Raw genomic sequence first — 72,089 nt, forward strand, 5'->3', positions numbered from 1 at the left:
GAAAATGTATAGTTCATAAAAGGTCCATAAAGTCCAATGGGTGATATCAATTCATATATGTACATTCAGAAAGTTGCAAAGGTGATAACAGTCCAAATAAGGAAGAGATAAAACATGTATCCCAAGTTGAAAACCTGAAAAATTTTGAGTTATTCCACCTCATATGCAGGAAAGACATCACAAATCACTTACCGGAAAGCCATGACCATAAAATTATAAATGGTCTAAATGCACATAAAATGAATGAGAATGCTTCACACAGCAGTATCAGCGATCAGCAGACAGCATCACGGGCTTGACGAGCAGCTCTGGATCTCTCCTCAATCAAAGGACGGCATATATAAAAAGGAAAGTTCGCATATAGTTTAAAACTGTCACAGAAGCTGTTTACTCAAACAGTATTGCACTTACATAAGCAGTCTCCATAAAAGCATATATCAGACAAACTCCGGCCGGCAATTGTGTAGAGAGGATTGGATTAGCATGCTGATGTACGTGGTGTAGGCTACATCCCTACGTGTTTCGTCACAAAATGACGTCTTTAGGAGATTTTAACCCCCCCCCCAAAAAAAGAGTATATACTTCGTAAAAGCAGACCCTGCAAAATAGAATTGTGGCCATTGCAATTTTTTTATTATCAGATGATATTTACACTGCCATTTATCAAATGCATATTTTCAGGACAAAATACAATAAAATGTATTTTAGTACAAATAAACACAATATAATAATCATGGTTTTCTGTAAAATATAAAAGACGTTGTGTCCAGTAAATAGATACCAAGCATGTTAAAACTCCAAATTGCATGCGCCTGTGAAATCTAAAATTTTCCATAGATGGTGTTTTAGCGCATTTTTTGGTTATCAATTTAGAATTTACCATGACTTTTGGTCCTAGAATCATTGCTTTTACTCCAAAATTCGGGCAATGCATTGCATGTGTGGCGCAATCGCTGTCACATAATCAATGGGACGTCCATCTGTTAGAATTACAGAGGAGGGGATGGAGAGCTTTATTTAGTGTGTGAGAGATGATTGGAAACTCTGCAAAACTTCTCAGAAGTGACACATGCTGATAACAGAGGAACAAAGCACCAGAGAGAAATTACACTAAGGCTGGCCATACACGGTGCAACATTTCTTTCCTGCAACCTCAGGTTGCAGGAAAGGCATTTGCATGATTCCCCCATCAACACAGACAGTGCTGAAAGGAAAATTAGTGTCATCTCCTGGCAGGGTTGGGCGAGTTATAATCACAAGCAAATCCGTCCGGCTGGTTGTACCCAAGTTGATCGACTGATCAACTTGGTACACTCAGCCTGCCCATTAACTGTTCGAATCCCAGCCAGTTCTTGCTGAACCGGCCAAGATTCAAACATTATATGGCTGGCCTTAGAGCTTTTGAGAGAGAGAAGTAAAAACTACAGATCTGCAGAGGCTTTGTTCAGGTGTCATGACTGAGAATTAAGAAAAGATGTGACCTGGCACAACCATGTATAATAATGGCAGGCCTCCATCCCTGTTATGCATGCAGAACAAATTAAGAAAAGTTGGGACTTTGAATGAAGCCTGTCCTTATAAATGGGAATACTAATTTTTATATTTTTTTGTTGTCAAGATCCTATTTGAGCATGCCAGATCATGAAAAACCATCTATAACAATCCATAATAATTTAATTGTAGTCAACAAGACTTACGCAAAAAATAATCCTTACAGCATGGGATACACATTCATTGGACATGATTGACATATAGGATACAAAACAAATCAAATATTACAAGTCGATACATACATATGATAAAATAAAATAGTACACATGATATATAAAGAACTGTGGGATCGAAGCCCAATATGTCTTGGCACCTATTGTTGGAACTCTACGCGTTTCATGAATCACGTTCACTCATCAGGAGTATGGATGCAAAAATTCAATCACTCTAAGTACAGAAACGTCAGATATATACATATAATAAACCCTTCATAAAAAAAAACAAGTCAGGAGGTCAGCTAGCAGGCAGGTCAGGTCATCAAAATGCAACCCCAGAGAGGATAGATGGTCTGATGATAATCCGCACCAATCTGGAAGATAATGATTCTATGGTGAGTGGTGTGTGAAATTGATGAATAGTAAAAGTGTGAAAAAAAAATCTGAAAAACATTTTAACAATGAGTGTATCTGGAAATGTATCTGGAATCAAATGATTGTATGGTTAGTGGTGTGTGAAATTGTTGAATAGTGAAAGTGCAGACAAAATGTCAAAAACCACTATAAAAAAAAAAATGTAAACGAGTGTATGAAAATATGAAAGAAAAAAAAATATGAAAGTCCTTTGTGACTCCACTCACACTTTTTTTTCTCATTTCCTGCTCAGGGTTTTTTTTTTTTTCCTCTTCTTTTTTTTTTTTATATCTTCATACACTCATTGTTAACATTATTTTCATAAATTTATTTTCACTTTTTTCGTTTTCACTATTCATCAATTTCACACAACTCTAAACATACAATCATTCGATTCCAGATACACTTTTAGATAAACTCACTGTACACAAAAAAATGCACAATTTTTTCCACACTTTCACTATTCATCAATTTCACACAACACTCACCACACAATCATTATCTTCTAGATTGGTGCAGGTTGTTATCAGACCATCTATCCTCTCTGGGATTGCATTGGGATGACCTGACCTGCCTACTAGGTACTTGGTTTGGGTTTCCTGCCTCAGCTCCGGGCCAGGCATGTGATGGGGAGCCTTCCACTCCCTTTGCCCCCGCATGAGCCAGTTCAGTTCTTGAGTTGATCTGTAAGTACTAGAAAATCCAAGTGCCTTCTAAGGAAACTTTTTTGTATCATTCTGAAAACGTTCCCTCCCTTGTTTTTATGAAGGGTTTATTATATTTATATATATGACTTTTCTGTACTTAAAGTGATTACATTTTTGCATCCATTCTCCTTATGATTAGGGATGAGCCGAACACCCCCCGGTTCGGTTCGCACCAGAACTTTCGAACGGACCCCAAATTCGAACGAACGTTAGAACCCCATTGAAGTCTATGGGACTCGAACGTTCGAAATGAAAAGTGCTAATTTTAACGGCTAAGATGCAAGATACTGTCCTAAAAAGGGTTTGGGGACCTGGCTCCTGCCCAAGGGGACATGGGTCAATGCCTAAAATGTTTTTAAAAATGGCCGTTTTGGCGGGAGCACTGATTTTAATGACGATTAAAGTGAGAAAAAAAGTGAAATATTCCTTTAAATATGGTGCCTGGGGGGTGTCTGTAGTATGCCTGTGAAGTGCCACATGTTTCCCGTGTTTAGAACAGTCCCTGCACAAAATGACATTAAACGGAAATAACACCATTTAAAACTGCTTGCGGTTTTAATGTTATATCTGGTTGCTGCAATATGGTTGAAAATCATTGAGAAAAATGGAATGGGTAGCCCTCCCTGCCCATTACCAGCCTATTTGGGTCTTGTACGCATATTAAGGGGAACCCTGTACCCATATTAAAAAAAGGAAATGCGTGTGGCCCCCAGGCCCTATATACTCAGAACAGCAGTATACAGGCGGTGCAAACAAGACAGGGACTGTGTAGGTTTGTTGTGTTAAGTTGAATCTGTTTGTAATTTTCAACTGGTACATTTTTAAAGTGTAGCTCCAGTCAAAAAAACTATTTTTAAGCTTTTTGGAAAACATAGGGAAGGGTTATCACCCCTGTATAATTTATTTTGTCGTCCATCTTTTTTCATCTCACTTGCTGTTGTCTCCTTCCGTTTGCAAGTAGGAGATGTTTGTAAGTTGGATGTTTGAAAGTAGGGGCCTGCCCTATATGCTCTGCAGAAATGGCGGAACAAGGTGTTGGTTTTGCCACAACATTGTAAGCCCTCAAAGTGACTCTTGGTGGGCGCTGGAGCGCCCTGCTGTGAACGATTATATCAAGAATTGTAATTACATGCCATTGTTGAACAGTGGTAGAAAAATTGACCTTTGGTGGTTGTGGCGCTGGTGCCACAACACTATAAGTCCTCACCGTTACTCTGGGTGGGCACAGGAAGGGGCCCTCCTGTGAAATATTATATCAAGAATTGTAATTACATGTCCCTGTTAAACAGGGGCAGAAAAATTGGGCCTTAGGCACTGCTGCTGGTGCCACCACACTGCAACCTCTGCCATATACTCTAGTTTTATTGCAGGAATTAGCCCTGCTGCAAAGCATTGCATCAAAAATTGTACTTAAACGCCCCTGTTAAACAGGGGCAGAAAAATTGGGCTGATGGCATCAACCAGAACCAGAAATGTTCTTCCAACATATCAGCGGAGGAGGAAGAGGATAGACAATCAACATAACAGGACAGTCACTCAGCATCAGCATAGGCAGTCTTGAAGGGATGTGGTATTTCAAAAAAAATTATTCGGTTACATCAGCTTCAGGTGCTTGGTAGCTGTGGGTGATCCAAGACTGATTCATCTTGATGAAGGTCAGTCGATCAACTGATTCGGTGGACAGGCGCACCCTGTGATCGGTAACAAAGCCACCAGCAGCACTGAAGGTGCGTTCCAAAAGAACGCTGGATGCAGGACAGGCCAGTAGCTCAATTGCATACTGTGCAAGCTCTGGCCAGTGATCCATCCTCAAGACCCAGTAAGCCAGAGGATTTTCGGTGGGAAAGGTGTCCAAGTCTGACCTTGCCCCTAGGTATTCCTGCACCATGTAAATCAGACGCTGGCGATGGGTGCTGGAACCGATCATACCTTGGGGCTGCGGACTAAAAAATTGTCTGAAAGCATCAGTCAGATGGCCCCCTTCTCCACCGCTCCTTCTGACCGATGCCTCAGCAACACGTTGTCCAGGATCAGGAGTTTATAACCTCCCAGTCTCTGGGAACGCGATGCACAGACCTTTCTGCAAGGCCTCCCGGAGATGTCTCATCCTCTGCTCCCTCTGCGATGGCAAGATAAGGTCGGCAACCTTACCCTTGTACCGTGGATCAAGGAGAGTGGCCAGCCAGTAATGGTCCCTCTCCTTGATCCGAAGAATACGAGGATCCTTCTGCAGGCTTTGCAGGATCAGGGAGGCCATGCAGCGTAGGTTAGCTGAGGCATTCGGTCCGGAGTCCTCTGGGTCACTAAGGACAACATGATCCGCAGCTACCTCCTCCCAGCCACGTACAAGTCCACGTGTTTCTTGGGACTGTAAATCATCCCTACAAGACTGCTGCTGCTGCTGCTGATGCTGATGCTGAGTGCCAGCCTCCACCTCCATGCTGACACAATCATCCTTCTCCTCCTCTTCCTCCTCCTCATCCTCTTCCTGTGTGATGGGTGGCACAGCAGGAACACTGTCTGGATAAAGGGGGTCTTGAGAGGCAAGGAAGTCCTCCTCTTCCTGCCTCTGTTCTGCCTCAAGTGCCCTGTCCATTATTCCACGCAGCGTATGCTCCAAGAGGTGGACAAGATGTACAGTGTCACTGATGCATGCACTGTCACTGCTCACCATCCTTGTGGCCTCCTCAAATGGTGACAGGACAGTGCATGCATCCCTGATCATGCCCCACTGGCGTGGTGAGAAAAAACCAAGCTCCCCTGACCCTGTCCTGGTGCCGTAGTCGCACAGGTACTCATTGATGGCCCTCTGCTGCGTGTGCAGCCGCTGCAGCATGGCCAATGTTGAGTTCCATCTGGTAGGTATGTCACATATAAGGCGGTTCTTGGGCAGGTTCAACTCCTTTTGGAGCTCAGCCAGCCGAGCACAGGCATTAAATGATCGGCGGAAATGCACACAGACTTTCCTGGCCTGCTTCAGGACATCCTGTAAGCCGGGGTACCTGCCCAAGAACCGCTGCACCACCAGGTTAAGGACGTGAGCTACACAGGGCACATGGGTCAGTTGTCCCTGTGGGAGGGCGGAGAGGAGGTTGGTGCCATTGTCACAAACCACCATTCCTGGCTTAAGCTGGCATGGCGTCAACCACCTCTCGGCCTGCCCCTGCAGAGCTGACAAAACATCCGCCCCAGTGTGGCTCCTGTCCCCCAAACAAACCAGCGCAAGCACGGCATGGCATCGTTTTGCCCCTGGAACGCCTACGGAGCACCGCTGGTTCTGAGGACAGAGCACTGGAAGAGGCCATGGAGGAAGAAGAAGAGGAGGGGGTGGAGGAGAGAGGTGTGTCACAACCAATAGTAGCATTTTGGAGGCGTGATGGCGGAACAACCTCCAACACTACTGCACCTTGTCCTGCATCCTTCCCAGCTGCCAGAAGAGTGACCCAATGGGCCGTGAAAGACAGGTAACGTCCCTGTCCATGCCTGCTGGACCATGAGTCAGCGGTAATATGCACCTTACCGCTGACCGCCCTGTCCAGCGAGGCAAGGACATTGCCTTCCACATGCCGGTAGAGAGCCGGAATCGCCTTCCGTGAGAAAAAGTGGCGTTTGGGGACCTGCCACTGAGGAACCGCACATTGTACAAACTCACGGAAGGGGGCCGAGTCTACCAACTGAAAAGGCAGCAGTTGAAGTGCTAGCAATTTAGCCAAGCTAGCATTCAACCGCTGGGAATGTGGATGGCTGGGAGTGAACTTCTTCCGCCGGTCCAGCAGCTGGGGCAGGGACATTTGCCTGCTATAATCGGACGTGGGTGTACCGCTAGCAGAGTTCCCGGAAGCACTTGGCTGTGACACACCTAATTCTACACCTTCATTCCTCTCAGAGCAGGTTTCAGGGAGGACTGAAGGTCTAGTGGGGTTGGAGATGCCAGCTGATGAGGAGCAAGGAGAGGTCCATTTTGTTCTTTGGTGTGGGTCTTTGAGGTACGCTTGCCAACGAGCTGCATGGCAGGTCAACATATGTCTGGTCAAGCATGTGGTGCCCAAGCGGCTGATGTTTTGGCCACGTGAGATACACTTGAGACATATGTTGCAAATAGCAGCGGTGCGATCTGATGCACTTGTCTCAAAAAAGGCCCACACCAAAGAACTTTTAGAATAACGCGCAGAGGCAGCGCTCTGCACAGGCGGAGCTCTGCGGTGTGATTCAGTCGGTGTGCTGCCCCTAAGCTGGCCCCCGGAGGGCATCCTGCCTCGTTGGACATGTGCCTCCTCCTCCTCCTCCTCCTCCCTCCTTCCAGGCACCCACGTGGAGTCAGTGCCCTCATCATCCCCTCCCTCTTCATCGCTGTAGCAAACCTGGCAGTATGCTGCAGCTTGTGGAACATGACTGCCAGATTGCTGTCCTTCTTGAGCATCCCCTCTCTCTGCGCTCACGCTACTGCTTTCCTCTAGCTGAGTGTCATCATCAGAGCCCACAAAACACTGGGCATCCTCCTGGAGCATGTACCCAACACTGTGCTCAAAGAGTTCAGGAGACTCCTCAGGAGGACGTGGTGGGTCTAGGGAAGGAGTCACTGATGATGACATTGAGAGGAGGGAAGACGATGCGTTGGCAGCTGCTTTGCTACTACCCTGAGACTGGGTGAGAGAGGATGAGGAGGATGAAGAGGGCTTGGTCATCCACTCTACCAAGTCGTTGGCATGTTGCGGTTCAACATGTCCAGCTGCCGAAAAGAAGGACAAGCATGTCCCATGGCCACGTGCTGATGACAATGCACCGCGTCCATGACCAGCACTGTTGTCTCTAGACACAGAGCCTGCTTGCCCTCTTTTATCGGCTCTCGCCTGTCTGCCTCTCCTTGCTGGCCTTCCAGACATGGTAATGGCCTGAAGGGAGTTGGGTAAAACAGCAGTTGGGTAGTGTATATTGTGCTGGAGGCACACAACACCCACTAACTCCTGCAGATGCCTTTATTATAGAACACCAGAGATAAAGGGGTATATACAGATGTATACTGTGCTGTGCTGGAGGCACACACAACTTCCAATAACTCCTGCAGATGGCAAGTGGGCTCAAATAGAGAACAGCTATGTAGGTGGATATAGTGGTATGTACTGGGTACAGAGCACGCAGACAGCACGCACTATCTCCTAACACTACTGACTGCAAGCTCTATTATTAAAGATAGATCACTAGCTATATAGGTGAGGTGAATATAGCGGTGTATACTGCGGTCAGGGCACGCAGACAATAACCAGAGAACACCAGAGATAAAGGGGTATATACAGATGTATACTGTGCTGTGCTGGAGGCACACACAACTTCCAATATCTCCTGCAGATGGCAAGTGGGCTCAAATAGAGAACAGCTATGTAGGTGGATATAGCGGTATGTACTGGGTACAGAGCACGCAGACAGCACGCACTATCTCCTAACACTACTGACTGCAAGCTCTATTATTAAAGATAGATCACTAGCTATATAGGTGAGGTGAATATAGCGGTGTATACTGCGGTCAGGGCACGCAGACAATAACCACTACACAACAGCAAGATAGAAAATCGGCCGAAAATGATCGGTGTGTACTGTGTTGAAGGTACACAGAACACTCACTGCTTCAGACGCCAACACACTACACGAGGCCGCCGCGATGGCGGCCTTATATAGTGTGGGGCGTGCACTACACAGCCTAAGCTATGATTGGCCACAGGCATCCTGCCTGTGGCCAATCATGGCTCTCCTCGCTGCTGGCGCTGCGATTGGCCAAGCATGCGGGGTCACAGTGCATGCTTGGCCAATCATAAGCCAGCAATGCACTGCGCCATTGCAGTGCATTGTGGGCCGTGAGCGCCACACGAATTTGACGCGAACGGACCAAAATGTTCGGATTTCGCCGAACGGACGAACAGCCAAACGTACGTTCGACTCGAACACGAAGCTCATCCCTACTTATGAGTAAACGTGATTCACGTAATGCGTAGATTTCTAACAATAGGTGCCAAAACATATCAGGTTTCGATCCCGCAGTTCTTTATATATCATGTGTACAATTTGATTTTTATATTGTATCATATGTATGTTTGACTTGTAATATTTGATTTATTTTGCATCCTATATATTAATCATGTCCAATGAATGTGTATCCCATGCTGTAAGCATTATTTTTTACGTCAATTAAAATATTATGGATTGCTATAGATGGTTTTTCATTATGTGGCATGCTCAAATAGGATCTTGACAACAAAAAATATAAAAATTTGTATTCCCATTTATATTGACAGGCTCTATTCAAAGTCCCAACTTTTCCTCTTTTTCTCTGCGTATCACGACTGAGGTTTACCACCACTTTAATACATGTGACTTCGGAGTTCATTAGTTATGTAGTATTATGTTCCCCAATCGCCTCCTTTTCTCACTACAGGAGTCCTTTCCCATGGTCCCAGGTTTCCGCAGAGGGTACTGCAAGCTATAAAAGGTCATAAAAAGGAGGGGACTCTGGCACTCCAAATGATGTGATGCCTTTGTAAATGGTGCAATGGTAGCTTTAATAGCACATCTAAATCAGTCAGTATTATTTTAAACAAGGAGGCAGCCATCCTCAAAGGGTGTCCATTACCTCTGTGAGCAAGGAAAGTAAAAAGAAGAGGGGTGGAGGCATCAACTGTCATAGTCCTATCATATGATTGAGTTTTAGTGTAATGCATACACTTACTGGTTCACAGGGTGGAGATGCCCATCAGGGGTAGAGGTGTCCTGAGGTGTGCTGGTGCTGCACTGCAGGCTCTGGTGACGGTCCTTCAGCCCTAGGGTTATTAAATCGGGTCACAGGCTGTTCTACAGTGTCCACTGGATGGGAAGTTCCACGCTAACCATTCTGAAATGAGGAAGTGGAAGTGACGTCACCAATCCACGGCATGCATCCAGGCAAAGAATAAGGATTGTACAGGCTATGCGCTTGGGGCTCACAGCTCCTTCTACTGGCCTGTTTGCTCTCAGGAGGAGAGCAACTTAAATACATGGGCAGACGATCTGTCTTAAATATATGGGTAGGAGGTCTGCGGCTGTGGAACCATAACAGCCAGTGGACCCACATGTTTACAAAAAATAAAAAGAAGGATAAGTAAATCTATTGTTTAATACAAAATATGAGCAATATATGTGAATTAAAACTAAACATAATAATAGTAAGGTAAAAAAAAAATTATTGGATTGATTAATTAAAAATGCACTATTATAATAAAAAAATGATACACAATGGAACACATTGTTTAGGGGTAAGATCAGAACGGAGATAAAGAAGAGGGGGAAGGGGGGGGTGGCTTAAAAAGGGGGGTTTGGAATGGGGGAAAATATTTACAGAAAAAAATGGAGGGGAAATTAGAAAAGTTTTTATATTACTTACTAAGCACGTGAGGGGGCTGTCAGAAACCATGAATCAGACCGAGACAGAAGTACAATTAAATCACACTTGTTTATTAATAAAAATAAAAAGGTAAATCGAGTAAACGTATTCAAAGCATAGCCAGAGTCCAGTAACCGGATTGAGTAGTCAGCCAGGCCAGAAGTCAGGGATCCAAGTGGAGCAACAGCAAGCAGGATAAGGAACCAGAAGGGATGTCAGCAATCCAGTCTTTAAACAGAACCGCAGGAGATGGTTTCTTGTGATGTGACCAAGGCGAAGGCAGATATGAAGTGAGCTGGGCAGCTTTAAGTAGGCAGGTCAGACGAGCTGGATAAGATACAGCTGGTAACTGTGGAGAGAGATGAGAGCTGGCAATTAGCCGACAGCTGAGCAGCCAGCCCTGACAGAGGCATCGTCTCAATGTCCTGGGGTAAGTAAAAAGTGACCACAGAAGGAATATTTTGCTGTAAGACATCAAAAGAAGGTATATGGGAATTAAAAATGGGGGAAACCGAACTACAATAAGGAATGTGTCTCTATTTCTTCATTGAGCCACCCCGGTGAGAGAGTACTATATCTAGTAGGTTTCCTGCTGACATAAGCGTTTAAAACATTTTGCAGCAGGAAGACCTCTGGTGATGGCCTCCATGACCCAGACTCTGAGGCCCATGATGGATTTATGATGTTCCTTCAAAAAATGAAGAGGGACACTATGTCTGTCCCAGTCTCTCTCTATAAAACGGCCAAGCGTTGGCGCAGGGTGCATATAGTCCTGCCCACATAAAAGAGGCCACATGAGCAGGTCATACAGTACGCTTACTGTATGTACTCACTTGAACAATTATGAAATTCTTTTATGGCATATGTTTTACCTTTGATGGTAAAGTTTTTGTTGACCATGATCAATAAGTTTACAGGTAAGACATAATTTTTTCTTACATTGATACATTCCCACTAATCAGATTAGGGGAATATGTGAAACAGGAGTGGATGGAACATTTTGGATTTTGCTAGGTGCTATTTTACTATTTTTACTTTGCGCTAGGAAACATTGGGTTGTTGGGTAAGGGAAGAACCTAGAAAAGGATCTCCAAGCAGGATGCACCAATGTTTAGCTATGATATTCTCCATTTTTTATGGCAGTTATGAATTTGGGTTGCTTATCAATTTTTATTCGACATCGAGTTACTTGGGGTACGATGCCCCCTCACGTGCTTAGTAAGTAATATAAAAATACATTTTTAATTTCCCCTCCCTTTTTTTCCTCAAAATATTGTCCCACCTTCCAAACCCCCCCTTTTTAAGCCACCCCTCCCCCCTCTTCTATATGTCCTTTCTGATCTTACCCCTAAACAATGTGTTCCGTTGTTTATCAGCGCCTAGAGGCGATTCAGTTCGCATTGTGCGCTATACAAGTATTTCATTCATTCATTATCAATTTTTTATTGTAATAGTGCATTTTTAATTAATCCAATATTTTTTTTTTTATAATTTTTTCCTTATTATCATTTTTATTTTTAGTTTTAATTCAAATGTATTGCTCATATTTTGTATTAAACAATATATATTTTTACTTATCCTTATTTTTATTTTTTGTTTTTTGTAAACATGTATGTCCGCTGGCTGTTATGGTTCCACAGCTGTGGACCTCCTGCCCATGAATTTAAGACAGATCGCCTGCCTATGTATTTAAGTTGCTCTCCCCCTGAGAGCAAACAGGCCAGTATAAGGAGCTGTGAGCCCCGAGCACATAGCCTGTACAATCCTTATTCTTTGCCTGGATGCCCGCCCTGCATTGATGACATCACTTCTGCTTCCGTGTTCCAGAGTGGTTAGCGTGGAGCTTCCCATCCAGTGGACACTGTAGAACAGCCTGTGACCGGATTTAACACCCCTATGGCCAAAGGAATGTCACCGGAGCCTGCAGTGCAGCACCAGCACACCCCGGGACACCTCTACCCCTGATGGGCATCTCCACCCTGTGAACTAGTACGTGTATACATTACACTAACACTCAGTTATATGATAGGACTATCACAGTTGGCGCCTCCACCCCCTTCTTTTTATTAAGCTGGAATAAGCTTCAGAGCTCCATAAAAGTGATCTAGATTGCCTTTGGATAACTTTTAGCAGAAAAGTAGTAGTATCCATTTATGCGCCTTGGTAAACAAGAAGTTTAGGAATTTCAAGTTCACTTATATACTGGATATTATTATTTATAAGAAAAGTTGATCTAGGGAAGATCCAATTGCCTCTTGGGGGATCTGAAAGACATTTTTCCCCCTGCTGGAGCAAATTGGATCATGCTTTAGTGGGTTTTTTGCATTCCTCTCGATCAAATGAGGGTATAGGATTTGAAATACTGTATGGAGGTTTTGTGCGTGTTTTCTTTTTTTTCTATGTGGGTTGAACTGGATTTATTTTTATTTTATTTTTATTTATTTGGATTTCATTTTTTATTTTTTGACCAAACTATGAAGTTATGTGACTCATTGAGCTTTTGCCAAGTATTTTCAATGGAAAAATAGTAAAAAAAAACACAATAATTGTCTCTCTTCCTTTGGGTCATGGTAGATACCATTTACAAATCGTAAAATTATTTAAAATGGCCCTGCACATTCTTTTTTTTTTTTTCCCACTTCAGCAAACTTCATTTGAGAGACTTGGATAAGCTTATATTTTGGCCCCTTCTCTTATTCATATCACTGTGGCATTTATCATTGCTTTTACATAATTATATAATTTAATTAACCAATCTCTTTAAAATTCTATTACAGAGTTACCCTCCAAATTCTTATGTAAAATCTAAGGCGAGTAATATCTCCCAACTATGACAATATATTTTCATAGAGTTTGCTAGTTTTATTCCCAAATAGTTAAGTTCTTTTCGCCAGGAAAATTTAAATTCACTTTAATGTTCGTTCGTCTCGCTTATTTATATTTAGGATCTCCGATTTTACAGGATTTATTTTAAAGTTTGCTATTTCTCCATATTGTTTTAAGATCTTTAATAGATTGGGTATTGTGATCCGCGGATTCCCTATATAAAACAGTACATTGTCCGCGAATGCTGCCATTTTATGTTCATCTTCTTACACTTTAATTCCTCTTATATCTGGGTTGTTACGAATTGTAGCTAGTAGTGGCTCCAGGGATAGTACAAACAGTAACGGGGACAAGGGGCAGCCCTGCCGCATCCCATTTTCATCTCAAAGGTGGGGGAAGATGTTCCATTTATTTTTATTAATGCTGATGGACATTTATTTAAAATTTTAATCCACTGTAACATCCTTGGCCCTATTCCCATGATTTCCAAAGTCTGCATCATAAGTCCCCAGTCTACCCTGTCGAAAGCTTTCTCGGCATCCGTCGACAGGAATAGACCTGGGGAACTACTTTCTTTAATTTTCTGGAGTAGGAGCAATGTTCTCACCCCATTGTCCCTCCCCTCCCTTCCTGGGACAAAACCCACCTGATCAGGATGTACCAAGGTGTTCATCAGGCCTTTCAACCGTCTTGCCAGTACTTTTGTATATAACTTAATATCCGCGTTTAGCAGCGATATTGGCCTATAACTGGAACACATTAATATATCCTTTCCCTCCTTTGGGATTACTGCAATCGTCGCAGTCAGGGCATCTCTACTCATTTCATAGTCTGTCCCCAAACCGTTCATATACCCGCATAACTTTGGAATGAATAGTTCTCTAAAAAATTTTTTTAATAAAATGCTGTAAAGCCATCTGGGCCAGGGCTCTTTCCTGAGGCTGTTTCTTTCAAGGACTTTATTTGTTTCTTCTACCGTTAAAGGTGTTTCTAATATCTCTCTGTCTTCTTCTGTAATCCTTGGCAATTTTGCATTTTTTAGAAATTTGTTTATTTTCCCCCTTCTCTCTTCTGGCTGGCCTCCCTTCTGTTCATCTGAATACAACCCCTTATAGTAATTTTTGAATATTTATGCTATCTCTTTTGTATTATACACCATTGCCCCTTCATTATTTTGTACTCTGTCAATATAATTTCTAGATTTCTTCTTTTGTAGTATTCTAGCTAGATGTTTACTCGCTTTATTTCCCAATTGATATCTTTGCCTGGCTATTCTGTTAAATGTTTTTTTTTGGTTTCTTGTTCCATAAGCTCCTTTAATTCATCTCTTTTCATTACTATTTTTTGATAAAGTTCTGGGTGTTGACCCGGTTGTTTTTTGCAATCTTGTTCCGCTCTATGTATATCTTCTATCAATTTCTCAATTTTCTCTGATCTCTCTTTTTTTTTCCTTTAGCCTATTGCTATTAAAATCCCCCTAATGTAGGCTTTATGGGCCTCACATAAGGTAGATCCCGATCAGGGGAGGGCTGGCAGCCTTAGGCCTGGGGGGCAAGTCCAGTCAAGTGGCCCATTGAACCACTGAATCAGCTCACCACTCAGCTACACCACATTCCCTGTACAGAGAGAGAGGGAGACTGCTCCACGTTGCCCCAAAGAGAGAGAGACTGCTTGACACTGCCTGCACAGAGAGAGAGACCGCTTCACACTGCCTCCACAGAGAGAGACCGTTTCACACTGCCTGCACAGAGAGAGACCCCGCTTCACACTGCCTGCACAGAGAGAGACCCCGCTTCACACTGCCTGCACAGAGAGAGATCCCGCTTCACACTGCCTCCACAGAGAGAGACCGCTTCACACTGCCTGCACAGAGAGAGACCCCGCTTCACACTGCCTGCACAGAGAGAGACCCCGCTTCACACTGCCTGCACAGAGAGAGACCCCGCTTCACACTGCCTGCACAGAGAGAGACCCCGTTCACACTGCCTGTACAGACCCCGCTTCACACTGCCTGCACAGACCCCACTTCACACTGCCTGCACAGAGAGAGCAGTCACTTTCTGTGCAGGCACTGTGAAGCAGTCAGTCTCTGTACAGGCAGTGTGAAGTGGAGCAGTCTCTCAGAGAATGGAGCAGTCTCTCAGAAAGAGACTGCATGATTGCCCCCAGAGAGACTGAGAAAAAGAGCTTGCCCCTTCCCCACACCCAGTACACAGACCAATGAGACTGCAGGAAGATGAAGACTAAAGACTGTGCTGTCACTGCCACCACAATAAGCACTACCCGTGGAGTCCGGAGCTTCTCTGGTGAGTGAGCACCACACCACTGGGCAAGCCAAGCAAGCAGAGTAGCTGAGAGTCACAGTGAGCGCAGCAGCCTAAACACACAAGTCCTGCTGTCTCCCCGGCATGAACTCCAGATTCACCAGGGTGCAGGTTCCTCCTGTCTCAATTGCGGATAGTAAGAAATGCACATGCAGGCGCATGCCGGAGCACTGGCCAGATTAAGGGCATTGTGGGCCTGGTGCTGCAGTGGAGCAGGTTTAGGCGTGGCAGGGATATGAGGTAAGTAATGTCATATCCCAGCTCTTGCCCAGACTTGGTCACAGCCTCACAGGGCTTTAATGTTAGGGAAGCCCAGAACTTGAATTACCAAGCTTCCGTAAGAGCCGTGTGTCGGTGTGTGCTCTGAGGTGAAAGTTTACAAGCCATCAGAATACAGTGATCACTGCTGGCAGCTATAGCAGCCAGCACTGATCGCTAAAAAACATAAAGACACGCTGGTTGTACTGTCAGTTGATGGAGTCAAATTCTGTACAACCAGTCTGCACAGAGATAGATTGAAATGTCTGCTGAACCGGCAGAATTTCAATCTGTCTATTGTGGCCTAAGTCCACCAGTCTCTGGGTTTAATAATATCCTCAAATCTTCTGAAAGGGGGGCTCCACTTAGATGTAGAAATTCACTTTGAATGCCACCTTATTTCCAGAACTCTCTTTAGGGTCCTTTAACACTGAAGGCGCTGTACAGGTGTTTTAGTGCTAAAAAATAGCACCTGTAAAGCGCTTCTTATGCCACCCCAGGTTTCCCACTGGGGCGGTGCGCTTGAAGGACATTCTGAAAAGTCCAGCAAGCAGCATTATTGGGGCGGTTTGGGAGAGGTGCCCAGCCCATTGAAATGAATCCAACACGGCCGTTTTTAACACTTTCTTTGGCCACTAGTGGGGGTTAAAAGTGCCCCGCTAGCGCCACTAAAACAATAGTAAAGCGCCACTAGAACGAGCAGCACTGTACCACTACCGCCCACATCGCCCCAGTGTGAAAGTACCCTTTGGTATTAGATGTGCAAACAAAAAGGTGAGACCACATCTAATACCTACAGAGAGTAATGGAAATAAGGTGGAGTTCAAAGTGAGCTGTGTCATTACCTGCAGGGATTGGCATTTAGGGGGGTTAAAGCAGGAAGGGATGAAATGTGATATCAACTATTCGCTGCCTGTCAAATGCCTCTGAAAAGTGACCTGAGCATGGATCACTTTTCAGAGGAGTGGCAGTGGCTGCTGCAAGTGAATACAAGCATTTAGGCTCACACTGGTGTGCTGCGGTTTGGCTGCAGTGCGGGTGTACTGGCGGGTGTCACACCCCCTCAGACTTCTTTTAGGTTACTCATTATTGCTGCATGTTCTGAAAGTGCACCAAACATGCAGCATGCAGGACGTTTTGTGCACTTTCAGAACATGCAGTAAAAACGTGCATCCTCTATGTCTCAGGGGCAACATGCAAGATGACTGCCAGTACACCAGCACTGCAGCCAAACTGAAGCATGTCAGTGAGAGCCCACATCATACCATCTAGCCCTAGGAGGGCAAGGTACTGGCACAGGCTGCTAGAAGAAAAATCCTTGGCTGCAGAGAGGAGGAGCTCACTTACTTGGATGGTCCCAGGCCTCCCAGGAGCCTCACTGGATTCCAGCCAACTGCTCAGATTGAGCAGAGAGCAGGTCCAGCCTCTGACAGCCAATGGTGTGGAGTAGGGAGGGGCTGGGCGGGGCTGTGCTGTGTAACACAGACTGTCAGCTCTGACATGAAGACATCGCTGGCTCACAGTACTGGACTCGGCCAGCTCAAGAACTGTGCATGTTGCGGTTTTGAGCTGACGACACAGCAGCCTTTGCCACCGCATATCAGAGCAGCCCAGGGGGCAATTGCATCCCTGCCCCCTGGCCCACCCCTCCCCTGATCCCGATACCTCGTCTGTATCATTCCTTAAAAAATAGTTTTCCAGTTCTTGTCCTATCATTGCAAAGCTATCTTCATTTAGTCTCCAGGTCTGGGGCTGTCTTTGATACTCAGGTACAATCATTTTCAATTTTACTGGGGCATGGTCTGATAGCATAGTTATTTCTATTTTAGTTTCTCCTACCATCTCCAACATTCTATGTTCTGTCAGGGTATGGTCTATCCTAGAGTACACCCCGTGCACAGAGGAGTAAAACATATAATCTTGTATTTTTGGATTTTGGATCCTCCAAACATCTACCAATTGGCACATATGCATTTTGCGTTTAATCGCATTTAGTTGTACATTATTTGTCCCCTGTACACGGGACGTACTATCTATTTGCAGATCCATACAGAAATTCCTATCTCCCATCAAAATCACATACCTTTTTTGAATTCCATCAACTTTCCCAAAATGTTATTTAGATAGTTAATCGAGTTCGTATTGGGGGCGTATACGTTTGCTAGCATACAGTCCATTCCAAGCAGATTTCCTTGCAGGAAAATAAATCTTCCCTCTGGATCCACCATTCTCTCCTCAAGTTCAAACCGTATACCTTTCGTGAAACCTATTGCTACTCCTCAGGCTCTCTTTGTTATGGTATCTCCGTAGTACCATGTTGGAAAGTTGTTTGAATAAAGTTTCACCTTAGTTTTGTGTGACATATGGGTCTCTTGTAAATGGACAACCTCCACCCTCTACCGTTTAAGCTCTTTTAAGATCTTATGTCTTTAAGATGGTGAATTTAATCCCTTTACATTTTATGTCATAAAATTCACTTCACAAAGTCTCTGCTTTCGCTGACGACATATTACTTTCCCTCTCAGAACCCCATATTTCCCTCCCAAATCTTCTGAAGGACTTTAGAGACTTTCAAGCTATTTCCAATCTTAAAATAAACTTCGATAAATCATATGCCCTAAACGTTTCCTTACCAGCAGAGACAGTAGCACTATGCCAAGCCAACTTTCCCTTCTCTTAGAATGCCAAGGCTATATCATACCTTGGGATCCAACTCCCAACACAACTGACTGACTTGTACTCTTTGAATTTCTTACCAATGCTACACACAATAAAGAGAGACTTAAGTAACTGGGATAACCCTTCATTCTCTTGGTTCGGTAGGGCTGCAGTTCTTAAAATGAATATTCTGCCCAGACTCCTTTATGTCATGCAGGCCGTTCCGATCCATCTACCACCTGCCTTCTTTACTACACTGAAAACCCTATGCTCCAAATTCCTCTGGCGCAATAAACGCCCCCGCATAAAATTTGAACTTCTTGCAGCTCCCGTGTCTAGAGGGGGCATAGGTCTTCCCGACCTGCCAAATTACTACAGGGCCTGCTTTCTCACTAGAGTAGTGGATTGGAACCTCCATGCATCAACTAAAAAATGGGTAGAATTAGAAGAACAATTAGCGGAAACACCCCTAGCAACAGCACCATGGCTACCAGCCAATCGTGTCCCGAACACAGCTTCCACACACATCCTTATAGGCCCCGCTCTGCGTTGCTTCCACAAAGCATGCTCCAAATCACAACTAGCCACAATACCGGGCCCTATGACACCAGTCCGAGCCAACCCAGATTTCCCTCCTGGACTGTCCCCGTACTTTCTTGCCTCTGAGTGGCCACACAATCTTATGAGAGTAAAGCACTTCCTCCAGGGAAACTCCCTCTTATCTCGGGAAAGGCTAGCTACACAAATGAAGGATCAGAAATTCCCTCTATGGCCTTATTTACAAATACAGCATTTCCTTTCAAACCCTAACTACAGATCACATTGGACCAGAGCACTGACTCCATTTGAAGCACTATGCTCGGAGTCTGTACCACAAAGACACTTGATATCATACATTTATCAGATCCTTTTTAGTAATCATCCAAGGAAACACAAAAACTGTCATTATTGGGAGAAGGCCCTTGCGATCTCCATCACAGAAGACCAATGGGAACAAATATTTGAATACACTCTCAAGGGCTCAATAAACGTGTCCACCCAAGAAAACGGATACAAAATTCTCAATCGCTGGTATAGAGTCCCAACCCTCATCAACAAATACTCACCGACCACCTCAAACTTATGTTGGCGATGCAAATTCGAACCGGGCTCCCACGTCCACATATGGTGGTCATGCCCCACACTCCAAAAATTCTGGCAGGAGGTTCACAACTTAACGTCAAAAATAACTTCATACCCTTTGGAATTCACCCCAGCACAACTATTACTTCATCATACCACCTTATCTAGACGCACATATTTTAGGTCTTTAACAATGCACCTGCTGAATGCAGCGAAACTGTGCATCCCTGTCCATTGGGGCACATCTAGGCTTCCATCAATCAAGGAATGGTTTATGAGGATCAATAGAACTGCTGAAATGGAAGAACTCATAGCCATATCCCAGGAGACCATTACTAAACATAATGCACGTTGGGCCTGCTGGTCCCACTTTAAGTCAACTCCAGAATACAAACGTACTATGCAATTTCACACCAACTGAGCAGGCGCTTCCCCTCACCCCCCTAGATTTTACGCCTATAAGAAACATGGGGGGGGTGGGGGAGGCCGGTCGAAGTCCGGGGCTAGATTGGCGGCTTTTGCCCCCTCCGGACCCGTCCGGCCTCGCCCTCCCCTTCCCTTCTCCCATCTGCCTCCTCACCTAACCTTTTGGAAACCCCTTTTACAAACTTAATTCTTTAATGCGATAGACTTCCCCCTTACACCACCTTCCCCCCCACCCAACTCCCATCCCCACTTACTCATCCAGTAGGTACAATTAAAGAAACCAGCTGGCCTGGTTACCTAAATGCCTCCACTAAACATGAGACACATGAGACTCACACGACTCTAGACCGACCCTGATAACCTACAAATACTAACCCATGATTACGGAATACGAAAGTTTCTATTGCACTGTTTATGCAACCAATACCTTTGGTCATTTAGGACAAGTCTCTCATGTAAATTCCATCTTATGTCATATGCATCTTGCAGTTGTTATTGTTAAGATCTTTTGTTTTGTTTTTCTTTTTGGAATTTGTATGACATGTTTGCATTTTTGACACTATGCCCTTTTGTTTGTATGGTTGTACCTCAATGATCTGTAATATCACTTATGTTCAATAAAAAAATCTTTAATGGAAAAAAAAAAAATTTGCTTCATTCATTTTTTTTTCCCCCCCTATGTAGCATCTTTCTTCTATCTATGTTGGGATTTACTTTTTCTTCATATTCACTTCCCAGTGTTGGAAAAGAACCCTTATTCCCATCCCTCCTCAACCTCCCTAAATTTACCAGCATCACCAAATCAGATTGTTCCCTCAATCCTCCTTTGGGCCTCTTTCTGATTCAAGATTGTAACAAGCCCTGCTGAAGCCAACCTATAGAATTAATTAATTTTACCAGTGTTATGGTTCCGCAGGTATAGCTTATCCCACTATTACAGTCCACATGAGGGTTGGATTAAACAACATCATGTAACCGCACAATAGTTGACACTTGGCTGGAATGGTATACTACTTTAAACTTCTGCTGAGTTCAATGTGACAGGTGGATTTAGAAATATCACAGGGGAGATATATAAATGGACCAGTAGACATTGTATACCAGGCTGTTTCCTCATTCAGCTATTATCCATTCCTCCAAGCCTTGATTTTATAATTTTCATTGATCAAAAAATCAGGCAAGTGACCAAACCTTTTATCTCCTATGTCATATGTAACTGGCTGTGTCAGAGGTCTAAGAATTGCAGTATATTTGAGCCTTAACTTTAAATATCACAGACATCAGTAAAGAGGCAGACAGTCTATCCTTATCATGGACAATATGTTCTATTCGGATTCAGCTTTTACTTATTTTAAAGTTTATGTATACTACCTCAAACTTCTGATCCTCTGTGGAGATGCTGGCCACTGCGCTTTATCCCTTGGTACACAGCCAACATGGAGGGTAGGTTAAGCAATATCATGTAACCGCACAATAATTGACATTTGGCTGAAATGATATGCTACTGCTAATATGTTCGGTATAACAGGTGGATTTAGAAATATCAAAGGGAAGATTGCTAAATAGACAAGTCGATCTTGTAATCTTGTAATAGGTTGGTTCCACATTCAGCTATTATCCGTTCATCCAAGCCTTGATTTTATAATTCTCATCCATCAAAAATCAAGTAAGTAACCAAACTTTTTATCTCCTATATCATATGTAACAGGTTGTATCAAAAGTCTAAGTTTTGCAATATACTTGAGCCCCAACTTTAGATATTTAAAAAACAGTACAGTGCAGATAAAAATCAACAAAATAATACTAGCAGAGTGATATATATATATATATATATATATATATATATATATATATATATATATATATATATATATATATATATATATATATATATAGGATAGGTAAGATGAGCTTCAAAAAGTCCACAAGTGCAGAGTGTCTTCATTCAGCATAAAAAGGTGATGATGTGATCCCTTCCACCAAAGCGTAAGATGGACTCTCACCTTAGACAATGGACCCCTGATAGATCAGACAGGTCAAAAATGCATATTCCCACCAGGGGTTAATCACAGACATCAGCATTCAGACAAGAGTGCTCCGGGAGTAGGCGGGACTTCATCAGCGGCGACGGCGTGACGTCGGACAGCCGTTTTTAAGCTCCTAACGCTGATCAATAGCCAATAAGAAAAGCATATATGCGCAAGTCAACTGCACAGGGTAAACATATCCAACGTGACCCCGGAAGCCAGAATGCGCACGTAGTCAGGTACACACAAAGAGAAGGAATAAAAAGTAAATAAAATTAATACATCGGCCGGAGGGACAGAGCAAAACAGAATGCAACAGCACTCCTACAGTCCTTTGTAATTAGTGTACCTCAAAATAAAAGCAGACAACCGCAGAATACACACTACACCTCCAGCTGTCCTTCAATAAGAACTAACTTTGCAAATATCCCATAGAGAGAGTAAAAAACTTTACCTAAAAGGCAATAATTACTAAAATCTAAAAAAAGTAATAATAATATAAAAATAAAATATAACTAGTATTTGCTTAGTGTTAGTACTACTCAGGGGCATAAATATCCCTCATCTGATCAGAACCAAGCGGCGAAGCCCGTAAACATAACAAAAAAACACTGACATCACCCATAGCAACCCTGATCCGTGCATGAAAGAACAACAACAAAAAAATGTATTAATAATTCGAGAAAATATATATAATAAAAAATACATAAAATGTAAAACATAAAATGTAAAATGTAAAATGATAAAAAATGATAATAATAAAAATATCAATCAAAAATAAATTTACCTATCAGAAATAAAACAATTTAAATCGAAGTCAACGTTCAAGCCCCTAGGGGCCAGAACCTTGGTTTCATGAATCCAGTACGATTCTCGCCGACTCAATTGGCGTATGAAGTTACCTCCGCGCCAATGCTTCGTGACTTTTTCTATACCCCAAAAACTTAGACTTTTTGGACTTTGTGCATGCACCAATTTGAAATGTCGAGACACATTGTGTGTTTTGAGGCCTTTCTTGATATTATTAACATGCTCCCCAAGCCTAATATGAAGGGGCCTGGAGGTCCTGCCTATATATTGAAGGCCACAGCCACATTGAAGCATATACACCACCCCCACAGTGGCACATGTGATTGATTGATCAATTTAATATTCCCCATCACCAATAGGTTCTTTCACTCTATCAATAACAAATATAGACCTGTCCATCTGTTTAATTTGAGCAATTTTATTGTCAAGTTCAGGTTTACTGTAACCTTTCTCTTGAAATCTGGAGGACAGAATCTGTGATTGACCCATAAAATCATCCACGTTGGAGCAATAACGTCTCAGTCTAACATACTGTCCTCTAGGGATATTGCACAGCCAAGATTTATGGTGGCAACTCCCCAGAGGAATGTAAGAGTTATGATCAGTTGGTTTAAAATAATTTTTTAGAAGCAATCTGTCACCATCCCTACTGATCTCAAGATCCAAGAACACCATCTTGTCCTGACTGAAATTCCAGGACAACTGGATATTCTTATTATTAGCGTTCAAGGTACCAACAAATCTATCCAGACTAATACGATCCCCCTCCCATATCATTATCAAATCGTCAATAAATCTCTTGTAACAGATTAATTCTGGGAGGGCGATTATGGAAAACAGCGTCCTCCTCCAAGTGGGCCATAAATAAATAGGCCACACTGGGAGCATACCTAGCCCCCATAGCTACCCCTCTTGTCTGTAAATAGAACTGTTGGTTGAACCAAAAATAGTTTCTTGTCAAACAAAACTCTAAAGACTTACGAGGGTACTTTTTATGACCCTCAGGAAGATCAGAGAATTTAGACATGGCCCACTGTACCGAAGCCAGAGCATCATCATGCCCAATGATAGTGTACAGTGAACCCACGTCGGCGGTGACAAGAAAGCATGCTGCCGAACATTTTAACGACTCAAGAATTTGAATAATATGTTTAATATCCTTAAGGAACGCCTCGTTTTAGACACTAATGGCTGTAAAAAACTATCAATATATTGGCCCACCCTAGAAGTAATGGAATCGATTCCATTAACTATGGGCCTACCAGGAGGATTGACACAGTCCTTATGTATCTTTGGTAGGCTATATATGATGGGAGTCTTACAGAACAATGGATCCAGATAAAGTCCTTCTTTTTTATTAAGAATGTTCTTTCCTTCACCTTCTTCTATCAATCAATGTAGTTCATCCTTGAACTGTAACATAGGATCCTTACTCAAAACATGATAGGCACCAGAATGCCCTCTGCCTGGTCCATCTAGTAATAGGGGTGTTGTACCCAATAGGGGGACCCGTAACAACTATGGAAAAAATAGTGGGAGAGGTAATAACAATAATAATAAAAATTGAGTTCCAAGGGAACTATCTGGGAATGATTCTCAGTATTATTATGGTTATCAATCACCTAATAGACAGATGGGGTATCAACAGGATTATAATCCTCACCAAGGGGTTCCCTTTGGAGGCCCCCCTCAGTACCCTGTACCTGTTTCTAACAGGTTTGCTCCATTACAGTATAATGGAGCTTGCGAAGGAGGGGATTTTTCGGGGGCCCAGAGTGGACCCAGGACGGGGTCCCTATGTGCAGCAACCGACCCACCAGGAATGGTGGAGACATCAATCCCAATTAACTCCTCGGTCAAACAGTCAGGTCCGAAAAAGAAAAGAGAGAGAGGAAGGAGAGGGGGTAGGAGAATTCAAAAGACAAAGGCCCCAATAGGAGCTGGTATTTATAATCTAAGTGGATGCTCACTGAGTGATAATGAGCTGAAAGTTTTGGACAGGGGGCTTAAATTTGCTCCTGCTAGGAATTTAAATAAATTCCACACCTATGTTAATATTCAGAAATGTATTAGAAATTTAAATATGAAGAAATACTTTCTTTCTAATCCAGTGAGACAGGTGAGGTAATTTGAGAATCATCATTCCAATCTTCGTAATAATCTACCTTCAATCCCCTAAACACTGATAATAAGTTTTTAGAGGTCTTCAAAAATGTTGTACTAAATGATTTAGACACATTGAAAATACGTAAGGTAAGACATCCCCAGTTTATTAAACAGGGTATGGAGTCTTTGAAAAGTAGGAATGATATTATTATACGTCCTGCTGACAAGGGTGGGGGGGGTTGGTCATTTTGGACAAGACCAAGTATATGTCTGAAATGAGCAGACTTTTAAGTGACACTGATACCTATCATGTTTTGAGTAAGGATCCTATGTTACAGTTCAAGGATGAACTACATTGGTTGATAGAAGAAGGGAAAGGAAAGAACATTCTTAATTAAAAAGAGGGACTTTATCTGGATCCATTGTTCTGTAGGACTCCCATTATATATAGCCTACCAAAGATACATAAGGACTGTGTCAATCCTCTTGGTAGGCCCATAGTTAATGGAATCGGTTCCATTACTTCTAGGGTGGGCTAATATATTGATAGTTTTTTACAGCCATTAGTGTCTAAAACCGAGGCGTTCCTTAAGAATACTAAACATATTATTCAAATTCTTGAGTCGTTAAAATGTTCGGCACCATGCTTTCTTGTCACCGCCGACGTGGGTTCACTGTACACTATCATTGGGCATGATGATGCTCTGGCTTCGGTACAGTGAGCCATGTCTAAATTCTCTGATCTTCCTGAGGGTCATAAAAAGTATCTTCGTAAGTGTTTAGAGTTTTGTTTGTCAAGAAACTATTTTTGGTTCAACCAACAGTTCTATTTACAGACAAGAGGGGTGGCTATGGGGGCTAGGTATGCTCCCAGTGTGGCCAATTTATTTATGGCCCACTGGGAGGAGGACGTCGTTTTCCATAGTCGCCCCCCAGAATTAATCTGTTACAAGAGATTTATTGACGATTTGATAATGATATGGGAGGGGGATCGTATTAGTCTGGATAGATTTGTTGGTACCTTGAACGCTAATAATAAGAATATCCAGTTGTCCTGGAATTTCAGTCAGGACAAGATGGTGTTCTTGGATCTTGAGATCAGTAGGGATGGTGACAGATTTCTTCTAAAAAAAAAATATTTTAAACCAACTGATCGTAACTCTTACATTCCTCTGGGGAGTTGCCACCATAAATCTTGGCTGTGCAATATCCCCAGAGGACAGTATGTTAGACTGAGACGTAATTGCTCCAACGTGGATGATTTTATGGGTCAATCACAGATTCTGTCCTCCAGATTTCAAGAGAAAGGTTACAGTAAACCTGAACTTGACAATGAAATTGCTCAAATTAAACAGATGGACAGGTCTATATTGGTTAGTGATAGAGTGAAAGAACCTATTGGTGATGGGGTTAATTTTAGGATGGTTTTGGACTATAATGTCCAATACAAAAAATGTGAAAAACTGGTGGCGAAAAATTGGTTTATTTTGAGACAGGATCGGATATTGGGACTCCTTCTACCTGAACGCCCCTCCTTTATATACAAAAAGGCTCCCTCATTACGAGACCAGAAAGCCCCTAGTGTTATTGATCCCCCTGTGCAAACAGAAAGTAGGTTATTTTCATTTTTATCTGGTTTCTATGCGTGCAGACGATATACAGCATGCAAACATTCCAGATGTAACATCAAAAGAGGAAATAATTTGTCACTACAACCAATAATAGGGAATATAAAATTGATCAATTAATCACATATGCCACTGTGGGGGTGGTGTATATGCTTCAATGTGGCTGTGGCCTTCAATATATAGGCAGGACCTCCAGGCCCCTTCATGGTAGGCTTGGGGAGCATGTTAATAATATCAAGAAAGGCCTCAAAACACACAATGTGTCTCGACATTTCAAATTGGTGCATGCACAAAGTCCAAAAAGTCTACGTCTTTGGGGTATAGAAAAGTCACGAAGCATTGGTGCCGAGGTAACTTCATACGCCAATTGAGTCCGCAAGAATCATACTGGATTCATGAAACCAAGGTTCTTGCCCCTAGGGGTTTGAATGTTGACTTCGATTTAAATTGTTTTGTTTCTGATAGGTGATTTATTTTTGATTGAAATTATTTTTATTATCATTTTTTATCATTTTACATTTTATGTATTTTTTATTATATATCTTTTCTCGTATTATACATTTTTTTGTTCTTTCATGCACAGATCAGGGTTGCTATGGGTGATGTCAGTGGTTTTTTGTTATGTTTACGGGCTTCGCCAGTTGGTTCTGATTAGATGAGGGATATTTATGCCCCTGAGTAGTACTAACACTAAGCGGATACTAGTTATATTTTATTTTTATATTATTATTACTTTTTTTAGATTTTAGTAATTATTGCCTTTTAGGTAAAGTTTTTTACTCTCTCTATGGGATATTTGCAAAGTTAGTTCTTATTGAAGGACAGCTGGAGGTGTAGTGTGTATCCTGCGGTTGTCTGCTTTTATTTTGAGGTACATTAATTACAAAGGACTGTAGGAGGGCTGTTGCATTCTGTTTTGCTCTGTCCCTCCTGCCAATGTATTAATTTTATTTACTTTTTATTCCTTCTCTTTGTGTGTACCTGACTATGTGCGCATTCTGGCTTCCGGGGTCACGTTACGTTGGATATGTTTACCGTGTGCAGTTGACTTGCGCATATATGCTTTTCTTATTGGTTATTGATCAGCGTTAGGAGCTTAAAATCGGCTGTCCGACGTCACGCCGTCGCAGCTGATGAAGTCCCGTCTACTTTTGGGGACGCAACGCGTACGGACCACGTGACATTAGCCGTGACGTCACCCGCTTGTCCATAACGCTGATCCGTGCATGGATATTCATTGAATTTGTTTGTATTCCGCTTACTACTTGGCACTGGAGATCAGTGCCACATCATGTGAGTGTACCATTTTATTTGTACTTTTCTAATAAATCTTTTTGAAACGGAGAGCACTAGATTTTGTCCTCTTATGCTTTCATGTGGAATTATGCTGGTATATGGGATATGAAAAGGATTAACTCCTGGTGCACTCTTGTCTGAATGCTGATATCTGTGATTAACCCCTGGTGGGAATATGCATTTTTGACCTGTCTGATCTATCAGGGGTCCATTGTCTAAGGTGAGAGTCCATCTTACTCTTTGGTGGAAGGGATCACATCATCACCTTTTTATGCTGAATGAAGACACTCTGCACTTGTGGACTTTTTGAAGCTCATCTTACCTATCCTATATTTCGTTTATTTATAGATTGTTTTATATATGTTATATATATCACTCTGCTAGTATTATTTTGTTGATTTTTATCTGCGCTGTACTGTTGTTTTTTAATTTTCATGATGGGATTTGGTATTTTGACATTTAGTATTCTAGGCGCAGTGTTTTAGTACGAATTGTATGTATCTTAGTTTATTTGTTCAGCGCTGATTGATTCTGTTTTGAGCCAACTTTAGATATACCAGGTATCAGTAAAGAGGCAGGTAGTCTATCTTTATCCTGGGCAATGTATTCTATTCAGGTTCAGCTTTTACTTATTATATAATTCATGTATATTACCTCCTCTTCTGCTCCTCTGTAATAACACTGTCCATGCTGTTTAATCACCTGGCCCCAATGGATGCAGGTTTCTGTTTAACTTCGCCTCATAATGTCCTTTCTGGGGACTGTGCTTTATCCCTCAGTACCTCTGCTTCTCTACCGGTCTTCCAGTGATGGGGGGGGGGGGCTGGAGGAGGAGTGGGGGAGGAAGTGCCGCGGACTCACTCTTGTATTTGCAGGTTCCTTATCGGCACACCCCGCAGCTCCGTGTGAACGGTGTGTTCCTCGCAGCTTCCATCCCACTCCAGGGGTACTCGTTGGTGGCGTGCATGGAGCCTCTCACTCTCCGTGTCCCCTCCACTTTCCCCCAGCGTTCTCACCTATACACGCCGGTCAGCTGACAAGATCAGGCCCCTCCCTCTGTGACGAGCAGCATGTCTTCACGTCCCGCTCTGCTGCATCAGCTGTGCCAGTACTATAACTGGGGTTCTTTTCCTGCATATTCTAAGTAGGAATGGGCCAAACATCCCCCATTTTGGTTTGCACCAGAACCCTAAACAGGCAAATTGTTCTAGTGAAGATGCAAACTCTATTAAAGTCTAGGGTACATGAACAGGAAAAATCAAAAGTGCTCATAACCACTTAAGCCCCGGACCAATTTGCAGCCAAAGGACCAGGCCCCTATTATGCGATTCAGCACTGCATAGTTTTAACTGACAATTGCGCGGTCGTGCGATGTGTCTCCCAAACAAAATTTGCGTCATTTATTTTCCACAAATAGAGCTTTCTTTTGGTGGTGTTTGATCACCTCTGCGGTTTTTATTTTTTGCGCTATAAACAAAAATAGAGCAACAATTTAGAAAAAAATGCAATATTTTTTACTTTTTGCTATAATAAATATCCCCAAAAAATATATAATTTTTTTTTCTCAGTTTAGGCCGATACGTATTCTTCTACATATTTTTGGTAAAAAAAATCACAATTGAGTGATCCCCTTAGTCTACCTGTTAAGTGACTCATCTGTGCGATGTGTAGAACAGTGCGGAAGCAATAATGACATTTCTAAAGGAAAAAAAATAATTTAAACTTGCTTGCGGGTGTACTTACGTTCGACTCAAACATCGGGAGCATCCTTAGTTATAACCTGAATCCACAAAATAAAGCAAAAATGCTACTACTTCTACTACTACTAATAATACTATGCAAACAAATACATATTTATCTCCACATACACAAACGCATACATGAGTAGGAAAGTTAGAGACAGTAATGAAAAGGAGTATTTCATAAATGGTGATTATTCTAATGAGGCTGTAAAAAGACACATGTCTACCAACTAAACCTTTGGCAGCAACAGGGCCGTCTTTAAGGCAGGGCAAAAGGGGAAGGTGCCCTGGGCCCTGTCATTGTTGTGGGGCCCAAAGCAGCTGCCTCATACTTGCCAACTATCCCAGTTTACATTCCCTTGTCCCTTGAAGTTTTAGTCATGTGCTGCTACTAATGCTGCCCAGCTCTGCCCAATTGTTGTGTACAGATGACTCACCTGCAGACCTCTGTTTACATGTAAATACTGGCATTCATATGTAAATAGCAGTGACATGCATATGTAAATAGCTGAGGCCAACTGCATTATTATGTAAATACAGGCAGCATTCATAGGTATATCATGACCCCTTGCAGTGAGGAGAAGATGTGCTGTAACCTATAGCAACCAGTGAGCAGTATTACTGTACAGCAATCTCTAGCAGCCAATCAACAAGCAGAAATGTGCTGTAACCTCTACCAACTAATCAGTGAGGCTTAAGGAGTGCTGTAACCTCTAGCAACCAGTCAGTAAGCTGTAATGATAGGCTGTAATCTCTGGCAACCAATCGCAATCGCTGCCTGATCTGATACAGTAAACTGATTTTAAGTCTATCTGCTATTTATTGTATGTCTCAGAGAAGGTGGACAGCGAAATTGCATGGGGGGAGGGGGGGCCCTAAGAAAATTTTTGCCCAGGGTCCAATCAATATTAAAGATGGCCCTGGGCAGCAAGTGTAGATTTGGTGCTGAAAACACAAAACAACTCCCCTTCTGCACTGAAAAAAAGTTTTTGTCAGGGTTTGGCTTTAATGTTGCAACCGAGCACTGTCAGCTTTTAGTTATATTTAGCACAGCTCTGGCCGACTGTTCTGACATTGCTTATAAGGTTAATTAAACCCTATCACAGCATATATTGGAGCTTAAGTGGCTCTCAACAGACCTGTAAATTCGATCTATAACTTAGATGTTATTGCATCATTATAATAATGGAAATATATGGCTGTCCTGAATATGGCTAGTTCATGTGTGAATGCAAAACAGTAAATTTGGAATAAGTTGTAAGGTATTAACACACAGTGCAACATATGTTATGTACAGCATCTCTTTAGACATTCATTTAAAGTGTTATTTTGCGCATGCAGGTCAACTTTCATTTATCTAAATCTTTCATTTAAAAAGCCACTTTCTGCTATGCGTTTTGAGCTAAGAAAATATAGACTATCTCTAGTATTAAAAATGATTTATCAGAAAGCACTCGTGACTCGGCCTTTTTAGATTGCAGGATTAAGGGGTACATTATATAGTTAGGCTGGGTTCATACATGTCTGGTACGAGTCCGATTTCACTGCAAATAAAGAAAGCATTTGTTCAGTGGTTCAGGTGCATTTTTGATGCAATATTGATGGCATTTACATGGCTCAGGACCAGAGCTTTGTCACAGCTACATTTTCAGTGCTGGCTAATACATAGTAGATAAAGGATGTCAACACCTGTAGTAGGAGAGCAATCCGTGTTGAAATCTTGAGCTGAATCCTGAACACACCTGAACACGTGGGATTCAACAGCCTGAAATTCACACCTGAACTGCACCACAGTGTTCAGAAAAGGCACAGGACTCTTCTTAAATTGCCACTGCAGATGCACCACATACAGTATCTCACAAAAGTGAGTACAACCCTCACTTTTTTGTAAATATTTTATTTTATCTTTTCATGTGACAAAAGAAATTTGCACTTTGCTATAATGTAAGTAGTGAGTGTACAGCTTGCATAACAGTGTAGATTTACTGTTCCCTCAAAATAACTCAAAGCACATCCATTAATGTCTAAACCCCTGGCAATAAATGTGAGTGCACCCCTAAGTGAAAATGTCCAAATTGGGCCCAAAGTGTCAATATTTTGTGTGACCACCATATTTTTCAGCACTGCCTTAACTTTCTTGGGCAAGGAGTTCACCAGAGCTTTATAAGTTGCCACTGGAGTCCTCTTCTACTTCTCCGTGATGACACCACGGAGCTGGTGGATGTTAGAGACCTTGCGCTCCTCCCCCTTCCATTTGAGGATGCCCCACAGATGCTCAATAGGGTTTAGGTCTGGAGACATGCTTGGCCATTCCATCACCTTTACCCTCAGCTTCTTTACCACGTCTTGGAGGTGTGTTTGGGGGGTCGTTATCATGTTGGAATATTGCCCTGTGGCCCAGTCTCCGAAGATAGGTGATCATGCTCTGCTTCAGTATATCACAGTACATGTTGGCATTCATGGTTCCCTCAATGAACTGTAGCTCTCCAGAGCCGGCAGCACTCATGCAGGCCCAGACCATGACGAGCAGAGCAGAGACCGAACACAATGCTATGAGGCACAATGAGTAACCCCACCACAACGACTGGAGCTTCCATTTAATTAAGATTCTGTACATAAATTATGCAGACTGGGACATGGGGGCACAGGACGGGCTGCAAACAGGGACAGTGCTAGGAATTTCTCTATTTCTCTATTTCACTCACCCCCCTCTCTCACCTCCTGTCTTTCTAACCTTCCCCTCTCTCTGATTTCCCCTCTCTCTCACCCCGCCTCTTTCTCTCTCTCACCACCCCCTTCTCTCTCCCCCTCCCCCTCTCTTACCCCTTTCTCTTTATCACAACCCTCTCCCCATTCTCTCAAGGCAATGGGGGTAATTCCTAGAGGGTTTTCCACCTTGTTGGGTCTCAGATGTTGTATTGGCTGCATATGTCTGATGGGTGAGGAGGGTGCCCTGGAAGTGGTGCTGATCACCTGTGTGCTAGATCCATGCATCTTTCTGCAGCCATTTTTATTTCTTTATTTTTTTTCCCCATTATGGGCGTGAGCAGGGCTTCATGTCTAATGCCGCATACACACGAGTGGAATGTCCGACAGAAAAAGTCAGATGGGTGTGGTAAAACTAGTGTTCATAATGGAGCTAGCACATTCCTCACACAGCAAATTCTGTGATCTTTTAATGCAGCGCATTCTTTTGTTCTTTAAAATGCTATAAGAATGAAGTTGTTTTGCTGCTCATATTCACACAGTTCTCACAAACTATTTCTTGATTATTTCTCCTGATCTCATGAATAATCTTTTAATTCTTAAAAGCCCAATCTCTATAGTAATGTTTAGAATGAATTTTTATAGTCTTTTTTTTTTTTTTTTTTCATTAAGATCTCCTTTTTTTTGGATTATTGAAAAACGATTTTCTAGTGATCTCAATATATAATTAGATTTTTTGTGTGTCAATTTACCACAATAACATAATTATCTAGTATTTTTTATTAACCTCAAGGAGGTTGGTGTCCCTTGTTAATTTGACATTCTTTTAGAAATGTACCTGCTTACTCACAAACAAACTGTCCTTTTTGTAGAAAAACACACAGGCAAGTATTTTCAGAAAATAAAATCTCCATTTATTCTGGCTGATAACAAAATAAAGAGGAAGGCAATCCTGGAGAAACTTTTGGAATTTGCGAAGCACTTTGGCCCCCAGGGCAAACATCAAGTCTGTGGAAAATAAAATTGTTAGCTTGAGCGGTCCATATAATTTGGAGCACAATCTGGTCCAGGAATCCCAGAGATTAAGACCAGCAGCAGATGACATACCTGTCCCCAGGCTGTGGTACTACCACAGCCTGCGTCTTCTGTCAGACCAGACTGAAGCCAGATCATCACGTTCTTCTCTTCACTGCAGCCTTCCCTCCACGCTTCCCTGCACCCCTCCCTGCAGCCCACCTTGGAGGCTGTGCTTCTGATGGTGGACTTGTGGCAGGAGGAGGAGGATGGTTGAGCTCATATAGTTGGCTGTGCTCAGTCAGCTGGCCCCTCAACCCCTTCTGAAGGGCCTCACCAATATTTCCCTCAAGGATAAGGCATTGGCCCTCCTCCAATTTCAGCGATCTTGTGGCTAGATAGATAGCAGCCATAGTCCTCTTCAGCATTGGGGGGCTTCTGAGGGCATCACTTGCTTCCCTAACGTGGTCCAGTGTTGCCTCCTCCATCATCGTCCCCTTCCTGGGCCTTTTTGTTGTAAGGCAGAGGGGAGACACCTGGGATTGGGTGAGGTTCCTACTGGGCCACTTTGACCTACAGGTAAGCCTAGATTAAGGCTTACCTGTAGGTCCAAGAAATATCTCCTAAACCTACACGGTTTAGGAGATACTTGCCAAAACACAGGCACCGCTGTCTATGGCGCATGCGCCGTAGACAGCGGCACGCAGGCGCACTGAGTGCGCCGCTGTCAATGGCGATATGCTGCGAGTGGCGGCTCCCGTACGCATGCGCAGGGGTGATGTCATTGCGGCTTCGTCGAATGACAGTGCCGGAGCAGCGAGACCCACCGAGAAGATGGAGGCTCCATACACAAGGGGACAGCGGTGACTTCGCTGTCTCCTGTGTCAGGTAAGTGACACGTAATGGGCTACTATGCGATGCATAGTAACACATTATGCTTTACCTTTGCAGGAAATCAAAGAGGAAGTAATTCTTTAATAAATAGGAAAGGCTATCATTCTGACCCCAGCATTTTTCATTCTTGTCACAAACATTTTTGGCCACTACTGTCTATTGATATGTAAGATTTGTTTTAAATCATTAATTTGTTATCAGTTATAACATTAACATAATTAATAATAGGACAATAAATATGTCTAAAAATAATATACCTGGTTCCAGCTGGGCACATCCACTTCTTCCAGGATGGAAGGCTAAGGTTGTTCCTCGTCAGCCACTTATGGGGTGGAGGGAAGGCTGCAGGGAAAAGTAGAAAGTGATTCCCTGGCTTCAGTCTGGTCCTCCAGAAAACACAGTTTGTTGAAGTACCACAGCCTGGGTACTTACACTTGTGCTGCTGATGCTGCTGATCGGAGTGATTTCTGGATCTTATTATGCTCCTTCTTATACATAGAGAAGTAGAAAAATGCGGCAAGGGAGTCTCATACATAGGGCACCTCATCCCAGTATATTATGAAAGACAGAGTGTAGAGCTGGGGGAAAGGGATTATTGTGGTGCCTAAAGTAAATAAATAGAGGAAATACCAAAAAGTACAAACAAATAGATACAATAGATATTTAAAAAAAGAAATAAACAACGATTCTTTATTTAGTGGGATAATCATAAAAATATGTATCGTCAGAAATAAATCACAACAATACAAAATACATTAATTAAAATTGTTGTCTACTCAATGTCATAAAGTCGGAATTTTAATCGTTGGTCAAAAGAGTCCCAACATGTTAAGTCATTACAATGGCTTCTTCACCATTTTTTTGAACCAAAGGAAGACAAACAAAACTATAAATGATAACAAAAAAACATAATTAATACAAAATATGATTGAGTAAATATCACCTGGTTCTTACTCAGGGTAGATTGAATAAACGTTATAATAATTTAAATACATACCCCCAGCTCACCTCCGAGCCTGCAACTGGTGAAAGAAACTTTCAAGGGGGGGGGGGGGGAGATGTCCAGCCCTAGTATTTCACCTATGGTGACTGCAGGGGGTAGAGGAGAGACCAATTTAGCATAATTCGTTTTTTTGATTTTTTGAAAAAATAAGTTAAATATACACATGATGGTATGAATGGAGAAATTAGTACCCCGTGCACACCAAATATATGGTTAATGTAGTAATACCACGAACAAGGGACACCGGAAAAATTGGAAGAACTTGAGATGGAATAAACGCAATGTCGGCCAACCTGAATGCACACAAAAGTACACAAAGGCATGATCTAATTAGATAGGGGACATTGGGTCAATAACAAAACAAAAATATTAAATTCAGCTGGAAAAAAAAAAAAATCATGTGTATATTTAACTTATTTTTTCAAAAAATCAAAAAAAAAATAATGCTAAATTGGTCTCTCCTCTACCCCCTGCAGTCACCATAGGTGAAATACTAGGGCTGGACATCTCCCCCCCCCCCCTTGAAAGGTTCTTTCACCAGTTGCAGGCTCGGAGGTGAGCTGGGGGTATGTATTTAAATTATTATAACGTTTATTCAATCTACCCTGAGTAAGAACCAGGCGATATTCACTCAATTATATTTTGTATTAATTATGTTTTTTTGTTATCATTTATAGTTTTGTTCGTCTTCCTTTTGTTCAAAAAAATGGTTCCCCTGAAGAAGCCATTGTAATGGCGAAACATGTTGGGACTCTTTTGACCAACGATTAAAATTCCGACTTTATCACATTGAGTAGACGAAAATTTTAATGTATTTTGTATTGTTGTGATTTATTTCTGACGATACATATTTTTATGATTATCCCACTAAATAAAGAATCATTGTTTATTTCTTTTTTAAATATCTATTGTATCTATTTGTTTGTACTTTTTGGTATTTCCTCTATTTATTTACTTTAGGCACCGAAATAATCCCTTTCCCCCAGCTCTACACTCTGTCTTCCTTCTTACACATGTTCCTCAAGATCCCAATTTTCTTTTCCAAGAACACGATGGTTGCATCGGGGACCCGAGTCTTCACAAATTCCAGAAGTTTCTCCAGCGTTGACCTCCTAGCTTGTTTATTATAATATAAGCTGTGCTTCACCTCCCACAAATTCCTCATCTCCCTGTATTTGTCTATGAAACTGCCCATGAATTCTGGATCTATAAAGTGATTCATATTTGCTGTAAGACAATACACAAGACCAAAACACAAATGTCAGCCTAAACTCTGATAATCTTATCCCAATATAGGCCTCAATCTTGAATCAGTATAGGCCGCTGATGTCCCAAGTTAAAATGTTACCTTTCGTTGGAACGTTCATCCTCCTTCCTCCGCACACGGAACATATGTACGGCACACTGCGCATGCGTGAAAATCTGCTTGCTTTGTCCGGCCCTGACGTTCTTTCTAGAATATTCCCTGCCCCTTCTCTTCGGTGTGCAGTAGGAGCGACATGGCGGAGACACAGCAGCTGTGTGATTGGAGGCAGAACGAGGAGAAAGAAAGCCCGGAGGCCAAAATGTCCCGATCCTGGAGACATCTTGAGGAGGAACGACTATTATGGCAAGAATGGACCCATACACCAACCCGAATGTGAGAAATTACAAAATGATGATGAAAGTAATGAAGAGTCTGCACACAAATTATGGGGTACGACGATCAAAGGAGCAAATAAGGAAACACTGGTCAGACCTGAAACTGAGGGAGGAGGATCAGTATAGAAGGATCAAGAAAGTTCTTCTAAAAAGTAAGTAGTTGTCGTGTGTTCTGATTATTATTATTACTTGCATGAAGCGCCATGTTATTTTTGTTACTGTTGTACAGTTTAAAATGGTTACTTTCATGTTCGTGGGCACAATAATTGGTCTTAAACATTGTTCGCTCATTAAATATGATGTTTTGGGCAGATAAAGGTCAAATACATTTGGTCATGCCTATTTGTCTAAAAAAAAAAAAAAAAGAGATATTGATGTCTAGATGTGTTTGTATCTAGAATGAAATGCAAGCTTGATTCAGTGTAATGTAAGGAGAGGACACTCAGCAGCTGTTTACACATCTGGACCCCCCTGTTTGGTTCACATCCAGAACATGCGAACAGGCAAAAAATTTGTTCGAAAACGCGAACACCATTAAAGTCTATAGGACATGAACATGAATAAACAAAAGCGCTAATTTTAAAGGCTTATATGCATGGTATTGTCATAAAAAAGTGTTTGGGAACCTGGGTCCTGCCCCAGGGGACATGTATCAATGCAAAATAAAAAAGTTTTAAAAACTGCAGTTTTTTCGGGAACAGTGATTTTAATAATGCTTAAAGTGAAACAATAAAAGTGTAACATTCTTTTAAATTTCGTACCTGGGGGGTATCTATAGTATGCTTGTAAAGGGTTGCATGTCTCCCGTGTTTAGAACAGTCTGACAGCAAAATTACATTTCTAAAAGAAAAAAAGTAATTTAAAACTACTCGCGGCTATAAGGAATTGTAGGTCCGACAATACACATAAAAGTTCATTGATAAAAACAGCGTGGAATTTCCTCACAGGGGAACCCCGAACCAAAATTTAAAAAAAAATGCATGGGGTTCCCCCTAAATTCCATACCTTCAGGTCTGGTATGGATTTTAAGGTAAACCCCGCGCTAAAATGAATACAAAAAAGGTGTGGGGCCTCTTCAAAAATCCATACCCGACCCTTATCCGAGCACACAACCTGGCAGGCCACAGGAAAAGAGGGGGACGAGAGAGCGCCCCCCCTCCTGAACCATACCAGGCCACATGCCCTCAACATTGGGAGGGTGGTTTTGGGTAGTAGCCCCCCAAAGCACCTTTTCCCATGTTGATGGGCAGAAGGGCCTCATCCCCACAACCCTTGCCCGGTGGTTGTGTGGTCTGCGGGCGGGGGGCTTATCGGAATCTGGAAGCCCCCTTTAACAAGGGGACCCCCAGATCCTGACCCCCCCCCCCTGTGTGAGAGATGGTTTTTGACAAGTCCTGTATTAATTTCTTCTTCTTTCCGCTTCTTCTTCCATCTTCTTTCTTCTGGTCTTCCTTCTGTGTTCTTCTGTGATCCTGTGTACGCACGACAGTTTCAGCGGAATTTCTGTCAGAACTCCGTCGGAAAAACATCAGAGTTTATTCTGACGGGACAACTGGTCATGTGTACACGGCATACGTTTTGCCTAAGCCCTTGTACACATGGTCGGACATTCTGACAACAAAATCCATCGGATTTTGTCCAAAACTGGTGTTGCATACACACGGTCGGACAAAGTTGTCGGAAAATCCGATCGTTCGTAACGTGATGATGTTAATTATGACGGGACTACGTTCAGGCTAGTAGCCGATAGCTTTGGTCTAGGAATTTGATCTGAGCATGCGTGGCACTTTGTCCGATCGGAATTCTCTACAAACGATCGGACAAAGTCCGATCGGATCATGTTGTTGTAAAATTTTTATATCCAGCTCTCAAACTTTGTTGGTCGGACATTCCGATGGAAAAAGTCAGATAAAACCCACACACGGTCGGATTATCCAACAACACAGTCCGATCGGACATTTTCCGTCGGACTGTCCGACCGTGTGTACAAGGGCTAAGGCCTCTCAAAGCCTACAGCCATCTCTGCTTAGGGCCCCGTTTACGCTATAGGTCAAGAAAGTGAGGGGGGTACGATACTCTTTCTTGGACACTGCCCACCATCAGGGCAAGTGAGAAGCATGAAGCATTCTTTATGACTCTTTAACCACTTCAATAAAGGACTTTTATACACCCTTCCTTCTCAGACAAATTTTTAGCTTTCAGGGCAGGGCTCTCACACTTTGAATGACAATTACAGTCATGTTACACTGTACCCATACACATTTTTTATAATTTTTTTTTTCTCACAAACAGAGCTTTCTTTTGGTGATATTTAATCACTGCTTTTTTTTTTTTTTTTTTACAATATAAGCGGAAGAAGTTTTTGGAAAATGTGGGAAAAAAAATGAAAACGCATTTTTTATTTTTTTTACACGAAGTTGTCCATTTATAAGATATTTCCAACACACAGCATGTACATAGCAATAAAGGACACCCCAAAATACATTCTGCTACTCCTCCTGAGTTTGCCGATACCACATGTGTGAGACTTTTACAGCCTGGCCACATACAGTCCCAACATCCAAGTAGCACTGTGAGGTGTTCTAGGAGCATAAATTACACACATACTGTACATTCCTGCCAACCTATCACATTGTTGTAGGAAAGAATGGGGACAAGGGTAGAGGCTTCTCCCACCCAAATCACTTTGAAGCCTCTGGACAACCAGACCCTGTTCAAGGAACACAGAAAACCAAAGACCGTTTTTGTCAACTCAGAACACTATTCTGGAGCCCCTCACCAGGGAAATATTCAGGACCGAAATTGAAAACGGGGAAATGGCAGTCTATTACAACTATAGGCTAATAATTTACAAGAGTTTGATAGTGTCTGAAGCATTCTCAGATGCAAAGGCCAGGTTGAGAGGGACATTGAGGACAATGGAAATTGGTGTCTTTCCTAACTCCTCTTTTGGTGCACACCCGCCATTATTTTTGGCGTCATCTTCCGGATTCTGATGGTGGAATATGGTCAGGAAAATGGCGCTCATGTAGTCTGCTGACTCAATCTAAGTGAATGCTTTCTGAGGGGGATACTTGTTGATAGATCAGGGGAGTGACAATGTCTTCAATAAACCTTATGAAGGTGCTGGGTGTTTTCGGTCGATTTTTGGTAGAGGATGAAAGAAATTAAAACGGCCTAATGAAAAAAGTAAATTGCGACTTTTTTGGACCAGAAGAGGAATTTTCATGTTGATAAATAAGGCTGCAACATTTTATCATTTAAATCCACCCCCCATGAATTTATTGTACTCAATGATGCAGAAAGGCTTTTGAATGGGACCGCGTCTTCTGCAAAGTTCCACTGAGGTGTCGTCATGGATGGCGAACATGATGTACACATCTTTCCTATCCCTCCACTTCACAGCCAACACTTCCTTGTTCCTCAAGCTTGCCGATTCCCCGCTTTGTAGCCTTGTGGTGACTAGACTCTGTGGAAAGCCCTTTCTGTTTTTCCTTGCTGTACCGCAGGCCAGAGTATTTTTCAGGTATAGGTGGAGGAGAAGGGGCAAACTGGTGTAATAGTTGTCTATGTAAATATGATACCCCTTTTAGAGGAGTGGAAATGCCAACTCCCAAAAATGTTTCCTCTTATTCCCATGTACCATGGACACTCAGGGGGCTGGATCTGGGAGTCTTTGCCTTCGTACACACGGAATGAGTGTACATATCCGGTGGAGCTTTCACAGAGCTTGTTGAACTTCAACCTGTACCTCGCCCTCTTACTGGGGATATATTGCTTGATTCCCAGCCGGCCTGTGAAATGGACCAGGGATTCGTCCACAGAGATGTTTTTGTCAGGGATATAAAGTTTGGCAAACTTCTTGCAGAAAAAATCAATTAGGGGTGAATTTTATATAGTTTATCAAAGTTTGGATGATTTTGGGGGGGGGGGGGGGGGGCACTGTGAGTTATCACTGAAATGCAGGAACCACATTATAATTTCATATTGAGACCTGGTCATGGCCAATGAAAAAATTGACGTCTGGTGGATAGGGTTGGTCGACCAATATTTATGCACTTCATTTTTTTTTTTTTTGTAAGCCCCATGTTGAGCGTTAGACCTAAAAACAATTTAAGCTCCTCCACTGTTAGGGGTCTCCATTCAAAAGGACGGGCATAGCTTGAGCTGGGGTTGTTTGTAATGAATTGTTTGGCAAAAAGATTGGTTTGGTCCATGATGCTTTGAATGAATTGGTTAGGGCTAAATAAATGTAAAAAATCTATTTGGGAAAAACCTGCAGTGTTGACCTGCACACCTGGCTGTGCTGTGAAAGGGGAGATCGTGGATGACCCTGTGCTAGAAGGCAGCCACAATGGGTTTGCCAAGGCATCTGGAAGCTGGGTTTGTGCCCCAATACTTTGGCGTGCACTTGTACTGGGCCTTTCCTCCTGGGGTCTAGCAGTGCTTGTACTGGGCCTCTCCTCCTGGGGTCTAGCGCTGTTGGTGCTGCTGGTAGCTGCCTGGTGTTCAGACCGTTTACTTTTTGGATGGACTGCTTCCTCCGCTGATTTGGATCCTGATTCTGATCCTGATCCTCATATTCCGAACCAGAATCGGAATTGGAACTGGGTGGTGAGAGCTCCCCGTTGCTCAGAATTTGATATGTCTCTTCTGAAGTGTATACCTTTCTGGACATAGTGGCTGTATGGCAGGTATTCTGGTGGTGGGTACTCTGATGAGGTGACGGGTACTCTGGTGGCAAGTACTCTGGTGGCAGGTACTCTGGTGGCGGGTACTCTGGTGGCAGGTACTCTGGTGGCGGGTACTCTGGTGGCAGGTACTCTGGTGGCAGGTACTCTGGTGGCGGGTACTCTGGTGGCAGGTACTCTGGTGAGGTGGCGGGTACTCTGGTGGCAGGTACTCTGGTGAGGTGGCGGGTACTCTGGTGGCGGGTACTTTTGTTTACATTTAGTGACTGGCTGTGATTGGACACAGCCGATCATGTGGTAAAGAGCCAATTTCAGATCGGAGCTGGGCTGTATCCAAGGGAAAAGCTTCAGCCCTGATCGCTGCACGCTCCTGGGGCACGCCCATCGCCCTGCACGCCTATTCCCAATGCCACTCTGCATAGTGACTGGCTGCGATTGGATACAGCCAGTCATGCTGCCCCCCACGCTTCACCACCCACTCATTACCCCCATTGAGGAATGGCTGTGTCCCGAGGGACACGCCGGATCCCTGATCACTGCACTGCACAGTGGCTGTAAGCCGAGGATGTCATATGACGCCCGCCCAGGGTGGGAGATCCCATCTGTGGATGTCATATGACTAATGCTTTTGGTTTGCAGTATTCGGGATTCAGAAATAAAGGTGGTGTTTCTGTTTGACCCAAGTTGACTATTATGAACCCAGTTCAGTGTTTTGCAAAGGTTACACTACATCTCTCTGTCCATCATTCACAGTCAATTGATTGTACTTGGCTTCAAAAAAATTTCTTGTGCTTGGGTCTGTAAGCGCCTATGTCCTTCACTTACATGTAATGCCGCGTACACATGACTGGACTTTCCGTCAGACTAGGTCCGACGGTCTGCCCGATGGACATTCGGCGGAGTTGCGATGGAATTTCCAAACGAATGGACTTGGCCACACACAATCACACCAAAGTCGGGTGGATTCTGACGTGATGACGTACAACCAGACTAGAATAAGGAAGCCAATAGCTTCCCTAGCATCGGTTTTCGTTCGTCCGACTAGCATACAGAAGAATGGATTTTTCGGGGGGTGGAGCTAGCCGGAGTCCAAGATGGACGTGCAGTGAAGGAGCTCCTGACTCAGCGGGGAAGAAGCGGCTAAAAGCACCCATCCCAATCGCTCTATAGGGCAACCACAGTGGCGATGCAGACCCCTGACAGTCAGTGATCACTCCGCTGACATGCAGGGGAAGAAACGAAGGCCGGGAGGGCCAGCGAGGCTCACGGAGTACTTCTATGAAGGGAAGCAAGATGGCGCCGGCCATACATCCACGCCGTCCACCGCAGCCTCCAGCCGCGGAACTCAGCATGGGAAGCAAAAAAGGAGCAGCCCTCTGGGCGATCCAATGTCCCCACCTTCCACACCGTCCTCAGGGAGCCCGGAGAAGGAGCGATTCAAGCCAGATGACGCGGATGGCAACCATGATGTGAGCTCCCTCTTAGACTCAGGGGATGACACTAGGGAGTTGCCAGACTCCATAGACACATTTCCCACTAACGGCCAGCCAGTCATGGACACTATGCTGAAGGAGATGCTAGTATCATTAAGGGGCTCACTGCACTCAGATATGGTGGCATGCATGCACAAATTTGGGAAAGATCTTCAGTCTGTAACTGCCAAGGTGACCCATATTGAACATAGAATGGGGGAATATGCTACAACTATTAATGAGCTGGTTGATGCTAATGAAGCGAAAGATGATGAGATAGAAGATATCAGAGCTAAAATGGCGGACATTAAAGATAGGTCTAGGAGGAATAACGTGAAGATCAGAGGGGTCCCTGAGTCGGTCCAACAGCAGGAGCTAAGGGAATATGCAGTGCAGCTTTTCACGGCCGTTCTGCCAGACCTGCAGGAGCTTGACTTCACAGTGGATAGAATCCATAGACTCCCGAAACCCAGCTATCTGTCTGAGAACATTCCCAGAGATGTCATCCTCCGCCTACATTTTTTCCACACGAAGGAAAGACTCATGTCCGCCACTAGGCAGAAGGACAAGATTCCTCCCGAATACTCTCATCTGCAATTTTATGCCGATCTATCTCACTACACGCTGCAAAAACGCAGAAACATGGCAACTTTAACGAAAGCACTCAGGAATCACAAGATAAACTACAGGTGGGGTTTCCCCACAAAATTGATAGTTTCTAAAGAGGGCAAGGAATATGTAATGGACTCCATCCCCATGGGCATGTCCCTGTTGAGCTCATGGGGGATCATTGCAGAAACCCAGAAAGTCCCTGCGATGAGCAGGATACAGAATGGCGCACTGTCAACCATAAAAACGCCCGCAAGCATACTTGATTGGGAATAGGGATCTTCCAATCCACACCCGCTCAGGAGGCAATGTACCACTCCGTTAAGTTGGATATAACTTTCCCCCCAAGTTACTACTTGAGTGGCATCATGTCACACTTTTTCACACTTTTGTTGTGTATGACCTTTTTTCAAGTTTTTTGTTTACACGGTTGGTGGCACTTGTCCACTCAGTTTAATATTGACTGACACAATATTTTTCTTTTTGGATGGTCAGTCGTCTCTTCCCTCCCAGATGCGATGCAAGCTTCTTTACTAGACAAACCGGAACCCTTCGTGCATCGACCTGAGAAACCCCTGCGAAGCCCACGTTGGTGGACCGCTACAATCGTAAGTGAGCAACACTCCCACTTGGTAAGCACTCTCTCCATCTACACCTTCCATGGCGGTTAATTTTCTATCAATAAACGCCAAAGGCCTTAATCACCCCGCCAAACGCAAGTCTGTTTGGAAAGAGGCCCTCCAAAGGAACTGTGACATCTTGTGCGTGCAAGAGACTCATTTTCAGAGCACTGCACCTCCAAAATGCACTCATCCCAAGTTTCCCCATACCTTCTTCGCCAGTGCGGACCAAAAGAAGAGAGGGGTGATGGTGGCGGTCAGAGACACTGTTGCATTTAAACTACACAAAATTGAAGAGGATCCTCAGGGCAGATTTTAAATTATGGTCTGTGAAATTAACTCTTCCCTCTTCAAGCTGGCGAATATCTACGCCCCTAATTCAGGTCAATCCAAGTTCCTGAACAAAATGATGAAGAAAATTCATCAAGTACTTCAAGGCTCCTTGCTGATGTGCGGGGACTTTAATATGGCTCCAGACCACAAGCTAGACTCTACTTCACACCCCAAAAGGCCTCAGCCTTCTCTCCTCCCGTTTTTGTGCAAGCATTCCCTCTTTGATGCATGGAAATGCTTGAATGCCAACGCAAGGGACTTCTCATTCTTTTCCCATAGTCACAAAACATATAGTAGGATCGATTTGTTTTTGATTGACAAGCAATTATTGTTTCAATGTAAATCAGCGCAGATCCATGACATAAATTGGTCGGACCATGCCCCGGTGGAATTGAAAGTGGGGAACCCTATGATCAGGAAAAATGCTTTTATTTGGCGAGCAAATCCCTGACTCCTCCACCATGGTCCGACCAAAGAATATGTTCAGGGAAGACTATCTGAATTCTTTAATACTAATCTAGGCTCAGTATCAGATCCTTTTATTCTCTGGAATGCCCACAAGGCGTTCGCCAGGGGAGTACTGATCCAGCAAGGGGCCAGGGCTAAGAGGGAGAGGCAGCAGCGGACCTCGACTATTATAGAAACAATAAAATCTCTAGAGACCCAAAACATACGGCACACGACCCAAGCCTTGACAGATCAACTCACACTGCTCAGAACAGAATTGAGAATATGCCTTCTGGAGGACTTTGAGAAAGCCTCCAGAAAAATGAAATTGACTTACTACACTAGTGGCAACAGAGATTTACTAAAGGGAGGCAGTCCTCCGATGCTACTAGGCGCCTAATCAATGTGATTCATGCAGTCAATAAGAGTGGAACGCCTTCTCTGCTCCTAGCTTTGGACGCAGAGAAGGCGTTCGATAGAATACATTGGCAATTTTTGTCTCAGGTGCTGCAGGGGTTTGGTTTTAGCGGTACAATTTACTCTGCCAAAATGGCCCTATACTCCAAACCGTCAGCTTGGGTACTTGTGGCAGGAGCTCTATCTAGGCCGTTTCAGATTACTAATGGGACAAGGCAGGGGTGCCCTTTATCACCCCTGATCTTTAATCTATTGATGGAACCTCTCGCTATCTATTTGAGATCGCATCCACATATTCATGGCGTACGCATTGGGGGGAGGGAACACACCATCAGTTTGTTTGCAGACAATATTATTCTGATGCTCACTGATGTTGAAGTCTCTTTAGAATCGGTTCACCAAGCCCTACAAGACTTTAATGACATATCATACTACAAAATCAATGCAAGCAAATCTTACATACTTAACTTGGGAGTCCCGAACCACTCCAAGAGCAAATTGGAACAAATTGTTCCCGTATATATGGAGCCAGGAAGGGATTAAGTATTTAGGTATAACTCTCACTTCCAAAACGGAGGATCAGGTAGCAAACTACATTCCAATGCTAAATAAACTAGAGGGGAAACTGAAAGCCATATCCATGACAGAACTATCGTGGTTGGGAAAACTAGCGGCTTTTAAAATGCAGATTTTGCCTCAAATATTGTATGTCTTTCGAACGCTACCTATACCATTACCCAACTCATATTTCCACGCAATACAATCTGTATTGAACAGGTTTGTATGGCAGGGGAAAAAGGCTAGGTGCGCCTTTGGTAGGATGATCAAGCATAAGAGAGCGGGAGGGGTAGGCCACGTCCATATCCAAGACTACTATTTTGCAGCAATCTTGGCCCAACTTAGACATTGGATTATCCCTAATCCCGACCAGAGGAAACTATGGTCAGATATTGAAGAGACACAACTATCATCGGGCACGTTGAGAGATTTTTTACTTACAGCACACTCACATTCTTTTCTGGATGTCAAAATGTCACCTATGATCTTGGCCACCCTGAGGGCTTGGCTATACTTTAAAAAACATTGTAGAGGGTCGGGCATTCTTTCACCCCTAAAATTACCCATATCGGCAATCAGATACCTGATACCGGACATAAACATGAAAACATGGGAAAACCGAGGTATCCAACACTTAGATGACATAATAGTAGACGCAAGTATTAAGCCATTTTCCTTGCTTTGCCAGGACTACAAACTGCCGAAGCAGGTGTACTACAGATACTTACAGCTCTCACAGCTCCTCAAGAAAGACACTAACTTAATGTTTTTACTTCCCCCTAAATTGCACCGCTTCTTTACAGATAAGCAAAACAAATCAAGGGGGATCTCCATAATATACATGGGACTTCAGGGGAAAGACCTGTGCGAGAAATCGCAAAATATGGAGGCATGGGAAAATGAACTGGGAAAGGTTTTCCTGATAGAGCAATGGGAGAGGGCTTTTAAACTGACACACAGGTCCACTAAAAGCACCAATCTGCGAGAAATGCAACAGAAAATTACACTTAGATGGTACTTAACCCCGAGCCGTCTCTCGGAAATTTACCACACAACATCGTCTGAGTGCTGGAGAAGTTGCGGGGGATATGGATCTCTGAGCCATGTTCTCTGGCACTGTCCTAAAATAGGCCTACTGTGGAAACAAGTGGAGCGTGCTATCTACAACATTACAGGAACGCAAGGGAAATTGGATCCAGAGACGTCGATACTCTCGCTAGACCTGGACAAATTCATACTGCACATAGAACAGTAGTTTCCCATGTGCTGTTGGCTACCAGATTAATAATCCTTAGGCACTGGCGAGATACCGCAGCCCCATCCTTTTTAGAAGTTATGACTACTGTCCACACGCATAGCAAGTACGAAATTCTGCACTCTTCCATACAGGGGAAGTATGAGGAAACAAACGAGTTATGGGCCCCATGGCATCAGTGGTACTCGGTATACAGCAACAGGGGACAGCCCGCCTTAACCGGGAGCAAATGAGGGAATAAGTAACGCTTACTTGTGCTAAGACTGACTTCCATGTTTCAAGTTTTGAGTTTTGAGTTGTTATTAAATTTGGTATTTTATTATACAGTCGAATTGTTTACGGATAAATTGCAGTCGGTTGTATAAGGTCAAAATTTGCTATATTGTATTCATTACATTCTGCTCTTCTATGCAATGTTATTGTATATTAATGACTTTTTTCTTCAATAAAAGCATTTGAAACAAATTGCAGTCGGTTAGTGAGACATCAGCAATTTTCAAAGTACACTTTGCTAAAGTAAGCTCTTCTGTTTCACTTTATACCTAGTAGAATTAATCAAAGCGGGGGAGTACCCACTCGGGGGGATGCGATCTCCTAGGGAGTTTGCCTGAGTCCACCCGGGGGGGGTAGGCCCTCCATATCATCCAAGCCCTCTACGTGTATCTGTTCAGTACACGGGAGACGACACTATTTTGATAATAAATCGTTATTTTATGGTTGCAGATATATATCTCCATGTGTAACAATATGTTAAAGCTTGTACTGACTGTAATCTGTATATTTTTTTTCTATAAAATTCCAATAAAAATTATTTGAAATAGAATGGATTTTTCGACCGGAGTCGAATCCGTCGGAAAAATTTAAAACATGTTCTAAATCTAAAGTCCGCTGATTTTTTGACAGCAAAGGTCCGATGAAGCCCACACACGATCAAATTGTCTGGTGGATTTGTTCTGTCAGACCTTTGCTGTCGAAAAAGTCTGGCTGTGTGTATATGGCATAAAACAGATTATGAGAAAATGAGAATGGCTTATTGCCCATGGTTCAAGGAAGTATAACAATAACTGGGTGTGCCACATTTAAATTTTTACCACAGTTTGGGATTACAGATTTTAACTGTTTTCTTCTCACGCTTACATTCACAAAGAATCCCTCCTTTCCAGCAAGCAAGGGTTCTCATCATGAGCAGATTTAATACATTGTATTATGTATAGCCACTGTAACAGCAGTTTATCCTCCTCCTAGCATTTCACACACATACATATATATATATATATATATATATATATACATATATAATATCCCATGAGTATATATTGTAATTTATTTCACTCTTCCCCCAATAGACTATTTACCTTTTGAATCTTTTCCCTAGGCCCAGTAGGTGCACTTGGCTCCAGCCAGCGATCCTGTTCTTCATCTCATCATGAACATAGATTGGAAACATTCCTCAAGGATGTGTGCTTCATATTCAATACTCTAAATGATTAATTCATACAACACACTACAGGAATGTGTACTGACCTAGTATTTTCATCAGGGGGTATGGTAGGCTGCTTCTGAAAATTTCTTCTATGCCTGTGAGAAAAAAACAAAATATAACATAACAACAATGGTGTTTTGCTACACCCCACAGAAATAACATCTTTAGAATCTAGCAGCAAGCACTGGAGGTGTAGTGTGTACTGAAAGGGCATATATGTCTCTCTGTAACTGTGATACTGAACAGGCATTCCTTTTTTTTTGTGTATGCACTTGATTTGTTCGTGCTAATAGTAGCTCTGCATATATAATAAATGTGTGACCCCAAATACAACATTCTAATTTTAATTAGCACATCGTAAATGCAGTATGTTTGCAGATAATGGGGTACAGCATGTATGAAAGGTCATCATCATTTACTTGTGCCTAAGCCAAGATAAATTTCAAATACAGACTGAATGTTTCCTTTCTGCAGCATTATTAATGTAAATTACATTGTTGAGTCTTTTTGTTATTGTCTCCAATGCCTATTCATAATAACACCTTAAACTAATCTGAAATAACTTGCACAGACACACAGCCATATGCCTTCCAGTTCTCCATGCATCTAATTAAAGCAATGAATATATTAGTAAAGAAAGATAAAGAATAAAGTACAGAAAATGTTCGTTATTTCCTGCGTTTTGTTTTTACTTTTTCCATATTCAGTGAGGCTATGCAAAGTGCAATGTAAATATGGAAAGTGTTGTAAACTTATAACAACTAAATTAACCTTTTACAGATCTGTTCTGTCACATTAAAGTTTATATTGTGGCTTATAACATGGCATTCTGATTGGAGTGAATTATATTTGTGTGGCCTAGCTAGGAGGGAGCTTTTAAGCTGCAAAGGAAAACAAAAGTGATAGAGCTCAGAGTTTTTTTATTTTGTTTTTTGTTTTTTTAGTGTAAAGCCCAATGCCTTCCATTTTTTTATTATATTGAACAGAGTAGACAAAACTTAGAACATCTGACAAATTATACATAGTTACATAGGTACATAGTAAGTGAGGTTGAAAAAAGACACAAGCCTATCAAGTCAAACCTACGTGTGTGATTAAATGTCAGTATTGCATTGTATATCCCTGTATGATGTGTTTTTTTTCTCCCCACTGAAACCACCGCCTGTGGAAGGGAATTCCACATTCTTTCCGCTCTTAGCCCTTGTACACACGGTCAGAGATTCCGCCGGAATTTGTCCGATCGGACCGTTTTGTCGGATATTTTCCGACTGTGTGTGGTCTCTATCGGACTGTTTCCAACTTGTTGGTAAAATTTTCTGACAAAATGCTCTGATCGGACATACTCCGATCATGTGTAGAGAATTCCGATCGGACAAAGTGCCACACATGCTCACATCAAATTCCTACATCAAAGCTATTGGCTACTAGCCTGAATGTAGTCCCGTCGTAATGAAATAACGTCATACGTTCTGAACAATCAGATTTTCCGACAACTTTGTCCAACCGTGTGTATGCAACAGTTTCGGACAAAATCCGACGGACTTGGTTGTCGGAATGTCCGACCGTGTGTACAAGGGCTTACAGTAAAGAACCCTTTTCACAGTTTAAGGTTATATCTAATTTCTTCTAAGTTTAATGAGTGGCCACTTGTCTTATTAAACTCCCTTACGAGGACATTTTTTATCCATTTTGGATGGGTCACCAGTGTGGTATTTGTAAATGTAAATCATATTCAGTGCACACAACCTTTCTTCATAACGAATACCATCTAGTCCCTTTATTTGCTTTGTTGTCCTTCGCTGTACTCACTCCATTTCCAATACATCCTTCCTGAGGACTGATGCCCAGAACTGGACAGCATACTCCAGGTGAGAACGGACCAGAGTTTTGTAGAGTGGGAGAATTACCACTTTATCTCTTGAGTTAATCCCCTTTTTAATGCATGCCAATATTCTATTGGCTTTGTTAGCAGCAGCTTGGCATTGCATGCCATTGCTGAGCCTGTCACCTACTAGGACCCCAGATCTTTTTCATCCTAGATTCCTCCAGCGGTTCTCCCCCCAGTGAGTAGATTGCATTCATGTTTTTGTTTGTCCTCCTTTTTACTGTTTATATATGGTACTTAAAACATTTCTAGGGATTTTTTTTTTTGCTCTCCTCTGATTTGTGTCTTTCATATTCTATTATAACGTGTCTTTTGTTTTCTAGTTTGGGAGATTTCTCCACACATCCTACCAGTTTGACAGCTGTCAGACTGAAAAGCCTAAGTGAATAATCTCCTAAAGACAACAATTATTCTGATAAGTAGTAGGAAGGTTTATAAGTGTTGTGAAGTTTGTATTGCTGTCAATGTTCTACATGAGAAATTTTCACACATGATAACTATCAGATTGAACAGACAGATATGTAAAATCGAAATGTTGCTCTTTGATACTGGTTCTTTATCTTTTACATATGTACATTCTGATTGGCCAGGACACATGAAGACACTAATATTGTGGATTACGGTATTAAGCAAACACTTTTTTTTCTAAGGATTCCTTTCCTCCTATGTAAGTGTATATACCCTACTCATGCTCCAGTGATGCCCATAGCTTCACACAGTCCAGTTTCAGCAGTGAGCGTCATGATCGTGTGGCCACGCCCTCTGAAGACGGAATGAGGAAACGCATCAGGGCATGGCCACTCGACGTTGTCTAGGAACACACAGTCTGTCTCCCGGGACTCATCCAACCAATCGGGATACTGGTGCATTCAACAAACTTGGCTGGTGGTGAGAGGACAGATCGCTGTGTTCTATATCAGTGTGATATGCTGGTTTAAAGATGTTTTAAATGTAAGCGCATGTAGTTTGTGGTTTTTGACTTAAGCTTTTAATAAAAGATATAACACTATTAGAAGCCTTGTCTTTACCCTTAAATGCTTTTGATGCTAATGAGATCATTGGAAGGATTACAAGAGTGGAGTGCTGAGATTAAGCAGAGAGATACCTTTATTGAGTGCTTGATTGCATAGACCCTCTGGTAAGCGGCCACCTGTGGGATACTGCACACGGTGTGAATGGCGAAGGTTTATAACAGAAGGAAAGGATTTTCTCACTTTCGGGAAGTTGTGGGACACTCTGTGTGACTTTACTTTTCTATATTCTCTCCAATGATATATATGGGCATTGTTTGCTGTTATAAAAACATTTGAACTTTTTTTAGTGCATTTGGGATTTCCTTTAGCGTTACTAACTATTGCTATGTGGACTGTTAATCCATGGTAATATATGTAGCAGTAACAATCTTAATTTTTAATATGCGATTTTATATTTGTGTGCAATTTTTTGCGATTTTTATGCAATTTGATGCATGAATGAATAATTTATGTTGTGAATATTAAGTAGCGCTGTTACTGTTTGGTTTATAAATCAGACAGGGTTAATTTGTTGCATTTTATATATATATTCTTTTGTGATAACAGCAGCTGTAGGTACAAGATATACAAAATCCATTTAGCACTGGGTTCAGGGATACTTTGGAATTTCTGAAATGTTGTTTGAATATACTTCTGTGGTTCATACTGATTATCACATCGTTGGAAGGGGGATTTCATCTATGCACCTTTTTTGAATTTTTGTTCCCTCAGCTCCCGGGGGGATGTTTGTTCATCTAACCATAATTATTTCTACTACTTACCTGTCTTTACAATTATACCATATAACCACAGGTAAGAGTGCTAGGACCATAGTTTGTGTTCTCTCTCTTCCTGTATTAATTAACTATCTATTTACAATTCATTATAGGCATTCCCAGTTAGATGCTCCTGATGAGTGGATACAAATACACAAAACACGTCAAGCTTTCATATTTGATGCCATGTCACAGTATCCATGTCTAAACCCATATGCTCATTTTGGGTGTACTGCTATATCATGTGATACATTGATTATGCTACAAATTTATCATGTGATACATTGATTATGCTACAAATTTTTAATACGATATGATTTATTAATCATGTTTTACCTACCCTTTATCATACTTATTGATTAAATGTATATCAAATACGGTATTATGCCCATCATTGTCACTACTTAACATCATGTATACTATATTCAATGTCTCATCCTACCTGAGTGGTGTGTTTCATATAAAGTCCCAATGCCCCCTATGTCCCCTATTTCCTTCTCTTATTCAACATATCAGAGATGGAGACCTATGTACTGGATGGTCATGGTCTCACACAAAGTCCTAACAATTGTCTCTTTGCAATAATTGCACAATTGTTTATCAAATACATATTTTTAGGTATAAAAATAATAAAATGAATTTAAGTGCACTCAAAAACAATACAAACTTTTTAGGAAAATATAAAAGATGGGATTGTGTTGCATAAATAGACACCAAACATGTCAAGACAGTTGTGTGCAACTGTGGAAAAAAAAATCAACTGGCAAAAAAAATCGATGGTACTCACATTTTTTTTTTAATAGGCGACACTTAAAGTTTTTATGAGTTCTCTCTTTAGAGTTAATTATTAATTATGGCCATTGAAATGGATATTTTATTGATAGGCAACTCCTATCCTCATATTGATTAGTGGTTCCAAATTAATAATAACTACTGCAGTAGGGAACAGACACAAAAGATACGCTCAGCATCTTTCAAAAAATGACCGTTCTCCTTTATTATGACGCATTTGAAGGTTTTTATACACATGATTACGTAGGTATCACATTAATGTTACAATTGCACGTTTATGGTAACAAGGGACATTACATAGGCAGGCTAATTCTAATCAGGACTTGTAAGAATGCAAAACATGTACTGAAAACATTGTTAGTGACGTTTGCACAGTGAGGGCATCGTGCAATACATATAAAATAGAATACAATTATATACAGAACCTACAAATTTCCATTACAGCCATAGAATTACTGCTCTTGCTCTTACTCTCCCTCACAAATGGTATCCCTTCTTAACACTGTAAAAAATAACACTTTTACTGAGCAACCTATCACAGCTTAAAAAAAATGACACCATGCGTTATCTGCTACCATAGGCATGTCTCCCCAAACTTGTCCCTTCTTCTGTTCAGAGAGTAATGAGACTTATGAGTTTGCTTCTGTAAGTATGGAGCAGGGACATTTTCAACACATTTTTTTTTTATGTTTTTAGACACGAGGCACTATTTTGCACACATAAGCATACCACAAAAGGATCTAAATTTATCTAAATTTGTGACCAAAACGTAACTTTATGTGGATGCACTCCCTGCATGGTTCCAAAACATTTTTGTTTCAATAGATTTTTATTGTTATAAAAAAACATCAGATTACAAAACATAGAGATAAAGAAATGCAGCAGGGCAAGACGCCCCCGTGAAATCGGATACAGCACGCTGGGAAAAAAAAACAATTGTTGCAATATAGAAGGCAAAAGGATAACCCAAACCAGACTGAGGTTGAGAGCGTGTGGTTACTGCAGTATAATCATGAAAAGGGGCAACGGGCCCCCCCAGCTCGTGGGGACCCCGGAGGCCCTTCCTTAGGACCCTTCGCCTGGGGCCGGGATGGACCCAGGGAAAAACGCCCAGCCGCCCCAAATGGGAGCACACTGCGACTGGGCAACTCCCCTCAGCCCCCCCCCACCCCCCATTGGGTCAGCTAACTACGCTGTTCATGAATTTGAAGTATAACAGATGAGAACTAGGAAGCATGTCACTGGGTGCAGCCCAGGTGATATGCACACGCTATCTGAAAGGAATAACAAGAAAGAACACAGTAAAACAAATGAAGATTTCCTTTCAGTGTATAGACCAAAAAACCCAGCAAGTGTAACATAAACTAACCCCGAGGGGTTCAATCGTCAAAAGGGAGCACCCCCTACATGAGGGAGAAGAAGAGAAAGGGAAAGAAAAAGGGAGAGGCAAAAAAAGGAAAGCAAATAGGAGGAAAGAGAAAAGTAGTGTAAAGGAGAGAAAAAGAAGGTAGGAGGAAGGTAGAGAAGGTCGTTCGGGGAGGTGAGTGACAGTCAGGAGTATAAAAGAGATCAGTGCGGAAGGGTGATTCCAACAAAAGAGGCCCAAGGTTCCCAAGTATGATAGAATTTCTCGGAGCCGTCCAAGATTACGCCGGCCATTTTTTCTTGATTCATGATCCAAGAAATTTTTTTCTTAGCTAATCTGGATGACACCAAAGGTGTCTTCCAGGCTTTTGCCAGAGTGAGTTTTGCACCCAGTAAAATAAAGTGGATGAGGCGTTGTGTAATCTTGGACGTTCCCGTGATTGGGAAGTTGAGGAGTGCAATGAGGGAAGATGGTAGAATAGGCCGTGAGGTGATTATGCTGATCCAGGAGAAAATTTTACGCCAAAAGTGACGGATCCTGGGACAGGACCACCAAACATGAAACATGTCACCCCTAAGGTTACAGCCCCTAAAACAGAGAGGAGATGCTGATGGAAAGATGTTAGCTAGTTTTGTGGGTACTAAGTACCATCTGGTAAAAACTTTTATGCACGCTTCTATGAGACCGGTATTCAGGATGCCCTTGTATGAGCAGGAAAAATTCCGTTGCCAAGTCTCCAGGTTCCAAGATTGGGCTAAATCATCTTCCCAGGCCAGCATGTATGAGGTTTTGGACTGTTTGCCTGAAAGTGCCCTGTAAATCAGTGAGATCGATGCCCTGCCCACACCATTGTTCATAAGGGGTAATTTGCGGGCCATCCGGGAGGGATCTGCATTTTTTGTGAAGGAACGCGGAAATCTGTGTGAATCTAAAGAATTTAGACCTGGGCATATCCAGTTTACTCACACAAAATGCTTTCGTTAGAGGGCCTAAAGGTCTGAGAAAGTGTCCTATTCTGTAGAGCCCTTTGTCTAGCCACCACTGGAATGCTTTGATGTCTAGGTCTGGGTAAAAGTCTGGGTTGTGAAATAAGTGTTTCAAGGGTTCTAAGGGGGAGATTAGGTGTGTGTTACCTCTTAGGGAGTCCCACAAAGTAAATGAGTGGGACAGCGTCAGCGACATAATTGGGGGTCTGGATCTTCTGGGGCTCCATAGGAGGAAGTCCAGGGTATGAAGTGGGACTGTCAGTCTTTCAATGTGTACCCAGTCAGGGTGTTCCCAGCGTGAGTAGATTCTGGAGAGCTGTGAAAGTTGTGCTGCTTGGAAGTACCAGAGCAAATTTGGCAAACCCAGTCCCCCCTCTCTATAAGACAGACTTGGCTAATCTACGACCGCCCTTCCCCCAAATAAATTTGATGACTCTGGCTTGGAAATGCCCAAGGTGACTTTTGTTTATTGGGATCGGAAGGGTTCTAAAATAATAAAGTATACACGGGAGTAGGGTCATTTTGATTGCATTGATCTTTCCTAGCCAGGACATAGGAAGCCCTGACCACCTTAAGAGGTCTCCCTCTAGTTTTTTGTATAGCGGTGGATAATTAGCTTGGTAGAGGAGATCCACCCTTGGAGTCAGTTTTATCCCCAGGTCTGTGATGAACGAGTCATTCCAGGAAAACCTGAAGTTCTCTCAGAGCCTAGAGAGGAGAGAGCCTGTAAGATTAATGTTAAGTGCTTGAGATTTGTTGTAGTTAACCTTGAGACCAGATACCAAGCCAAAGTCATCTAGGAGGCGACAAATGTTAGGGAGAGATGTGAGGGGGGAGGAGACAAAAAGTAAGATGTCATCCGCAAATAATGCGCATTTGTGAGTTTGTGAGCCGCAGGATATGCCCTGGATATTAGGATCATTCCTAATAGAAATTGCTGAAGATTCAATTGCTATGGCGAAAATAAGTGGGGATAGGGGACATCCTTGTCTTGTCCCCCTCAAAATGGGGAAAGATTCTGAGTAAAATCCCTGCAGACGCACCTGGGCTGAGGGAGTTGAGTAGAGAGCCCGCAGAACATTGAGAAAAGGTTCTCCAAACCCCCAACACTGTAAAGTTGAAAAATGAATGGCCAGTGAATGGAGTCAAACGCCTTTTGCAGGTCCAGAGAAAGAAGGCAGCCTTGTCTAGGAAATCCTTTATCCCAGTTAAGCCCCGTACACACGAGCGGACTTAACTCCGAAGGAGTTTCCAACGGAGTTCCGCCGGAGTTCCGCTGGAGTTCCGCCGGAGTTCCGACAAAGTTCAGTGGAAACGGACTTGCCTACACACGATCCCACTAAAGTCCGCCTGTCTGGTACGTGGTGACGCACACCAGGTCTGACGAGACTATAAAACGAAAGTTCAATACCAAGTGCGCCACCCTTTGGGCTCCTTCTGCTAATTTTGTGTTTACCTCGTGTTAGTAGAAGTTTGGTGAGAGACGATTCGCGCTTTTCAGACTCGTATTTTTCAGAAAGTTTTTCACTGCTTTTCAGTTTGTGCTTGTGAGGTTTGTATCTTTTTTTTAGTGCGTGTAGTCAGTTCGTCTCTGTATTTTGCAGTGCGATCTACTGCGCTCGCTGACTTTCAGCTCGCTCTTCACAGGCCTTGCTGTTCTTCAGTGACTTCTGTTAAGTTCGTTCTGACAAGCCGACCATTTTGAAGCCATGTTGCGTGTACGTACTCGTCGTCGAGTTCGTGCTTTGCTTGTGCTTGGTGTTGTAGTTCATTCTTCAACCCAAGAACAGTCCGTGAACAGGGTGTTAAGGAGTTCATGGACGAAGAATTGGTTGCTCCAGCGTGACCAGTTCTCGCACATACCTTTGCTTCGTGAGATCCGGGAGAATAATCCTGATAATTTCAGGAATTATCTCCGGATGACGGACCCCATTTTTCACCGTCTGCTGGCTTTGCTGACCCCTTATATCAGCAGGCAGGATACCTGCATGTGGCAAGCCATCACTCCGGAGCAGAGGCTCATCGCCATGTTGCGCTACTTGGCGACAGGGAGAAGCCTTCAGGACCTCAAGTTCTCGACAGGCATCTCCCCCCAGGCTCTGGGGATCATTATTCCAGAGACCTGTTCTGCCATCATACAGGTCCTGCAGGAGGACTATATTAAGGTATGATTTATCATTTAACATCACATTTTATTGTCTTTAATGTTTGCTAATGTCTTGTATTTCTTTCCTCAATCTCTAATTACCATGATTGCAATATGCTGTGAATGTCCCCTTTGTCCTCATGCATGCTGTAATCTTTTAATGCTCCTTTTTTGTCTTTCATGCATATTTGCCTTCATTAAACCTCACCAACATGCTATGGTAGGCCCATATCCACCTAGTCTAGTCACTTAAAATGTCTTTTGTCAGCTCCATTCTATTGCTTTATCCTAAAACCAAACATTTAATATTATTCCAAATGGTCTGTGTCCCCTTAACTGAATCCCCCCCCCCTTAATAGTATCCCAAATGGTCTGTGTGTGCTTTAACTGGATCCCCCCCCCCCCCCCCCCACTTAATATAATTCCAACTAGTCTGTGTGTCCTTAAATTAATGTTGAATTATATATTGTATTTTTAACCCACTTCAACCCTGGAATGATTTTCCCCCTTCCTGACCTTCAGCGCTTTTTTTTGTGATTTGGCAGTGCGTTGTTTGAATTGACAATTGTGCGTCCTTGTAACATGGCTCCTCCTAGTAAATTATCTTCATTTTATTAGCACAAATAGAGGTTTTATTTGGTTGTCTTTGATCACCTCTGCTTTTTTATTTTTTGCGATTAACCACCAACAAAACCAAACCGCATTTTCATAAATATGCATTATTTTTCACTTTTCGCTATAAGAAATATAGCCCCAAAAATATATCACCCTGATTTTTTTGGACATCATTTTATGCTGATACGTATTCTTAAACAAATTTGTTCAAATGAATCGCAATAAGCGTTTATTGATTGTTTTGTGCAAAAGTTCTATCGTATCCAAAATATGGTCTATTTTGCTGGCATTTTTAAAATCTTGCCATTTTTGTAAATAGTAATGGCGGTGCTAACCGTTTTTAATTTTTTTATTGTGACTGCCACATTATGGCGGACACATTGGCCAATTTCCATACATTTTTGGGACCATTGTCATTAATACAGTGATCAATGCTCTAAAATTGTATTGATTACTGTAAAAATGTCACATGCAGTGAAGGTGTTATTAAGCACAAGGGGGCCGAGGAATGGTTTAAAGTGTGTTCTGGGTGAGTGTTTATTAGCTGTCTGGGGGATGGGCTAGCAGTGACCTGACCCTGATCACTGCTCCCGATCACAGGGAGCAGACGATCGGTGTCCTGTGACTAGGCAGAAGCGGGAAAGAAAGTTTGTGTTGTAATGTACAATGTTTAATGTGCAAAAGTACTTATTTAGTTTTTTATGCTTTGCCTCCCCAGTTTCCTTCATCGCCACAGGAATGGCAGACTGTGGCATCCCCTTTTGCCACCCGTTGGGACTTTCCGAACTGCGGTGGGGCGATAGATGGGAAGCACGTCCACATTGTGCCACCACCCCATTCGGGGTCGTACTATTATAACTACAAGGGGTTTCACAGTATTGTGTTAATGGCGGTGGTGTCGGCACAGTATGAATTTCTGTATGTGGACGTGGGGAAGAATGGCCAGATGTCTGATGGAGGAGTCTTCGCCCAGACGGAGTTCTACCGCCGTCTACAGACAGGTGGACTGGGATTGCCACCTGATTCCGATAATGTTGAAGAACTCCCCTTCGTCTTCATAGCTGATGAAGCTTTCAGTCTGGACGAGCACGTCATGAGGCCATTCCCCCAAAGAACCCTCACCCCGGAGAGGAGGGTTTTCAACTACCGGCTGGCCAGAGCGAGAAGAGTTGTTGAAAATGCCTTTGGAATAATGGCCAGCCGGTTCCGTGTTTTTCTTACTCCAATCAACCTTGCGGAATACAAACTTAACCATGTTGTACTTACATGCTGCATTTTGCACAACTATTTAAATAAGAACTCAACAAATTATTTATCTTCATTTGTGCCTGAGGCTGGACTTGGTCCCGAAACTATGACAGGCCTGGATACTGGCCGTACTGGCTTGGCCCCCCAAAGTGCCCGTGAGGTTCGGCAAAAATATGTAACTTATTTTAACGGTAGGGGGGCCATTGCAATGCCACACAATCTTTAATTCTTAACAATTAAAATAATAAAAGAAGATCAAATCAGAATTTTGTTTTCTTGCTTGCTTTTGGTTTGTGCTGTCTCCTATGTTATCCTAGTGCACTTGTAGTGCCAAGTGTATTTTCATTAATTAAATAAGGCCCATTGTCACTGGAAACACAAAATCACTTTTCCCAAACTGGTATTGAGCATTGAAAGAATACGCCACACATTGTTGATTCTTCAAAATTTTAATTTGGCCACATTCACATGTGCCATTGAATATTTCTCTGAAAATTTTTTTTTTTGGTGTTAGTTTAAATTTCTTTTAAAAACATTTTTTTATTTTCCTTTTTTTATATTTTTCAAATTTGTTTTTTGTTTTTTTGTTTTTTTTAAATTTTGTTTTCTTTTTCGTAAAAAATATGAAAAATGTAACAACAATCAGCCACAATATTTATAATTTAGGAAGTAACAATCTTAAGTAAAACAAGGGAAATGAAGAACATGATCGATATTATGGAGAAACGGATTATATTCTCCCCAAAATATCGATCATGTTCTTCATTTCCTGCTGCATATTGTCAATCCGATTCTTCAGGAGATCCAGGCTAGTTCACATGGCATCTATTTCACCATTCCAGCACATTATCTGGCCAATCAGCCTTTGTGCGCTGTCACTGGAAAACGGGGCCCTTTCCACAACCAGAACATCACCTACAATAGATGATAAAAATTGTTTAAAAAAATATGCAGTCATACATGGATTTCAACAAGCTGGGGTGTCAGACACTCACCTGGTGGGGTGCCCATCTCCCCTACTTCCTCTACCTCTCCTTCCTCAACCTCTCCTTCCTCCACATCCTCGGGGGGGGGGGGGCACTGGTGCTTGGAAATGTGTCCCTTTCCACAACCAGAACATCACCTAAAATAGATGTAAAAACATGTGTTTTGAAATATGCAGGTATACATCGATTACCTGAAGCTGTGGTGTCAGACACTCACCTGGTGGGGTGCCCATCTCCTCTCCTTCCTCCGCCTCTCCTTCCTCCACATGCACATCCACGGGGGGGATGGGGCTAACCTCACATGCTGGCAAGGGCGGCGGTCCCTGGGATCCTGCTTTGTGAGTCTTTTCTCCCCTATGAGAAATTAACAAACAAAAAGGTATACTTAGCACACAGATATTTGAGGCCAGAACTAGGAAGATGAAACCTTGATTAGAAGTGTTGTACAATTGTCTGTTTATGAAGAGATGCAAAATGTGAAGATCTGAATTCACTTTGCCAAAAACTACAATAATTCGCTTTTTGTGCCAAGTTTCACACATGCCCAACCCCCCCCCCCCCCCACAAGTATACCAAGGAACCCCGTGTGGTTTACCCTAATAAATGTTCTCTGGTGTCCCACACTTTTGCTCATGAGTGCAGATGTGTTTTTAACCAGCTGCCAAGTGTCCTCTCCTTCAATTCCACTGAATGTTCTTTTCTAGTCATTGTAGTTTGAAACACATCTAAACCACAATGTCCTAATCTTTTTTTTGTTCATAAAAATTACACTGCAAAAAAATGAGTATTAAACCCTGTATCATAAACGAGGTTTGACACGAACAACGAACGAGGGTTTGTTATTAACGATACGATTACTGTATCCACCAACATGAAAGCAGCAATTTTACATTGTACAAAGGTAAAGCATATGGATCAGTATGCAATAATCATAATAGGAACACACGACAAGTACTTACTTTTTTTAAGAACTTTCTTGAGCCTTCTGTACTGATCCGGCTCCCTCAATTTAAGGTCGGACCACCGTTTCCTCAGTTGGTCTTTTGACCGTCGTACCCCAAAACGATTGTGCAGGGTCTTAACTACTTTGGCCATGATTCTGGCCTTGCGCAAGTTCGGATGGGTGTATGGTCCATGCTTGCCATCATAATCCTTACTTCGCAAGATTGCCACCATCTCCACCATCTCTTCAAATGCCATATTTGAGGCCTTAAATCTCCTCTTTCCGGATTGGGACGTTTGTGGCTCCGGGGATTCGTGACTACTGGAGTCATTATCAAGCACCTGTTGTGTTTCCGCCATGTTTCTCCTACTGCGCACCGTAGAGAAAAGGGGGCGGGAAATATTCTTGTAAAAGAACGTCATGGGCGGGCAACGCAGGCATGGTTCTACGCGTGCGCACTGTATATAACGCCAAAATGCACATGTCGTACGTGCCTACGTACGTTATGTGCGCACAAAAGGGCGGGAAAAAAAAGACTTGACCAAAAGAACGTCATGGGCGGGCAACGCAGGCGTGGTTCTACGCGTGCGCACTGTAAATAACGCCAAAATGCACATGTCGTATGTGCCTACGTACGTTATGTGAGCACAAAAGGGCGGGAAAAAAAAGACTTGACCAAAAGAACGTCATGGGCGGGCAACGCAGGCGTGGTTCTACGCGTGCGCACTGTATATAACGCCAAAATGCACATGTCGTACGTTCTTTGGAGAAAATAGGAACGGAAGTTGTGAGCAAGCAAAACGAAGGTAAGTTTAAACAAATTCCACAAATCAGTGGCATATCCTGCTTAGAGATTGGGGTCTATATTGGGCTAAGATTAGGAGAGTCTGGGCTAACATTATTGTTTTTGGCTTGTGTATTGTCTTTCAGAAAAATGAATCAGAAATTTAAAGATCCTGAATTTTTGAGTCTATTTATTGACAAATACAAAGAGCTGACAAATCTGTGGCAAGTAAAGCACATTGATTATTATAATAAACCAGTAAGGAGGGCAACGCTGGAGAAACTTCTGGCATTTGTGCAGACTTGGATCCCAGAGGCAGATGTGGACTTTGTGGAAAAGAAAATTCAAATATTGAGAAATATGTACCGAAAGGAGAATAAGAAAATCCTTAAATCCATCACATCAGGAGCAGCACCAGGTGATGTGTATGTACCCAGGCTGTGGTACTTTGACAAACTACGGTTTATTGGCGACCAGAGTAAGCCCAGGGAATCGCTTTCAACCCTTCCCTCCACCCTTCCCTGCAGCATTCCCTCCACCTCAGCAGAGGCTGATGAGCAAGCTGAGCCTTCCATCCTGGAAGAAGCGGATGCACCCAGCTGGAGCCAGGTAGTTTGTTACAATAAATAGTGATATTCATAATATTAATGATGTTAACTAGATGTTATAATTTAAACGCTATTATTGATGTTAAAAAAACAAATATTTTGACATATCAATTTACAGTAGTGGCCACAAATGTTTGTCACCAGCAGAAACAAGAAATAGTGGTGTCATAATGATACTCTTTTATATGTATTAACAGAATTTTGAAGTCAGGAGCTGAAAAATGTTTGATTGATGAACCAAAAACTAAAACGATGTCCCTTTTTTATACACAGGATAAGCTCAGCCAGGAGGAAGGTGTGGAAAGTGGCAGGCAGGAGGAGGCTGGGCCCACTGTCAGCCAGGAGGTGCCCGGGCCCACTGTCAGCCAGGAGGTGGCCGGGCCCAGTAGAAGACTCACACAATTGCAGGTGCCTCCCCTCTGTCTTCCGGCAAAAAGGCAAAAGAAGATGACGGTCACACAGGAGGAATCCCTGCGCCTCATTCGAGAGGCTACAAATGTCTTAAGGAGCCCCCCTGAAGCTGAAGAGGCCTATGGCTGCTATATAGCCAGCCGGTTGCAGCAATTGGAGATGGGCCAACGCCTCCAGTGTGAGAGAATCATTTTCTCGGCCTTGCAGAAGGGGCTGAGTGGCGAATTAACTGCCACCAGCGAAATTGTGGATCAAGTTCCTCCTGTTCCTCCTCCTCCTGCCACAAGTACACCACCGGAGACACAGCCTCACAGGAAGGCTGCTGAGAAGTCTGCAGGGAAGGGTGCAGTGAAGGGTGGAGCGAAGAGAAGAAAGTGATGACCTGGCTTCACTCTGGTCTGACCAAAGACGCATCCTGTTGTACCACAGCCTGGGGACATATATACCATCTGCTGCTGCTCTTGATCTCTGGGATTCAGGGACCATATTGTACTTCTCAATATGTGAATTTTCTTTTCCACAGACTTTAATGTTTGCCCTGGGGCCAAAAGGCTACAAAAAATGTCAGAAGTTTCTCCAGTGTTGCCTTCATTTTTTTTTTGTTGAACCAGAATAAATGGATATTTTTTTAGGAAAATATAATTGCCTATGTGTTTTTTGGTCAAAGATATTTCTAAAAGACAATGTGAAATTAACAAGGGACACCAACCTCCTTGAGGTTCCAAAAAAAAAAAAAAAATATTGTGGTAACTTGTCACCAGAATAAAAATAAAAAGGTTATTGTGGTAATGACACACACAAAATAAAAAGGTTATTGTGGTCATGAAAAAACAAAAAAAACAAAAAAAAGGTTTTTGGTGTTAACTTGACAGAATAATTAAATATGGAGATCACAAGAAAATAATTGGTAAAGAATTATACGAAAAATATGGAGGAAAAAAAAAAAAAAAGACTACCAAAAAAAATAAAAAAAAATACATTATTACTGAGATGGGGCTTTAAACTAAAAACAAGATCATTCATGAGATGAGGAGAAATAAGCCAGAAATGTGTTTTGTGAGAACTCTGTGAGTGAATATGAGCAGCAAAGCAACTTCGTTCGTTCTTCTAGCATTATAAAGAAGATGCGCTGCATTTAGACGAGCACAGAATTTGCAGCATGACGAATGTGCTACTTCCAATACGAACTGGAGTTTTACAAGACCGAGCACTTCCGTCTCGTACTTGCTTCAGAGCATGCATCGTTTTTGGTCTGTCGGAACAGCATACAGACGAGCGGAATTCTACATCGGAACTGGGTCCGGCAGAGTTCCGTCGGAAAAATTTGAAGCATGTTCCATTTTCTAAAGTCCGTCAGACTTTTGCGAATCAAAAGTCCGTTGCAGCCCACACACGATCGAGTAGTCTGCCGGAATCATTCCGTCGGACTTTGGATGTTGAAAAGTCCGCTCGTGTGTACGCGGCATTAGAGTTTAGGATAGAAATCAGGTCAATGGCTCTACGTGTCTGGTCAGAACCTGGTATAAAGCCAACCTGATCTTTATGGATGTACAAACTAATGAAAGAGGCCAGGCGATCTGCAAGGATTTTAGTCAGAATCTTTAGATCATTATTGATGAGGGAAATTGGTCTATAGTTGGAAACTGCGCTAGGGTCTTTATCTGTTTTAGGGATAACCGTTACATAGGCCATATTAGAGGAAGCTTCTAAGGGACCCCCTCTCCTGGGCTCATTGAAGAAACGAGCCAGGTATGGGGCTAGAGTGGTGGAGAAGGATTTGTAATAGGGTATAGAGAAACCATCTGGGCAAGGAGCAGAGTGGGGCTTTAATCTTTTGATTACTGCACAGACTTCTTCCTGCGAGATAGGAGCATCTAAAATCTGGCGGTGTGAAGTTTTCAAGATTGGGTTTTGTACCGTGTTGAGGAACTGATCGACCTGCGCTTGCGTCGGGCAGTCCTTATTATTATAGAGGGATTGGTAGAAGGAATGGAATTGTTCCATTATGCGTTGGGGGTTTTGGGAGAGGGTACTACCGTTTATTTTGATTTTGGGAAGTGCAGTGTGTTTTCTTTTTGGTGAAAGTCTATGTGCTAAAAACGTGCCTATACTATCACCCTGGCAGTAAAATCGGGATTGATTCCAGTGGACCCATTTTTCAGCTCTAGTAGTGAGTGCCAAATTTAGGGAAGTAGGAGCTGCATCTAGGACCGAGATGGGAACCTCAGAGGGGTGAGCCTTATGCCTTTTGGATAGAGCTGCGAAATCCTGCTCCAATCTGGCAATTTCGGATTTTTGTGCTTTGTAAATTTGAGAAGCAATTTGGATAAGGTGTCCTCTGAGAACCACCTTATGAGCATCCCAAAGGCATGAGGGTCCAACCTCCGGGGTGTCGTTAATTTGAAAATAAGTTTTAAGTTTGAGGTCAATCTCCGCTTTTCTACCAGGATCGCTCAAAATAGATTCATTGAGGCGCCATCTCCTACTGGGTTGAATAACTCCAGGGCGTCGGAAGGTCAAGACCACCATAGAGTGGTCCGACCAGACTACGTCTTTAATGAAAGCTCTGTTCATTAACGGAATGGTAGGGGAAGTGACCAGGATGTGATCTATTCTCGAGAAAGATTGATGGGGACTGGAGAAATGGGAGAAGTCCCTCAGGGATGGATTCATCTCTCTCCAGATATCAATCAGCCCATGTTGAGAGATTAGTTTGGCTATACGCAGACTTTGTTTAGTGGGTCGAACAAGGCGTTTACCCGGGGGGCGTGCCTTGTCCACACCCATGTCAAAGGCCGTATTCGAGTCACCCCCAAAAACTACAGTTCCCTCTAATAAAGGTGATACGGTATCCAGTAGAAGCTTAAAGAAGGCATATTGTCCCCTGTTGGAAGCATAATATGAAACGAATTAATAAAGGTGTCCATCCAGCTCTCCAATCACTAGAATAAATCTGCCTTCTGGGTCTTTAAGTTCTGACTTGAGAGAAAATTTACATCTATTGTAAAAAAATATACCCACCCCCTTTGTTTTATCATCTGCACTAGCCAGCAAGAAATAAGGGAATTTGGAATGAATAAAGGAAGGATGGAAGCATTTAGGGAAATGGGTTTCTTGCAGAAGTGCTACATCAACTTTTTGGGAGTGAAGATGTTGAAATATTTTCCGTCATTTAGCCAGGGAGTTTAGACCTTGGGCATTGAGAGATTAGCTTAAGGGGCGTTTTATCTGGGTCAGTTACCGCCATCGAGCAGAGGAGTGAGGATACCCCGATAAACAAAGGCACTTACCCTTCGTGGACTCATAGTCCAGGATAACATCAGACCGACTGGTGACTTCGGCGTGCATGTGTGATGATCGTGTGCTCATCCTCCGGACGACTTCTAGAGGTAAGAAAAAACAGAGAGTAAGCAGGAGAAAGGAATAGAAAGGGACAGAGAAGAGAAGATGGGGGACAATCATGACCCCCGATGCGGGGTGGGACAAAATACCACCCGCAAAAAAAAAAAAATACAAAATCCTCCCTAATCTCATTCCCAAAGGGGGGAAAGAGACAGAGAGTAATCCTGACCAGCGAAGGGCCAAAAGCCAAGTTCACTAGACAGGATGGGGTGCACGAGTACCACCCCGGCAGATAGGACCATATAAGAAGATCTAAACAAAATGAAGCTTTCAATTAAGGCCCCAGGACCAACATTAACATAAGTAATCGCCCAAACCTCCCCATTTTCCAAAAATAATAAAATAAAATAACAGGAAAGGAAAAAACTCTTGAGTAGGGTGACGTAAAGGGGGAAAAAAAAAGGGTGACCAGCCATCCTTCATCACAGAAGGAGAACCTGAGGACCGCCTCCACCTAGATGGTGAGATATTTCTCAGGCGTATCCCCCACTCAAGGCCCCTGAAAGGGGACTAGTACCCCCCTAAAGTCCCAAAACAGATACACAAAACAGTCCATATTGGATCAAGGAGGGGCGTTGTCCTTCGACTTCTTGTGTCTTGCAGATTCCCACATCGGGTTCAATGGACTGGAGGGGCTGGAAGGAAGTTGCCTTTTTGCCGAGTGAGGAGAGGGCTCCTGTTGCATAGCGATCAGATCGTGAGAGATGAGGCCGAGTCGTAGGAAAAGCTTTTCCCCTTCTGGAAGTGAGCTGAGGGTGTAGGGCTTGCCTTTGAAGAGCATCTTCAGTTGGAATGGAAAGAGCCACCAATATTTAATTTCCTTGTTCATTAAAATTTGAAGAAGCGGCTTCAAGGTGCGTCTCTTTTGAATGGTGGAGGGAGAGATGTCAGCGAAGACTTGTAGTTGGTGTCCTTGGAAGATGATTTTGGACAGGGATCTGGATTTTTTTTATGACTGCTTCTTTCACTGTGAAGTGGTGAGGCTTCACTACAATATCACGGGGCAGGCCATCTTCCCTGGGGGGCCTAAGGGCCCTGTGAGCCCTATCAAGCTCTAGACGGTGTTGTGGGATGTCAGGAAGCAGTTCTTTAATGAAGGCCTGTATTGTCTCAGGAACATCCTTGTAAGATTCAGGGAGTCCCCTGACTCTAAAGTTGCACCTCCTATTTCTATTTTCAAGGTCATCTATTTTGGCGTTGGCAGTTTCTAGCTGCTCTTGTAAAACTTGTAAGCAAGCAGAATTTTGATTTGTTCTAGAAATTGTTGCATCCAGATTGGATTCAATAGTTTCTATGCGAGGACCAATGCTCTGGAGGTCTGCCTTAATGTCATTTGTGATTTTGGTAGCCGTATTATGTAAGCCCCTGTCCAAAAGGTCTGCAAATTTAGCAAAGAGTTCAGCCATGTTGATCGGCTGCAGCAGGCCCAAATCCCCAGGCTGTATTAGGTGTTGGGACCGGGGGGGGTCAGCTCCTAAGGGTGCAAAATCCATATCTGGGAAGGATTGCTCCAGAAGGGACACTGTGGAGGCTGGGGATGCCAGGTCAGAGCGAACGGTACCTGTCGTTCGTTGCAGGGCAGGAGAGGGAGAGACTGCCAGCTGTGTCCCGGCTGAGTAGGCCGCGTCCGAGCAGTGAGGCGCGGCCGCCATTTTCGCTTCTTCCTGAGGAGAGCGGGTTGCCTCGAAAGTGGGTTCGAGGTTCCTCCTGACAGCCCCGGAGTACATTAGGGAGATCCCTGGGGATTCCGCCACTCTGCGGAGGTATCGCTGAGAGAATGCTGGCTCTCTGGGCGCCGTTATCAGTCCCGTTCTGCCAGGGTGGGACGGAGCTCCGAATCTATGCGACCATCTTCGGAGCTGCCGCGCATGCGCCTGGTTCCAAAACATTTTAACATGTGTTGTATGTTTTTATTAAAAGAGAATAATTATTATTATTTATTATTATACAGGACTGCCAACAGCTTGCGCTTTCCAACACAAGGGCAGATAGTATGGTTACAATACAATTCAATACAGGAGGAATCAGTGGGACCTGCTCATTAGTGCTTACAATCTAAAAGGGAGGGTCAAGTGATACAAAAGGTAATAATTGTGGGGGATGAGCTGATGGAGAAAATAAAAGTACAGTTGTTAGGTGAAGGCAGGATAGGCTTCACTAAAGAGAAAAGTTTTCAGGGAGTACCTAAAAGTGGATAGAGTATGAGATAGTCAGACAGATTAGGGTAGGGAATTCCAAAGGATGGGAGAAGCTTGGGAGAAGTCCTGGATGCGAGCATGGGAGGAGGTGACAAGGGAACTAGAGAGCAGGAGGTCTTGGGAGTAATGAAGAGAATGGTTTGGTTTGTATTTTGTGACTAGGTTAGTGGTATAGCTGGGGGCCAAGTTGGGAATGTCTTTGTATGTTATTGTTAGTATTTTAATTTAATTCATTGGGTGAGTGGCAGCCAATGAAGGGAATGGCAGAGAGGGATAGCAGACACTGAGCAATTTGTAAGGTGGATGAGTCTGGCAGCAACATTCACAATGGACTGAATTAGGGATAGCCTATGTAAAGATAAGCCAATGAGGAGGGAGTTGCAGTAGTAGAGGTGAGAGATAATCAAGCATTTGGAGCTTTGTAGTGTCATTGTTTAGGAAGAGACCTATTTTAGAGATGTTGCAGAGGTTTAGATGACAAGCTTTGAAAAGTGGATGTGGGGCTTAAAATAGAGTTCAAGGTCCAGAACTAGCACCCTGGCATGCAGGGATGGGTTGATGGTTGTGCAATTGATCTTGACAGAGAAGTCAAGGGAAGGGGCACATGGGGAGGAAATATTATGAGTTTGGTTTTGGATATATTAAGTTTGAGGAAGTGGTATGACATCCAGACTGATTTGGGAGTCGTCAGTGCAGAAAAGATATTGAAAGCCATGGGTGGCAATCAGCTGACCCAGGGAGGAGATTGAATATAGGAGAGGTCCAAGAACAGAACCTTGGGAGACCCCATTGAAGAAAGGAAGAGGTGAAAAGGAAGTAGAATTGCAAGGAATGCTGAAGATGCAGTGGGATAGGTAGGATGAGTGCCAATGAAGAGCACAGTAATGGAGACCAAAAGAGTAAAGTTTTTTTTTGAGGAGGGGGTGGTCAACCCTATGAAAGGCAGCTGAAAGATCCAGAAGTAGGAGTACAGAATAGTGTCCACTGTTTTTTTCTGTTAGTAAATCTTTTGTGAGCTTTAGGAGAGCAGTTTCTGTGGAGTGTTGAGGGTGTAATCCAGAATGAATTCGATCAATAAGGTTATTCTTAATGCGGTAGTTACTCAGTTCATTGTACATTACACGTTCAAGGAGTTTAAAGAAAAAGGGGAGTAAGGAGATCGGCATTGGTTTTTAAGACTGGTGCGGTCCAAGGAAGGCTTTTTAAGAATGGGGTGTCTAGTGTCAGGGAAAATCGGCTGTACGCTATGCGTACACCATATCTCCTGTGGTAATGAGCACACATTTCGTCTAATGATATAATGCATTTCATCTATAGCTCTACTTCCCGTATATCCTCAAGTAAACAGACATCACCATAGCTTACTTTCTCAGCTCCATCAGCATGATTGTCGCTGAGCATTTCAGTGCTTCTTTTATTCGCACACAAGCAGGAAGTCACAAACTGGAAGGCTTACCTTCAACAGCCAATCGCCTCCTACACAGGAAATGACCAAATAAGGATATAACAATACGGGATGTAAATGTCAACACAGGATAAATGAGTGTATACAACAACCAATGAATGATGACTACAATTCCTGCTGATGAGAGTTTATCTGCAGGTGCATACCCACAAATATGTTAATCAGGCATACAGGGGTGACACAAGTGCACATCCACTAAACTGACAATGTGTTTGCAGAGTGAACACCCCAGACCATGCGTTGGACAGGGGCCCTTCACTGGTGGACATAGCCCCACTCCGCAAACACCTCTCTCCAAACAGAAAGTTCTCCACTACCCAATGGATCTCAACCAGCTTCAGTCTGCCCCAGTCAGCTCTTTAGAGCAGGTTGTGGGAGAACTAACAGTGGGAGACACTGTGACAATACATATTAAAATACATCTTCATAAAATTTCTACAACACTAGTGCATGCTTTAGAGAGTTGAGGAAGATGACAGAAGAGAGAGGGAGATTGAAGATGTGGATTCGGGAGTTTAAGAGGGTGACCACTGTATTTAAGAGGGAACATCCAGGGGACAGGTGGTTAGGTGGGTGTTAGAAATAAGTTTAGCATTCCTATCAATAGTAACAGGGTTGAATAAGAGGAGTGTTGATTGTACCTGTGTATTGGGGGGGGGGGGGGGGGCTGTTATCTGTAGAGTGAAGATTTAATCACAAATTGAATCTATCTTTTTTTAAGTGATTGAGCTAGTGAGTGGAGGACAATGTAAGGAGTTAAAAGATAGAGAAGAGTTGATAGAGTCTGGATGACAAAGTATTTTTTTTTTTATTATATTTTAAGGTACAGTAATTGAAATGTTTGCACTTTGAACAGTAACTGACATCTATGAGATTGTAATTGCCTTTAGTTTTAACTCTTGTTTGTATTGCTAACGTTTCTCAGAAATTACTTGCAGAGAATGGACTTCCATCTATATTTCCTGTTTATATTAGTCAGCTATCATTTTTTCTATCTGTATCTAAAATGTAAGTCTTCAATTGCTTGTTTTATTTTGATCAAATCTTCTAAAAAATTGGAAATGCAAAACCAGCCTTAAGGGATAACAGTACATTAAAACACGTTAGTCCTTTTAGAATATTCTAGAATGCCAAGAGACTTTGCAGGTTTAAACCTGTAATTGGTTATTCTTTAAGGAGTAAAGAATCAAGATTATTTGTATTTTATAATAAAATCCTTGAAGTAAAATAAGATCTACGGGATGAGCAAAATACAGTATCACATCATGTATTCAGTGAAGGCATCAAAACTGTCCTTCAAGTGTTACATCATAGTTTGTGAATTGTAATGTCTCAATAGCTTCTAGCTATCTCAATGATACAAGTATAATAAGAAAAGCAACTTAGATCCTTGATATCAAGGTAGTCATTTAAAATGTATTCAGTGACACAACATAATTATAACTTTATTTTATTACATTCTTGGAAGCAATATTTACACAGAAACAGCTATATGTAATGTTCATATTTTCAAATAATTATAGACTCCTTACACAATAAAGTGGTGAAGGATTAGCTTTTGATTTGTTGAAGTGATTTCACTCACTGCATTCTGATCAATTGGCTTTGAGTTCCTTTGGTTGCTATGGATTTATACACGTTGTAGAAATCACAATTATACTTTGTGAAGGCTTTACAGAAAGTGTGTTTGCCTCTGTCCTAGAAGGTTTACTTCTTGGCCACAACAAATTTAAATCTGCCAACTTTGAAAAGCAGCACTAACTGGAAGTCAACCACGTACCAAGCGTTTTCAGTGTTATGTTTCTATAGAAACTCCTTGTACATGGGAGGGGGGGGGGGGGGGGCATACGCATTTAGGAGTTGG

The sequence above is a fragment of the Lithobates pipiens genome, unplaced genomic scaffold (assembly GCF_037356315.1).
Source record: "Lithobates pipiens isolate NorthernLeopardFrog02 unplaced genomic scaffold, aLitPip1_a1.2 Scaffold_25, whole genome shotgun sequence".
In the NCBI taxonomy this organism is placed as follows: Eukaryota; Metazoa; Chordata; class Amphibia; order Anura; family Ranidae; genus Lithobates; species Lithobates pipiens.